Source organism: Cannabis sativa, unplaced genomic scaffold (assembly GCF_029168945.1).
Source record: "Cannabis sativa cultivar Pink pepper isolate KNU-18-1 unplaced genomic scaffold, ASM2916894v1 Contig3, whole genome shotgun sequence".
Taxonomy (NCBI): Eukaryota; Viridiplantae; Streptophyta; class Magnoliopsida; order Rosales; family Cannabaceae; genus Cannabis; species Cannabis sativa.
Genome location: NW_026870039.1, coordinates 13,760 through 85,848, shown reverse-complemented (window position 1 = coordinate 85,848; position 72,089 = coordinate 13,760). Strand labels below are relative to the sequence as shown.

The 72,089-nt window shown below is 33.0% G+C and overlaps 2 protein-coding genes, 1 long non-coding RNA gene and 1 pseudogene across 3 annotated transcripts in view; 3 read left to right on the top strand and 1 right to left on the bottom strand.

Annotated features, from left to right (window-relative positions):
• Nucleotides 1-2,171, bottom strand: part of LOC115717755 (uncharacterized) — a 2,857-nt gene extending 686 nt beyond the window's left edge. Inside the window, exons 1-2 of the long non-coding RNA XR_009685546.1 lie at nucleotides 1,954-2,171; nucleotides 1-543 (exon numbers count right to left, since the gene is read on the bottom strand). The exon at nucleotides 1-543 is cut by the window's left edge and continues 686 nt beyond it. This is a non-coding gene — a long non-coding RNA (uncharacterized LOC115717755). The remainder of the gene's footprint in view (nucleotides 544-1,953) is intronic.
• Nucleotides 1-7,330, top strand: part of LOC133033206 (calmodulin-like protein 11) — a 12,395-nt gene extending 5,065 nt beyond the window's left edge. Inside the window, exon 4 of the mRNA XM_061107863.1 lies at nucleotides 7,094-7,330. Within this exon, the coding sequence (XP_060963846.1) occupies nucleotides 7,094-7,228 (135 nt within the window). The 3' untranslated portion in view covers nucleotides 7,229-7,330. The remainder of the gene's footprint in view (nucleotides 1-7,093) is intronic.
• Nucleotides 7,331-27,850: 20,520 nt separating this feature from the next.
• LOC133028921 (uncharacterized) lies at nucleotides 27,851-31,932 on the top strand. The gene is made up of 4 exons (XM_061107696.1): nucleotides 27,851-28,807; nucleotides 29,402-29,472; nucleotides 31,295-31,622; nucleotides 31,740-31,932. Exon 1 carries the CDS (start codon nucleotides 28,049-28,051, stop codon nucleotides 28,691-28,693), a length of 645 nt encoding a protein of 214 aa, XP_060963679.1. The 5' UTR covers nucleotides 27,851-28,048; the 3' UTR covers nucleotides 28,694-28,807; nucleotides 29,402-29,472; nucleotides 31,295-31,622; nucleotides 31,740-31,932.
• Nucleotides 31,933-44,302: 12,370 nt separating this feature from the next.
• On the top strand, nucleotides 44,303-48,130 carry LOC133033178 (calcium-transporting ATPase 12, plasma membrane-type-like; annotated as a pseudogene).
• The last annotated feature ends 23,959 nt before the right edge of the window (nucleotides 48,131-72,089 follow it).

Below are 72,089 nucleotides of genomic sequence, written 5' to 3'. Positions count from 1 at the left end.
ATGTATTAAGGATAGCGACGAGGAGGATCCACAATCTTAAGATGATCTGGAATAATTACAGGAGGAGGGGGGAGCGTTTTCAAGTTGTGAAGTACCAGTATCTAATGGAGAAGCAATTTCAAGTTGCAAAGTGCTAGTATCTAATTTTTTTTTTATGAATCAAAAATTGTATTAGCACAAAAAACAGTTTGCATACACCCAAATAGCACCCAATAAGGGCCTAAAATAATCAACTTTACATTTTTACAGCTATATCTTTTAGTTACATTTTATTTACAGTGTTTGAAACCACCTACTGTCTTCATCCGAAACTTTTTTAGGCCAAAACATCTCAATTATGAGCTTCAAATCCGATTTTAGCTATTTGATCATGGTGACATGGTTATGCTCTTCTTTTTTCCAGAATAGCTTGTTTCTCAGCAACCAAATGTTGTAGACAAGGCTGCAACTGTGTAAACCAGCTTCCTGAATTTGCTAACTTTGGCTTTCCCAAGCCATTTGATAATATGTGATTGTCCTCCAACCTAACTAGATTTTTGAAACCTATCAAAAGGACGCATGCGAGAGTAATGAAGAGGAAAAGGAACTGTAGAATTAGTGGATGATTCAGACTCAAACTCAAAGAATGGGTCAATGTGAATAAGATCTGATTTTGTCAAATTATGAGAATTACTAAGAATAGAAAAGGATAATTGCCAACCTATATTCCACATGTGAGTTAAATGAAACGTGGGGATTGTCCACGTTTCATGAGCAGTCATATTTGAATCAATCCTAAAAAGAATCGCTAACCTATATTCTTATAAATAGGGGCAAATTCGTGGAGAAAAAGAAAGAGCATTTTGGAGATTGAATGATTATTCAAAATCAGATATTGTATTATGTACTCTAAAAATATCGCTAATAATAAGTACTTATAGAGTATGTAGATTTTAACTACAAAACCACGTAAAAATATTTGAAGTTATTTTATCATTTATTATTTATTAATTTCTGTAAATGATGTATTACTAAAAGGCTATTTATTTTTTATTAACCAAAATCTTTATAGGATTATGACTACGATGACCGCTACTTTAACGAGGTCGTCTATCACTAAGAATTTTTCCACTTAGTTTGGAATCCCAGTAAGAAAAGTGAATCTTATACTTATAGTTACCATTGGGTGCCTATATGCGATATAATTAGGGATGAGCATTTGTTAGAGTTATTACTCTTAGTTGTTTATATGTGAGCATAATTTATTTGATAATCTCAATCACATAACATATTCTTAAATAATTAGAACTTATAATTTGGATATAATGATAGAGCTTTTCACAAATTTTCTAATGGTGTAAAAAACATTCAAATTTGACATTATAATTATAAAAATTTATGGCCAAAATACAAAACTACGAAAACTAATAATTAGGAGTCAACATCGACTCACCAATTTCTAGGGATAGCGAAGCTCAAAAATTTTATTTTTAAGGCCACAAAACTCAACAATTTGACACCACCCTACCCAAATTAGATTCTAACATCCTAACACGATGAAATATCAAGTTTTCAACATAAAATTATCATTTAAATAAAGAGATTAATTCAATTAATCAATTTCTACTATTGTTAGAGTTTTACCTAAACTTAAGCTTTTAAAGACTAGTAATTATGACACTAACAATTTAGTTCAAAGAATCTAACCCAAGTCAAATTACACAAGCAAAAATTCATCTTATGAACTCAATTTAGTTTAAAGAGTTATACCACTCAGCTTGTTTCATAAATTTAGGGTTCAAACCAAGACAAAAATTTTAGCAAACAATATTGCAAGAGATGAGTTCTAGAATCTTATACACTTAAAAAAGTAAATTTAGTTAATCATAAAGCATATTAATCAAATAATCAAATTTTACAAATGAACTCATAAATCAAAGACATACAAAATGAAAAGCTTAACAAAATACTCACCTCCACTCAAGGAAATTATAGATAAAATTAGAAGCTCCTCCTTAAAAATTATGTCCCAAAACTTGAAGGTTTGTTATTTGAAAGAAAAGAATAAATGGAGGAGATGAGGATGAGGACCAAAAGGTGGAGAAAATATATGATATATTCAAGGAATATTATTTAGGCTGTGTTGATAAGTAACAATGTAATTATTACGAGGGTAGTAAATAAATAATATAGTAGTACATTCTATTTAAAATAAATAAACAATATAGTAGTACATCTTATTTAAAATTTAATGTGTTTGGATATAAGATAGTAATTAATTATGAATTTTTAATATCTTATTTAGTAAAATAGTTAGTTACACGTAAAATAATATTTTTTTTTTTTTTAGTAATTACACAGTGTAATTATACTTAATTCATTTAGGGGTATGAGAATTAGAAAGTGTAATTGAAACCTCTAAATTTTTACTAATTATACAATTATAGTATAATTACGTGGTTAGAAAAAACACAAAACTATATGGGATGAATTGAGGAATATCTCTTTTTTGTATCTATTAATCAAAAACACATTTATATTATATTTCATTAAAATATACTCACTTTTGTGGGTAAGTTACCCAATATATTATTATTCTCCACTTAAATCTAGCACATAATTTATATTAATCTAAGGGATATAATATGGACATCATCTATAAAAGTAGATATATTTTTTTAAAAATAAAAATAAATAAAATAAAATGAATATCTAATATAATTTTCACAAACTATGGTGCCGTTTGGTAACACTTTTGTTTTTTAATTTTTTAATCACAAAATGAAAGTAAAATTTTTGTTTTTAAAAATTTTATTTTTGAAAAACAAAACTGCGTTTTGTAACCACTTTTGTTTTTCAATTATAAAAACAGAAAACAAAAGTGTGTTTTGTAAAGTTCATTTTCATTTTTATTTTTTGCTTTTTTTTAAGTCGGGTCTAAGTCCGGGGTCGGGGTCGGGTTCGGGTTCGGGTTCGGGTTCAGGTCAGAATGCGGGTTCAGCACCATGGCCGTGGGGAGAGGATTTGGGTCCGGGTCTAATCGAAATCTAAAATATTGATTAAGAAAAAAAAATTGATTAAAAAAATATTGAAAGTAATTTTTTTTGCTTTTAAAATTTTGATTTCTAATTAAAAAATTTAAAAGTGAAAACAGTTTTATAGAATATGTTTTTAAAAAATATTTTCACTTTTTTAATTTTAAAAACAAAAAATTGACTAAAAAAGTGTTACCAAATGCCACCAATAAAATTATTTTCAATTACACTAAATTACTTTCACTTTCCAAATGCACCATTAATGAATATAATAAAAAGGATTTATATCATGTTTAATAAATCATCTACTCTAAAAGACTGAAAAGCCGCAACAATACAAAATACCTTAATTATATTTGAAGGATAAGAAAGTAATTACATATTTAGTAGCAATTATTCATACATAACACTTATCACATATATTTCATCAAAAAAAAAATACACTTATCACATATATCATTTGTAACCCAATAATGGGACCCCAAACACTTTACCCTACTAACTTAATAATAATTACCAACAATACAATAGAAAGAATACACTATATAATAACATAATGCATTAACATAAAATGTAATAAAATTATTATTTTACCCTTAACAAAGCCAAATTATAAAAACACCATAAATAGAGATTTAAATTCAAATATTCACATCTTTATATATTAAAAGTGCCTATCTAACGGCATTTTTTAGTTTAACAGAATATACTTTAAAAATAAAAGAATATTCTATTAAATTTAACGATAGGTTTGATCCTTCCGTTAACTTTCAAAAATATATAAATAATTAAACCCAAAAAATTAAACAATCTTTTTTTAAACGTTTAAACCCAATAGTTAAACCTTAATATTAATATTGTTACACGATTAGCTTAACAGGCTTACACGATTTTTTTTTTAAACCCAAAAAATTAAACAATCTTTAAACATTTAAAGCCAATAATTAAACCCAAAAAATATTGATATTAATATTGTTACACGATTAGCTTAACAGATTAGGCGTACACGATTTTTTTTTTAACCCAAAAAATTAAACAATCTTTTTTTAAACGTTTAAACTCAATAATTAAACCCAAAAAATTAAACAATCTACCCACCCTAAATAACAATCATCAATATAAAATTTAAACTCTATACAAAAAAAATCATTTATAACCGTTAACATTCAAAAATATATAAATAATTAAACCTAAAAAATTAAACAATCTTACGTTTAAACCCAATAATTAAACCCAAAAAATATTAATATTAATATTGTTACACTTAAGCTTACACGATTTTTTTTTTTTTTAAACCCAAAAAATTAAACAATCTTTATTTAAACATTTAAACCCAATAATTAAACCCAAAAAAATTAAACAATCTCTTTTTAAAATTAAAAAAAATAACTACACCGATACCCACCCTAAATAACAATCATCAATATAAAATTTAAACTCTATACAAAAAAATCGTTTATAACATAAAACATTTGAATAACAATGTGTATATTATAGGTTTATATACACAATTATGACATTCTTAACAATTAGTTTTATAAAACATATCGTTTTTAACATAATTTACAATTAGTCACTAAATTCTTAAACAAAAACTACAAGAACTTAAAATAAAACTAATATTTACGTGGCTTGCCACGTAACTCTATCTAGTATAATAACACATGTCATATTATATAATAATATGGTCTCATATTGATACTTAAACAAATTAATTAGGGGTTAGTAATTCTCATATAGACTTTAAGATATTACAATATAAAGCTTGAATATAATTTTTTAAGAATAATCTAGGTCAGTTTAAGTAAACTAATTTTTTTTTTTTACTTTAATTAATTTTTTTTATTAATTTTAAGATTTTTATCAAATTTTTAAGATTTTTTTATTAGTTTTTACAAATTAAAAGAAAATTTTAATTTTTCTAATAAAAAAGGAAAAAATTTTGTGTTGGTCAAAATTCAGGGGGTAAAATACTATTAACGGTAAAAAAAGAATAATTATATATTTGTTATATTTCGAGATAAATTTTAACAAGAACTATATGTAAAGCGGCACAATCTAGTAGTGCCAAAAATTAAAGAGGTAAAAATACTTGTTATTCTTGAGAAAATGTGAGAAGCCGATTAAAAAATAAAAGGATCTATTATATCATTTTATTGTGGTATCGAATCAGGGTCGTTTCTAGGCATAGGTAGGTTAGGCCCGTGCTTAGGACCCACTCATTTTAAAGGCCCAAATAAAAAATATATTTTAAAAAATATACATATATTTTTTTTAATAATTTTTAAAAATACAATAAGGACTCAAAAATTTGTTTTTACCTATAATCCATTTCAACTCAAGATCGATCCTATATCAATTTAATGTATGATTGTTATTGGCGCAAATCTAATTATTCTATTTTTCATTTAAGATGGGAAAAAATTCCTTTTGGAATCCACTTCCCAAGTTTTCTCAAGAGATTTAGGCTTTGTTTTGTCATAATAATTATTATTATTTGTTGAACAATAATTATTATTTTTTAAATATATATAAGTACCAACTTTTTTAAAAATAAATGTGTAAATGGCGGCAAAATCCTCAATACTTTCGTTTTAGTTTCATTAAACCCCCACAACCTAAATTTCTGCGGGTAAACCCCCAATACTCGGGTTCTGTTAGCAATTTAACATTTCCGTCCAAATTTAGCTGTTAACTGCCAGGTTTGATTGTCCACGTGGACACAATATACACGTGGCACAATTTTATTGGTCCACCTAAAAAATTATTTAAAAAAAAAAATAAAAACAAAAACTAATTTAAAATTAAAAAAAAATTATAAATAAAAAATTAAATATATTTTTTTTTTCCTTTCTTTCTTTTTCTTTTTCTTTTTCTTTCTTTTTTTTCTTTTCTTTCTTGCAAACAGTCTTTCTCGATCCCCCTCTCTCTCAGCACTCGATCCCCACCTCTCTCAATCTCAGCCATCAGTCTCGCTCTATCACTCTGCCCAGACCACCGCCCACACCACAACCACCCTTACTCCGCCCAGACCACCCTTCCTCCACCCAGACCACCACATCTGCCCACCACAACCGAACTGCCCACACCACCAAAACCACATCTACTCACCAAAACCATCACCGAAACCTCCTTTTCAGATCCAAATAAAAATCGACATCCAGATCTAAACACATCAAAGAGACTTCAGATTAAAGAGAAATAAAATCGCAACTAACGGAGAAAGAAAATCGCAAGGGCGAGAGAGAGGGCTTACTGAACACGAGGCTCGTGAGGTGTGGGGCTCGTGAGATCGGAGATCTGTCGATCTCCTCCTTAGTGTCAGGCGAGGCTCGTGAGGGTGGAGAACTGTGGTGGCCGCCCAAGGGGGTTTTGAAAACCCTAGATTGAAAACGAGAAAGAGAGAGGAGATCGAGAGAGAGTGATGTAGAGAGAGAGGGTTTGTTTCAGACTAAAGAAAAAGAAAAAAACAGAAAAAAAAAACAGAGAGGAGATCGAGAGAGAGGAAATCGAGAGAGAGTGATGTAGAGAGAGAGAGGATTTGTTTCAGATGAAAGAAAAAGAAAAAAAAAGAAAAAAAAAGAAAGAAAAAGAAAAAGAAAGAAAGGAAAAAAAAGAAAGAAAAAAAAATTATTTAATTTTTTATTTATAATTTTTTTTTAATTTTAAATTAGTTTTTTTAATTTTTTTATTTTTTTTAAATAATTTTTTAGGTGGACCAATAAAATTGTGCCACGTGGACAATCTAACCTGGCAGTTAACGGAAGTGTTAAATTGCTAACAGAACCCGAGTATTGAGGGTTTACCCGCAGAAATTTAGGTTGTGGGGGTTTAATGAAACTAAAACGAAAGTATTGAGGGTTTTACCGCCATTTACCTAAAATAAATTGCTACTCTCTTTTATTATTATTATTTTAATATATATAAGTACAACTCTTTTAAATAACTGGTCATCTCTTTTTTTATTATTATTAAAAATTAATTAAGTAACTCTAACAATTATAAATTAAGTTAATAATTAAATTTACTTCAATTTCAATCTCAAACAATTTTAACACTATTATTGATAAATTGTGCAGTTAAGACAAGTAATGATAAACTTGGGAGAAAGATTAACAGACGAAGAAGCTGAACAAATGATAAGAGAGGCTGATATTGATGGCGATGGTCAAGTGAATTATGATGAATTTGCAAGAATTATGATGCTTAACTGATAAATTACTGCAAATAATAACTAATTTAAACAATTTCCCACCTTTGCACATGCTTTATTATATAAACATTTTGAATGGAATAAAATTTAGAGCTAACTTTCTATTTTTAATTTTTCAAACTGGATGTTGGTATTCTATTTTTTTTTTTTTTTGAAGTGTTGGCTATCGATAATAAAAAAAATAGTTAATTAAGATTTTTATTCTCAAAATTTTGACATGTATTAATTCATGCTCTTAAACTTTTTAGACTAAAAAAGACTTAATTTTAATTTTAATCTTATTATAATCAATAAAGTTCATAAATCATATTTTGACTATCAATCACTTGGTTCACATAATGTTTATTTACATGATTATGTGCTTAATATATAAATCTTATATTAAATCCAGAACATATAGGTATTCACATTTATAGTGATATCATCACAGTGAAAACCATTTGTGATTATATGATTCAAAGTATTAGTCATGAAGAATTAATAAGTTAGAAAATTTACATGTCAAAATTTGGATCTATCTTATTGGGGGGGATTTACAAAAATATTAGAATTTTGGGAAAGTTTTACAAAAATATTGCCACAGGGCATTTTTTACATATATATTGCCCTAGAACTTTTTTATTTCTTTTATACTGTGTATACTCCAAAACTACGAAGCCTCTCTTCAATACCTACGGACCGAACCACCAGAGCAACAGCTGAATAGATGGAAAATAATTATTTTTTCAGTCAGAACGTAAGTATTTCAAATTCCAATCCTAAAACAATAACATAAAAAATTACTAAAACAATTGTAAAACAACAGTAAAACTACAAAATAAAATAACCAAATAAAATCACAAAAAAAATATTATACCTCAATAACTCTTTTACCAATGGAGACTACTATAACATCACGAGAGGGAACCTTTGCCTTGGAAAATTTTCCCTTACCCTAAATACATTAAAAAAAATCAGAATAACCAAAGACAAGCGTTAAAAAATATAAAAATCAAGTGTATAATACTAAACACCGAATAACACATTCAGAAGAACAAAACATATATTTAACAAAATCAGGGAGTGATGAACAAAATCTTAAATTGATATCTGAGACTGAAAAATGCACAAACAAAAAAAATAAAATTAAAAAAGAAGCTTACGAAGCTGAAGAAAATTTTGAAGATGGTGGAGATGAGAAGAGCAATAATTAATGGTAACCACAATTGAAAAAAAAAATCAATCTTTCAAACAAATGAAGAAAAAAAAATTGAAAAAAAAAAAGCTTAAGACGAAGAAGAAAATTTTGAAGATGATGGAGATGAAAAGATCAGTAAGTAATGGATTTTGAGTGTTACATGTATTCAGTTGTTTTTTTTTTAAGAAAAAAATTACCTCAAAAGAACAAGCCAGAACAACAACAAATCAACCGTTAAAATAACATTAAAAAGATGAATACAATAAAAAAAAAAAAAAAAGCAAAATACACAACAATAAAAAAAAGAAAATAAAATGAGTAGAAGACATATATCACAGAAAAAACCTAAAACATCTACGTCGAAAAAAGAAAAAAAAAATCTAAAACAACATAAATAATTTCAGCACTTTGGATATCTCAAAATCTTTATCATCAAGTTCGAAATAAGAGTTTGAATCTTCAATAATCGGTTACAAACGTTTTGATTTTCTTTTTTCCAGAGAATGAACAACTTATTTTCTTTTGGAAGCTATAAAAGATGTAGGGCAAGGCTATAGGGAATTTTTTAAAATTTTTCTTACTCATTGCTAATTTACTAACAAAAATAAGAGAGAAAAAAAGAAAAAACTAAAATAAAAATAGAAAATACAAAGACAAAAAAATAAAAAACAAAAACTAGAAACATGTGTGATTTCTTAAACACAAAATATAAAAAAAGAAAAAAGAAAAAATGAAGAAGAAGTTGAATAGGGAGAGACAATCAAAATAGAATTAAAAACAAAGAAAAAAATTTAATATAAGTACAAATATTTAAAGCATACGTGTAAAAGAATGTTTTCTCATTTTTCATAATTAAAAAAATATTGTCAAAAGTTACATGAACAATCAAATCATAATTTTTACAATCTTTAAATATAATAAAAAAGGTTACAATAGAAACTGGGGTGACAAGTATCAATAAAAAAGAACAAAATTTTATTTTAACAAAAACTCAGTATACAGTATAAAAAAATTAAGCAGTAAAAAAAATCATTATATACGTGTAACAATAAAAATGTAATAAAAATAGAAAATGCAGTACATAGTGTAAATTCCGCATCTTATTGGGAGCCTGAATTACATGGGCCCATGGTCTCCGCAGTATTTAAGATAATGTTTAACAAGAAGTTACAACCAGGGGTGAAGCCAGGATTTTATAATTGGGGGGGCCAATATCAAACAACATACAACAAATACAAATTTTTGTAACCAAACATTTTTAAGATGTGTGTCAATTGAGAAAAATATGTTATAATTCTTTTTTTTTTTTATTATTATTATTATAATACTTTAAAAAATGAATAATTTTTTAAACTAAAATTAAAATGTAACCGGTACTTAAAGTGTTTGGAGTTCAATTTAATTTTATCAATAATTAATATTTATTGCAAATTCAAGTAAAAATATATATATATATATAAATTAAAAAATGGTGTAATTTATTAATTCCATTAATATTAATTAAAGAATTCAATTAATATATATATTTTGAAAAAAAAATATATATTTTTTTTGAAATTAAAAAAAATATATTTTTAAATTAACACTAGTCTAAATAAAAATAAGTATACTACAATTATACTATTATTAAATTATTATATTTGTGGGACCTACTTAATATATATAAGTAAAATTATATATAATCATAAATCAATATCAATTCTTTACCTTTTTTTTTTCTTTTTTTCTATGTATAGCATAATCTTATATATAATTATCTATATATAACACATAATAAGTTTTAAAATTTCAGGGGGGCCACGGCCACTGTTAGGCCATATGTGGCTCCGCCCCTGGTTATAACAATTAATTATTTAATTCATAAATATTTACATTATTATTTTGTCAATTTTAAGTATTTATTTAATTCATAAATATTCACATTGTTTTAGTAAGGATCCAATTTTGAGAATAATGTGAATACTTACAGATTAAATAAGAAATAGAGAATAAAGATTTTATTATTAATTCCACATTTTGTTGTCATAAATTTATAATAAGTATTTATATATAATTTTTATGAAAATGATTATCTTGATATAGTTATTTTATGGAAAGTAATATTTAAATACAAGGAATAAATTAATTATGACATAAATAAAAAGAAATACATTATTTAAGTTTATTGGGCTTTGAAATAATTAAGAGCACAATAAAAGAGAACAAGCCTTATAGGTAGGGGTGTTCATTGGGGTGTCTATCTAATTATATATTGGATGTTAAATTTTGCTATCCGATCCGATCCAATCAATTTCAGTCATCCATTCGATCCAACATCTATTGAATATTGGATTTGATTGGTTCTATCCATTGGATGTATTTCATCTATATTTATCTGTTCAATTTAGGTTTATCTAAAATTTTAGACCTAATATTTTTTGGATCGGATCGGATCCATCCAATATTTTATGTCCAGTATGTATTGGATTGGACTGGATTTATCCAATCTAAGAAAAAAGAGTAAAATTTTAATGTTATTTTTCATACATACATATAGATTTGACGTATAACAATATAAAATCTAATTACTTATCCAAACTAAATAAAAATACAAATTAGTTTGATTGGATGTTGGATGTATTGAATTTTTAGACACCCCATCCACCATCCGATCCGATCCGATCCAGTTGGATATTTAAAATAACATCCAATACGATCCGATCACAATTGGATATCCAATGTTTGGCGGTCGATTCTCATTGAATTGGATCGATTTATGCACACCCCTACTTACAGGGTTTGGTCAAGCATGGTTGGTGACCAAGCATGACTCTTTTATTTACTTTACTTTATTTATCTAATTAATTGGAAGGAAAAAGTCTTAGGATTTCCTTTTCCTTGTAAGACCTTTGTTAAGGAGAGACTTTCTTACACTTGATTTTCTGTAAGAAAAAAACTCATAAAAAATTTTCTTCTCATTCTTTCTAAATTTTGAAACACACACACACTCTCTCTCTCTTATTGTAATTTTTGAACCACACCTTTGTGGTTGTAAGAATTTTCCACTCAATTTTATCACAACACCTAGATTTTTGTGGAAGACTGTAAAGAAACTGAAGATTGATAGCAGTGTTCTTGTTCTAGTAAGGATCCAAGTTTAGTGATTTGTGACATTCTTCGACAGAAAGAAGTAAGAATTAGATCACAAAATAGAAGGACACATATTCCTATATGACCTTTGTAAGTATTCTATACTCAATATATGAAATTAATATTTATACAAATTGATCTCTATAAGCATGTTTTCCCAACAGTTTCAATCTAATAGTTCCAATTCCAATCATTTTACAAGACTTGTTATCACCAAGATCAACAGTTCCATATTCCCCAAGTTTGAACTCCTCGAACCAAGACCTGATTGTTGTCATATGAAATGAACACCCAGAATTCAAGATCCATTCAAAATCTAAATTTTCAGAGGTAACAACTAAGAATTATTGTATTAGTGTCATAAATAACGGTGGCTGCCCTACAATTAACGGAAGTTCCATGATGCCTTGGCTGACGACACTATTACCAGTGAATCCACATAAGCTCATCATGCAGGGTTTTAACTTTGCATCTTCTAATCCTATTTTTATTAGTGTATCCTTATAAAGGATATTTACCGAGCTTCCATTATCAACTAACACTCTATTTATCCTCTTGTTAGCGAGCTGAACTGTCATGACGAGTGGATCGACATGCGGATACCTCACATGTAATACCCGGAATTAAGAAACGGATTAACAAAACCCTAACTAGATAATTATGTATAATTGAGAAAATTATATTATTATATAATTTAATATATGAGAATGTATATGAGTTATGCTATGTTAAGACCCCATTGGTGAGCCAGGGGCATTTTAGTAATTTTGACCCGAGAAGGGTAAAATAGTGAACTTATTTTATTAACGTGCTTGTGGAACTATATTATTATATAGTATGCATGTGTTGTCTTTTTCAGGTGTGTTCTGACAGGTTGGCGCGGTATAGTCACAACCGGGTATTTCGGGCCGAACGGGGTTCGGGCCCGAAATGCAATTTGGATTGAAATATTTGGCATTTTTATTTATTAAGTGATAATCTGAAAATTATGTTGGGTTTATATGTGAATGAAATGACATTGTTACCCTTGTTTCATGCATATGCTTCATTTAAGCCCTAGGGGCAATTTGGTAATTTTGACCATTTGACTCACTTTTGCAACAAAATGAATTTTTGGTAAAATAGAAAATTCATTTTCTGGATTCCTAGCCCTAACCGAACACCCCTCTCTCTCTCTTTCAAATTCTCATTTTGTTAATCTTTTTCAATTGGATTTTTGGGAATTTGGCTTGGATTTTGGAGTTCATTTTTGGTGTTAGAAGCTTGGGATTGTGGTAAGCTTCTATGTTGTTCTTCCTCTGAATTTCTTTTCTGTTATTTGAGATTGAGAAAGTATGTTTTTTTGATTGAATATGCTCTTGAATGCATGCTTGTGAAAGTTTGATGAATTATGTGTTTTATGCATGGTTGTGTTGGTAAAAGAATGGATGCTCTTGGTATATTGTGGCTGAGATTTTAGGGGATTTTTCTAGGTTGAAAATTCATGTTCTTTTGGTATTGAGCTGCTGGAAAAGAAAATTACTTGAATCAAGTTGGTTTGAAGCTCAAGTTATGAGCTTGAAGAGTTGTTAGTTTAAAGCATGATTTTGGGTTGAATTGTAGGTTTTGTTTTTGGTAAATTCAGAGGCGTTTTTAAGGTTTTATTGAGTTTAAATATGATTGTAAGCTCTGATTTTGGTTGTGTAAAGAAAGCTTGAGTTCATGGAACTCAAGCTTGGTGCTTTAATGACACTTTTTGATTTTTAGTGCAATTGTTGGGTTTAAGTTGTGTAATATGTTTATTATGACATATATTGATGCTCTGGAAAGTTTGGGAATGTTTGGGGATGATTTGAGTGAGTTTTGGGGGTTTAAAGATTGAAAAATTTCGTGTTCTCTGCCCAGACAACTGGAATTCCAGTTGGTTCATCCGGAATTCCGGTTGGAGTTCATCGGGAAATGCTGAATTTTGTTTCGGCCATAACTTTTGACTCGGGACTCCGTTTGGGATGTTCTTTATACCGTTGGAAAGCTCTTTTCGAGCTCTATGTGATTATCTGTATTTGAAATGCCATGAATTTAATTTATGAATATGAAATCAGGGGTTAACCCTATTTGTGAAAATCCCGAATTGTGTGACTAGGATTACCGGCACCTGGTCAGGAGCACTCGGGGATTCGGAATCTCTGCCTTTGCGGGACAACAGGTAAGACAGTAGTTGCACGTAGAGATATGCACGGTGGTGCTTATATTGAATATTATATTGGTGATAATTAGAAACCGAGATTAGGGTTATTACCCTAAAGTGAGCGGTTTAATGGCCTAGGGTTATTACCCTAGTAATTATTAATGTGTAAATGCTATGCCATGCTAAATATATTGTAATAAAGAATTATGCGCACAAGGCATAATTAAGTTAGACTCGGTAAATTAGTACCTTGAGTTTGATAGTAATGCGGTCCAGGGTTATTACCCTAGAAGTTATGTGAAGGTAAGAAAGTCATGATGTACAATAATATTGCTAATCAAGTGAAAGCATGAATTAGAGTTATTAATCTCTATAAGTGTTATTTTGAGCATGCAATGATATGTTATATGAGAGACTATTTGGTATGTAATTTAGGGTTATTACCCTAAGATTCTATATGTTTTGTTATCTATTGAATGCATACATATATTTCAAGAGTTATGTGCATAAGACATAACTTGGTTAGACCTAGTATATTACTAGGATAACCCACTGAAAGAACGTAATGTATGGATTACGTAAATATATATGAATAGGGTTATTTGAGCAAGGCATAACCATGTTAGACTCGGTAATTATAATCGAGATAAACCTTACTAAGGCCTTATTGTAAATAGACGTGTGAGCGTAACACGTAGGTCTATGCTACATAGACATATATAGACGTGTGGGAGCAACACGTAGGTCTTTGCTACATAGACATATATAGGCGTGTGAGCGTAACACGCAGGTCTATAGCAAATAGACAAATAGTGCAGTGGCACCAATAATTATATGATAAATATATATGTTGAGACTAAGGGTTATGCGCTCAAGGCATAACCAGGTTGGACTCGGTAACAAGAACCGAGATGAACTGATCTAAGGCTTTATTGTAAATAGACGTGTGAGAGCAACACATGGGTCTACGCCACGTAGACATAAATAGACGTGTGAGCGCAACACGTAGGTCTACGCCACGTAGACATAAATAGGCATGTGAGCGTAACATGCAGGTCTGTGTCACACATACAAATTTGAATAGCATTGTTGTTTATATTGTATGATGAGCATATTATTGATATGTTTTATACTGTCTTGCTGGGCTTGGCTCACGGGTGCTCTACTGTGCAGGAAAGGGTAAGTCAGTGGCTGATCAACCATGAGTTTGAGGAGCAAGATGAAGAATGTACATGTTCAAGCCATATCACACCAAGCGGGTTAAGGGTCTATCAGTGATGAACTTTTGAATTCTATTTTGCCATTTAGGTCGGCTAGAAATAAATGACTTGTAATAGCGTTCGTAAATATTTTTGGGATCCCAACTATTTTAAAAGTTTTAAATATATTACAAGTTTATTTTCTTTCTGTTTAATATAAAAGTTTAAATTCTGCGCTATTTTGATTAGTAATCCCGTTTAGGGGATTAGGGTTTCATAAGTATTTTGGGTAGTGTGCCTAATTATTTAGAGCGTTACAATTTGGTATCAGAGCGCTAAGGTTTTTAAACTTCCTGTAGACCGGCCGAACATGTACATTCATCGTCAGAGATAAGCTCGACTCATGGTGCAGTAAGTATTGAGAGTAAATACTTGACTGTATGTGTGATCATCTGTTATCGCTTTCCATTTTAGGCAGTATGCAAGCATCTAGAGTATGTATGTGTTATGTGATGCCATGCTATAAATGCTAATTGTTTATGTAAATATGTATGAGGTAAATAGATGAGTTAGGGTTTAAGGCATTAAGTGCGTAAGTGTGGTATTAGTGCTTAATTCGCTGGGGTTGTTGTTTACATGGGTACTAGTAGTGGACCCTCTTTAATCATCTAGACCACAGGGCGAGTTAGTAGAGCTTGGTGTAGACCAAACCAATTCACCGCACTGCCCCCACCTCCACGGAATCCGGGGAAATAATGCGGAGGTTGGCAATGCTAATCCTCCTGCTGAATGGCAGCAGATGTTTCAAGAAATGCGAAGTGTCATACTTCGTCAAGAAGAAGAGTTGCGACGATTAAGATAACCGACTACCCCTGTTGATCAAGTGTTACCTCCAGCACCTGTGCCAGTGGTGGGTAACCAGGGGTTTGTTATGCCGCATTGAGACTCGGTGTTTGAGCGGTTCGTGAAGCTGCAACCTCCGAATTTTCTAGGAGGTATTGACATAATTAAGGCCAAGCAGTGGATGAAGAGAGGACTGAATGCCACAATCAGTCGGGACTTGAAGGTCACCACTTCATATGACACTTTGTACAAGAAAGTGATAGAGCTAGCCTTAATTGTTGAGGAGGTTGAATAATCTGTAATAAATGAGTAGACCGCAATGGATGTCATCATGACATCGAATCCGCCTGCTAGTGGTAACGTCAGTAAGGGGACCGACAGTGGCAACCCTGATTACAAACGGAAGGCTGAGGCTTTCGAAGTATCAGGGAGTAATAGAAAGTATCGGGGAAATTGAGGTGACCGTCAAGGTCACGAATCCTCTTTCAAGTCATATCTTGAATGTCCGAAATGTAAGAATCACCATCAGGGTGAAAGATGGGCCAAAGCTACGTAGTATACTTGATATAGATTATATGAATCGGACGTTCCACGATTACCTGATTAGATGTGTGATCGTGTTTATCGATGACATCTTGGTGTAATCTGAAACAGATAAAGAACATGAGTTGCATCTCAGATCAGTTTCACAATGATTACGGGACAATAAGCTGTATGCTAAATTCAAGAAGTGTGAGTTTTGGTTATCCCGTGTCTCATTTCTGGGGCACATAGTGGATAAAGATGGGATCATAGTGGATCCGTGTAATATCCAGATTAAAATAGTATTTAATTTTTTTTTTTTTGGATATTAATTGAGCGAGGATAATTATCTTGTTTCTTTGTGTTGTTAGTGAGTTGATATTATTGCTTAGAGTAGTTGTACCAATTTTCTAGAGAGTTAAAGTTGTATTAACTACGAAAGTAAAATATTATGGTATTTTTACAGAGTAAGTAATCGTTTAATTAAAGCCCAATATGAAGGTCCATTAGGGTTTTATAATATATTTAGTGAGTTTAATTAATTAATGTTAAAAATTCGTAGGTTTGGATAAATTCGCAGGATTAAAAACTGTTTTACTAAAATGATCATATCTGGAGTTCTAGAGCTCGGATTGAGGTGATTTCAGTGGCGTTGGAAAGATAATTCAAAGATCTATCAATTATGTAGAAATAGATTTATCGTAATTTTAACTTTATTGGGGTCAAAATTAGGTTACAAAGTGACGACTTGTTAAGTTTAGTATAGAAACCCTAAGTTTTAAAATTTAAATTTAAAACTTATATCTAACAAATAAGATTTTTATTTAATTATTCTATTTAGAGTTAAATTAGCATCAGATTATAGGGGTTATTTTATTATTTTCTTTTATAGATTTAATTAGATTATAAAACCTAAATCTATCACATTCTTGATACGTAATATGCAGAGTCTCTAACCCTAAGAAAAATAAAACTCAATCTCAATCTCTTTCTTTCAGCCTGAATACAACTCTTAGAGAGGACACTCATAAAATCCTATATCCTACAAGTTATCCATCTCGCTACCTATCAAAGATTTAAAATTTTCCTTCTTGTTTCATTCTCTTCGCCAAAGAACACTCATGATTTTCATCAACATAACATTGAGATCATCATCACCATTCTAATAATTTGAGATTTCAAGATCTAGCACTGATTATGAAGAGTCATCAAGAGGTAAGAGAGTTCTTCCACTTATTGTTGTGAACTTTTAGGTTAAACTATGAAATCTCGTTTTTATTTTTTTTTTCTGAAAATTATTGTCTTAGTAAAATAGTCATATCTCTCTCAATATTGATCCGTTTCCAGCGATTTTTGTATCGTTAGAAAGCTTATTTGATGATCTAAAATTTTTATGAAGAAACTATTCACCATTTCGGTGATATTCTATGTCGAAAATTATCATCTTTCTGATATTGTTATAAATCGTTTTTTCATATTCCCAGAAAAAGTACTTTCACTTAAAATACCATAACTCTCTCAATTCTTGTCCATTTTTAATAATCTATATATGGTTTCAAAGCTTATTCAATTTGCCATAAGTTTCATGAAGAAACATTTCGTGAATTCGGAGTTATACTATGTCGAAAAGTTAGTTTCCTTCTGTATCATGTAATTCGTTTCTTGAATCTTGTTCTTCCAAAACTGTTTTGGTAAAATTGTAATATCTCTTTGAATATAATTCCAATTTCAGAGATTTTGGTATCATTGGAAAGGGAATTTAATTTCCTAAAACTTTGATGAAGATGTTATCTTCTAGTTCTGAACCATTCAATGTCAAAAGTTTGTATTTTTGCTAAGTTGTGTAATTCGTTACTCCATATTCTTTCTCAGAAATAGTTTCAGTAAAACAATCATAACTCTCTCAGTTTTAATCCATTTTTAATGATCTTTATATCATTGGAAAGATAATGGAATTTCCTATAATTTTTATAAAGACAACTTTTACTGAATTAGTGTAGTTGTTGGTCAAAAATAGTAATCTTTCTGCTGTACTGTAAGAGTACGAATTTTAATATTAGGGCCTTGACCCATGTCTTATTATAGGTAGTAGTGACGAGATAACAACTCTTAAGCAGCGGGATTTGAGGTAAGGAAATTAGATAGTTTTGTATGTGTTTATCTGCATAAATTTAAATTCTTTATGTATTGAAATATGACTTATGATTTGTTTTTATGAATATGTATATGGCATCGAGAATGTGTGGTATGGACACAATATGAGTTTGTGAATTGATACATAGATTATGGTTGTATGACTTGTATATGTTGTATGTTGTATTTGTATGTTTCAAGTTGTGTGTTGTATGATGTATTTGTATGTTGCATGTTATATGTTGTATGTTGTATGCTAACGTCTCAGGTAAAGTGGGGGACCATGGTGGGGTATGATACGGGATAAGGCCGTTGAATGTAGATACCCTACCCCGCATTTTACCGAGTCGTGTATGAGATTGTTATGGTGGGTATGATACGGTGATGTTCTTGTTGAATATAGAGATACCCTCTCCTATAACAATGGTAGGGCTGCATAGGCCCATGTTATTATATGGGCGATTAGGCCCGAGTGATATTGTAGGTCGACTAGGCCCGGGTTATGTAAGTAATGGCTATGATATGCCAATGTTGTGATAATGACATTATTATTTATAGTATTGATATGATTATGTTATGAGTATGATATTGGAGTTATGATCTCTGTATATGTGTACGGTGTGAACAAATAGTATAGACTTGTATGATAAAGGTTTCCATATGTACAGTTATTTGGTTATAGTTATAAAAGAGCATGTATGATATTGCTAAAACTTAATAAATACATTAATGGTATGTGTGATATTATATGGTATTGTTTGATAAGCATTTCCTTACTGAGCTTTTAGCTCACCCCCTTACTTTCCCCCTACAGGTATTAGACAGGGAAGTATGTATAGTGAGCGGGTGGTCGATTCCGGTACGTATACCGTGAGCGGCTACGGGCGGACAAACGATCTAGAACGCGGTGGTGCCTTAGTTTTATTTTAAGCGATTGATAAATCTAACACAGTGGAAATGTATTATTTAAAATTATTTACTTACTGTATCTTGTTTTACAAATGAAGGATCCTTCTCTGTTGCATTTTGATTTTTTTTTTAAAATCCACTGTTGTATTTAAATTATTTTTTTTATCTTTTCAAATTATGCATGAAAATAGTATTTTTGTAAAATAAGGCAAAATATCGGGGCGTTACAATCCGACAATAATTGAAGCTGTTCGGGATTGGCCAGTACCGAAGTCAGCTACAGAGGTCAGAAGTTTTTTGGGTTTGGCTGGTTATTATCGTCGGTTCGTTGAGGGATTTTCAAAGATTGCTGTACCCTTAACGGAGTTGACCCAAAAGAACCAAAAGTTTGTTTGGATTGATCGGTGTGAGAAAAGTTTTCTGGAGTTAAAGCAACGCTTGATTACCGCTCCTGTACTAACTCTTCCTTCAGATAAGGAAAAGTTTGTGGTATATTGTGATGCCTCGAGACAGGGTCTCGCCGTGTGCTTATGCGACTCGGGAGGGTAATAGCTTATGCTTCTCGAAGCTTAAAGGAGTACGAGCGAGAGGTACCCTACTCACGATCTAGAACTCGCAGAAAGGGTATTTGCGCTAAAGATTTGGCGGCATTACCTTTATGGCGAGAAATGTGAGATATACACTGATCATAAAAGTCTGAAATACTTCTTTACCCAGAAAGACCTGAATATGAGACAGAGGCGTTGGCTAGAGTTGGTGAAGGATTATAATTGTGAGATCCTTTATCACCCTGGTAAGGCCAACGTGGTTGCTGATGCCTTAAGTAGAAAGGGTCAGAGTCAGTTAAATACGGTGAAGCAAATCTCCCAGCAGCTAGCAAATGAGATGACTCGAGCTAAGATTGAGTTGGTTGTAGGGTAATTAGCTAATATTACCCTGCAATCTACTCTTTTGGAGCGAATCAAAGAAGCACAAGTGCAAGATTCAGAATTAGTAAAAACTCGAGCTAGGGTTTCGGCTGGCAAGGCTAGTGACTTCTCAATAGATGAAACGGGAATGTTGAGATTTGGGAATTGAGTTTGTGTGCCCATGGATGAGAACATCAAGATAGAGATCATGGATGAGTCTCACACGACTCCTTATTCAATTCATCCAGGGTCGACAAAAACGTATCAAGACCTGAAAGCCATGTTCTGGTGGCCAAGCATGAAAAACGACATCGCTGAGTATGTTGCAAAGTGCCTTACGTGTCAGCAAGTGAAAGCTGAGCACCAGCGACCTGTAGGGTTGCTGCAACCACTGAAAATACCAGAGTGGAGATGGGAAGACATTGCTATGGACTTCGTGGTAGGTATGCCCAGAACAACGGGACAATTTGACTCTGTGTGGGTCATAGTGGACAGGTTTACAAAGTCTGCTCACTTTTTACCTGTTCGGATGAATTTCTCCATTGACCAGTATGCTGAGTGGTATGTTAGAGAAATTGTTCGTCTGCATGGTGTCCCAAAGTCCATTGTGTCGGATAGAGATCCGAAGTTTACATCAAGATTCTGGAAAAGTCTACATCGAGCTATGGGAACTCAGTTAAAGTTTAGCACAACTTCTCATCCTCAGACGGATGGGCAATCCGAGAGGACCATTCAGATTTTAGAGGACATGCTACGGGCATGTGTGCTTGACTTTGAGGGATCATGGGTAAAGTACCTTCCCCTGATCGAGTTTTCTTATAATAACAGCTATAAAGCAACAATCGGGATGGCTCCTTATGAACTTTTATATGGAAGAAAGTGTAGATCGCCCATTCACTGGGATGAAGTGGGTGAAAGAAAGTTCTTGGGTCCCGAAGCTGTTAAAAAAAAAACAAGTGAGGCAGTTGATAAGATTAGAGCACGAATGTTCGCGGCTCAGAGTAGGCAGAAGAGTTATGCCGATCCAAAGCGCAGAGATATTGATTTTCAGGTCGGGGACATGGTATTTTTCTGAATATCTCCGATGAAAGGCATAAAACGCTTTGGGAAGAAAGGAAAGCTTAGCCCGAGGTTCATTGGACCTTTTGAAATCCTTGATAGGATAGGGCAAGTAGCGTACAGGTTGGCTATGCCCCCACACATGTACCTTGTACATAATGTGTTTCATGTTTCAATGCTTCGGAAATATGTCTCAGACTCGTCCCATGTTCTGAGTTATGAAGCATTGGAACTTCAGCCAGACTTGTCATACGAGGAACAACCAGTGCAGATACCTGATAGAAGAGAAAAAGTCTTGAGAAGCAAGACAGTGGCACTGGTGAAAGTACTGTGGAAGAACAGTAAAGTAGAAGAAGCAACCTGGGAACTCGAGACGGATATGCAGCAGAAATATCCGGAGTTCTTCAGGTAAATTTCAGGACGAAATTTCTATAAGGAGGGGGTAATTGTAATACCCGGAATTAAGAAATGGATTAGCAAAACCCTAACTAGATAATTATGTATAATTGAGAAAATTATATTATTATATAATTTAATATATGAGAATTTATATGAGTTATGCTATGTTAAGACCCCGTTGGTGAGCCAGGGGCATTTTAGTAATTTTGACCCGAGAAGGGTAAAATAGTGAACTTATTTTATTAACGTGCTTGTGGAACTATATTATTATATAGTATGCATGTGTTGTCTTTTTCAGGTGTGTTCTGACAGGTTGGCGCGGTATAGTCACAACTGGGTATTTTGCCGAACGGGGTTCGGGCCCGAAATGCAATTTGGATTGAAATATTTGGCATTTTTATTTATTAAGTGATAATCTGAAAATTATGTTGGGTTTATATGTGAATGAAATGACATTGTTACCCTTGTTTCATGCATATGCTTCATTTAAGCCCTAGGGGCAATTTGGTAATTTTGACCATTTGACTCACTTTTGCAACAAAATGAATTTTTGGTAAAATAGAAAATTCATTTTCTGGATTCCTAGCCCTAACCGAACACCCCTCTCTCTCTCTTTCAAATTCTCATTTTGTTAATCTTTTTCAATTGGATTTTTGGGAATTTGGCTTGGATTTTGGAGTTCATTTTTGGTGTTAGAAGCTTGGGATTGTGGTAAGCTTCTATGTTGTTCTTCCTCTGAATTTCTTTTCTGTTATTTGAGATTGAGAAAGTATGTTTTTTTTTTTATTGAATATGCTCTTGAATGCATGCTTGTGAAAGTTTGATGAATTATGTGTTTTATGCATGGTTGTGTTGGTAAAAGAATGGATGCTCTTGGTATATTGTGGCTGAGATTTTAGGGGATTTTTCTAGGTTGAAAATTCATGTTCTTTTGGTATTGAGCTGCTGGAAAAGAAACTTACTTGAATCAAGTTGGTTTGAAGCTCAAGTTATGAGCTTGAAGAGTTGTTAGTTTAAAGCATGATTTTGGGTTGAATTGTAGGTTTTGTTTTTGGTAAATTCAGAGGCGTTTTTAAGGTTTTATTGAGTTTAAATCTGATTGTAAGCTCTGATTTTGGTTGTGTAAAGTAAGCTTGAGTTCATGGAACTCAAGCTTGGTGCTTTAATGGCACTTTTTGATTTTTAGTGCAATTGTTGGGTTTAAGTTGTGGAATATGTTTATTATGACATATATTGATGCTCTGGAAAGTTTGGGAATGTTTGGGGATGATTTGAGTGAGTTTTGGGGGTTTAAAGATTGAGAAATTTCGTGTTCTCTGCCTAGACAACCGGAATTCCGGTTGGTTCATCCGGAATTCCGGTTGGAGTTCATCGGGAAATGCTGAATTTTGTTTCGGCCATAACTTTTAACTCGGGACTCCGTTTGGGATGTTCTTTATACCGTTGGAAAGCTCTTTTGGAGCTCTATGTGATTATCTGTATTTGAAATGCCATGAATTTAATTTATGAATATGAAATCAGGGGTTAACCCTATTTGTTAAAATCCCGAATTGTGTGACTAGGATTACGGCACACAGTCGGGGAGCACTAGAGGGATTCGGAATCTCTGCCTTTGCGGGACAACAGGTAAGACAGTAGTTACACGTAGAGATATGCACGGTGGTGCTTATATTGAATATTATATTGGTGATAATTAGAAACCGAGATTAGGGTTATTACCCTAAAGTGAGCGGTTTAATGGCCTAGGGTTATTACCCTAGTAATTATTAATGTGTAAATGCTATGCCATGCTAAATATATTGTAATAAAGAATTATGCGCACAAGGCATAATTAAGTTAGACTCGGTAAATTAGTACCTTGAGTTTGATAGTAATGTGGTCTAGGGTTATTACCCTAGAAGTTATGTGAAGGTAAGAAAGTCATGATGTACAATAATATTGCTAATCAAGTGAAAGCATGAATTAGAGTTATTAATCTCTATAAGTGTTATTTTGAGCATGCAATGATATGTTATATGAGAGACTATTTGGTATGTAATTTAGGGTTATTACCCTAAGATTCTATATGTTTTGTTATCTATTGAATACATACATATATTTCAAGAGTTATGTGCATAAGACATAACTTGGTTAGACCTAGTATATTACTTGGATAACCCACTGAAAGAACGTAATGTATGGATTACGTAAATATATATGAATAGGGTTATGTGAGCAAGGCATAACCAGGTTAGACTCGGTAATTATAATCGAGATAAACCTTACTAAGGCCTTATTGTAAATAGACGTGTGAGCGTAACACGTAGGTCTATGCTACATAGACATATATAGACGTGTAGGAGCAACACGTAGGTCTATGCTACATAGACATATATAGGCGTGTGAGCGTAACACGTGTGTCTATAGCAAATAGACAAATAGTGCAGTGGCACCAATAATTATATGATAAATATATATGTTGAGATTAAGGGTTATGCGCTCAAGGCATAACCAGGTTGGACTCGGTAACAAGAACCGAGATGAACTGATCTAAGGCTTTATTGTAAATAGACGTGTGAGAGCAATACATGGGTCTACGCCACGTAGACATAAATAGACGTGTGAGCGCAACACGTAGGTCTACGCCACGTAGACATAAATAGGCATGTGAGCGTAACATGCGGTGTCCGTGTCACACAGACAAATTTGAATAGCATTGTTGTTTATATTGTATGATGAGCATATTATTGATATGTTTTATACTGTCTTGCTGGGCTTGGCTCACGGGTGCTCTACTGTGCAGGAAAGGGTAAGTCAGTGGCTGATCAACCATGAGTTTGAGGAGCAAGATGAAGAATGTACATGTTCAAGCCATATCAGACCAAGCGGGTTAAGGGTCTATCAGTGATGAACTTTTGAATTCTATTTTGCCGTTTAGGTCGGCTAGAAATAAATGACTTGTAATAGCGTTCGTAAATATTTTTGGGATCCCAACTATTTTAAAAGTTTTAAATATATTACAAGTTTATTTTCTTTCTGTTTAATATAAAAGTTTAAATTCTGCGCTATTTTGATTAGTAATCCCGTTTAGGGGATTAGGGTTTCATAAGTATTTTGGGTAGCGTGCCTAATTATTTAGAGCGTTATATCACATGTTTTGTATCCTCATTTGAGAATATAATTGGAGGTTCATACGTCCATACTTTTTTCAGTGGTTTTGGAGCAAACATCGATTGCTCGTTCTTTATTTCATTGACATATCTTTTCTGGGCATTATTACTTTCTCCAGCGAGATGCGGTCCTGCCGAGATAACCTATATATCATCGCCCCAATAGGGGTGGTTGCAATCTTTGATTATCTAGGTTGTTGGGTTGATTAGGCTAGTTTGGCTCGTTCCCTTGACGCTTCACATACTGTCTAAAATATCCACGTGAGATTAGGCTCTCTATCTTGTCTTTCAGTTGCTGACACTCTTCGGTAGTATGCCCTATGTCTTTATGAAATCGACAAAATTTTGTTGAATCTCTTTTATGTCTCGCATGTCTCATTGGTTCCGGCTTGTGGAATACCACCCTGTGTTCACTTGCGAGAAAGATGTTTTCACGAGTTTCATTCAACTCGGTGTATATTGTGTAAATCGGAACGTATTTGTCGTGTTTTTTCTGTTTCTTCTTATTTTTAGATAATTCTCTTGAGTCATCCTTTCTTTTGGAGTTCGAACTACTTGGATTATCTACTTTTGTCGAGACGGTACTTGTTGTGGTAGTACTTGTGCTGGGTTTGTTTCCTGAGCCGGTCTTTACCAACTTCATCTCATTTTTTGCTTCCTCTTTACGCACATATACTTGCGCTTTTTCTTTGAATTCATTGATGTTTCTTACTAGACGACCCTGTAAGTCATTCCACAACTCGCCCCAGCTGTTGAAAGGTCGGTTGTGATCCCTGCTTGAAGAGTAATAAGCTGAATACTGTCATTCAAATTTCTAACCTTCGCAGTGGCTGTGCTGAAGTGACTTAGGTAAGCCTTTACCGACTCGCCTGGTTGCTGTTTTATGTTAGTTAGGGATGATGCTTCAAGTCGTTTATCTTTGGCAGCTTGAAATTATTTCTTAAAGTCTCTGGACAGCTGTTCCCAAGACGTTATCGAATGGTGAGTAAACTTATCGAACCAGCTACTCACTGCCCCAATTAAAGATGTCGGTAATAAAATGCACCACAGATTATTCGAGATGTTGCTGGCTCGCATTATGGTATTAAAGTTATTCAGATGAGTGATTGGGTTCGTAGTCCCATCATACTGCGAGACATGTGGATTTTTGAATCCATGAGGGAATTCAGAATTCAGAATATCAGGATGGAATGGCTCGGTTTCCTCATCTGAGTCATAGCCAGGTAATTTCTCATGTTCCCCATCCTGATATTTTCTAAACTTATCATCCAACTCAATGATTTGCCACTGGATGGGGTCCACTTGCTCATGTTTGGCATTAAGTTGATGGCATAAGCCAGGTGCATTCTGATTTAGTCGCTCACAAAGATCAGGTTGTCTTTGATTCAAATGTTCACGAAGATCGGGTTGTCTTTGCTCATAATTACTCACAGATGTTGTCTCTGAGTAACTCTCAGATTGATAGCTTTGTGTATTGCTCATGCTTTCTTGATCAACATAATGTTGAGGTCTGCTTCCTTCTCGCGTTTGCCTTCCTGATCGACTGTGTCCTCGAGACCTCGAGTGTCCGAACCAGAACTTGCTTTGTCTTATACTGGTCTTCTCCTTCAAAAGAGGTTAGATACACGTCCTCTACTTATGTACGTGTATGCACCTTCCCTCTCTGATCGAGAAGGACGTTGAGGGTGTCTCGGTGGTAGCCCACTTGTCCAAGGTTGAGTCCCAAGATTTCTCTCGTTATCACGAGGGATTTCCTGTTCCCTAGGTTGGGGCTGTCTCGTGTCCTCATTCCTGCGAGAAGCCTCTGGTACATCAGTATGTTCATTCCCTTGGTTCATAAATCCTTGGGATCTTTGAGGCGCATTTCGATGTCGCTCTTGATTATTTTGTTGTTCATTCATTAGAACATCCCTAGTACCCCCGCAAGTTGTTCCTCTTAGGTGTTTTGGGGGTTTTTCGATTTGCTTCCTGTCTCCTGGTTCTTGAACCTCGAGGTCTTCCTCGTGGTCTCCTCACCCCAAGATCAGGTTGATTCTGAGTATCAGTTCCTTGAGTCGCCCTAACTACTTCAGCCTCTCTTTCCAACTCAGCATTTCGTCAAGAATATCTTGAGGGCCAAAGTCCAATCAACTTTATGGATTTATAAACACAAAAAAAAAAAAAATAAATAAATAAAGAAGGTTTATCAAAAAAATAAATAAAAATAAAGAAGAACATGAAGAAAAAGATGAACACGGGAGAGAGATGTATAGCTTAAGAATAAAGGTGATGATGAAAAAAATATGAAATGAGGAAATGCCAAATGAGGGGGTAACATGTGATTACAAAACAAATAATAATATATTAAGTTTTTTTTTTTTTAAATTTTATTTGTTATTTTTTTTAAAAAAAGGTGAACGGCCATGAATTGACCATGAACATAACACCACAAACTTTTTAAAAAATTAATTAGTAAAAAATAAAATAAAAAAGGGTATGCAAAAAAGACAGTATAGAACTTCTCAATATTTTTGTAAATTCTGCCGTGTGGACCTATAAAAGTAATAAAATGTAAAAATATAATATAGCAGGTAAAAACCCCAATTATTAATGATAAGGCCGAGGCCGACTGATCCAATTGCAAGAGGAAAATTTACATGGTATACTAACTTTTGGCATTTTTTTACAAAAATACTGTCAGACGGTATTTTTTACTTTTTTACTGTATTTTTTTATAAGTTTCATATCAAAGATATCTTGTGTTCAGTTTTCACTAGTGTTCTAATGGTACTTTTTAAGTGTTTTACTGTTGTTTTGAGTTGTTCTGCTTTGTGTTTTACTGGTGTTTTATAAAAACACAGTATTTTTGAAAAGATATCTGTGTGACAGTATTTTTGTAAAAATTAACCCAAATTCCAATATTTTTTGTAAATTTCCCTATTTGATTTCAATTCCAAACTCTGCCCAGCCCATTACACCAGTGACATGTCGTTTCCCACTATTATATCGAGCTAATATATAGTCGTTTCAACATATAAACGTGTCGTATCTGATTCGAAATATCCAACCAGTCAATCGGTACACGACAAAATAAAAAAGAAAAACCCCATTTCCTAGCCATAAGCTCGGAAGAAGCTTGAGTAGCTATCTCAGGTGGCAAGCCCTGATGCCCTTTCAGCTTAAATTTCCTTTTTATATTATCAAATCACATTTTTGCTTCCCTCTGACGCAAACTCCAAAACCCTAACATGGAACCCTCACCACCCGAGGATTTCGAAGATTACGGACCGTCATCAACACTTATCGGGTTTGATCGCCCGCTTCCCTTGCTCCGTGGCCCCGTCCCGGTTGGTCCGCTTGATGATTCATCGACCGGTTTGTTCGTTCTTGCATTCCGTAACCCCAGAGCTTGGGCGAAAGCGTACAGAGCCTGTGAGTCCAAGATTATCGACCAGTGCGTCTCTGGAGCCAGGATCGGGTGCTCGATCAGCGCCTCGAGCAAGTGCAAGCCCTCGTGGTGGCTGAATCTGACTGGTTTTACGGCTTCGGATTTGAAGGAGAGGGAGCAATGTGAAGAGCGTGAAATGAACGGCTGTTTGGCGGTGGCAAAGGAGAAGTGTTTTGGATTCGCCAAAGAACGGTGCTTGAAGTCGTTTAGGGATGCGAGGGTTGTGGAGAGGGGTAGGGGTTTGAATACAAAGCAGGTTCAGAAGTTGGTTGGCTTGGTAACTATGGGGGATAAGAGTACGTTGGTTCGTTTGATTGGATTCAATCAATTGGTTTCTCATCGAGAATTTGGGACAAGGTATTATAGGGCCAGTGAGTTACTTGGTTCTTGTAGTGATATTGATTGCATTCTTGATGGGTTTAGTGGCAAGGAATCATCACAGTAGTGGGATTTCACTTCGAAAAAATTAGCTCATGTTTCACAAAATTGAAAGCACCTGGATGGAGTCTATCTCGGGGCAGTACACACTTGAACCTGGAGCTGCTGTGTCATTGCTGAGGTATGTGCATTTCACCACCTTTACTTAATATTTAGCTTGCGAAGATAAAACTTACTGCTTTAGAGTTTGTTAATTTTGATGCATACCTTAATGAGATATTGGTATGCAACTTTCGTAGCATTTCCTTGTTTATATTTATAAAATCATTTCACTAAAATTGTTAATTCTGTGAATGCAATTGGAAACTAAAGGAGAATCTTTGTGATATTGAATATAATACTCTGTGTTTTCGATTAGGCAGCTTCTGAATTAATGTCAGGTGTAATTGCATCGCCCTTTTGTATTTTGACTTTTGATAATGCCAGGAGTTGTATATGTTTGTTCGCTGTCATGGCTGTATCAGTATCACATGTTAGCGTTTTCCATTCACTTGCTTTATTGTTAGCCATGACATCCAATCATTTTCATAGCATAACCTTGATGCACATAGATGATGAGATGATTATAGAAATGTGTCTTTAATGTCCTTTTCTCTATGTTTATGGTGGATTACCTTTGTCCAAATACAACCATGAATCACTCTCACAATTGTTGTTTTCTATTTTTTAAATAACTGTCTGTGGCTACTAAGCTTATATTGATTGCATTTTGTAGTGCTTTTTCATTGCCGGTGACTGGTTTAGTCTCATTTCCAATCTATCGGTACTGTCTGCCACAGTTTGGAGGTAACTATAAGTATAACAACAATTGGGTGCTGTAGGTGCTGGATTTACATTGATATTGTTGCCACCTCAAACTTCGCCATATTATTTTTACTTATTTCATTGCAATTGTGGCACCCTCTCATCCATATTATAGTTGACCACAATGTTTGGTTACCCCTTATCACACATTATAGTCAACCACGAGATGCTTTTTTTACACGAGATGCTTTAGTTGTTGCCGTGGTCTTAGACTCTAAAGGAATAAAACGATTGTGGCTTACACCTTGAGGTGAGGTGGTCCTATAAAGCTTCAAAGGCTTATCCTTAGATGTGATTTGTAAGGCTTTCCCCTCACTGTGTGAGGTATAAGCATTTGAGGTTTAAGGCTCACATAAGTGATCCATGTGTATGTCATTTTATTTGTCTAACTCTACATATTTCTTTGTGGTTCAAAGACAAGATTACGTTCCATGCTTCTATTTAGAAACTCGTTTCCTGTTCATGGTTAAAATAGTCTTTCGTAAAATTCAAATTATGCTCAAACCTTGAAGCATGTATCCGAAATGTAGTAGTTTTTTATGCATTGTTATTTGGATTTCATCTAAACGTTTTGAAAGGCGGAAACGGATTCCGAGGCGTTTTGCCATAGTACCGTAAGCCTCGACAATAAGAATAAAAAAATTCATAAAAATGATATATATCATTAAATTCATAACAAAAAGTCATAAAATTCATGAAATTATTAACTATAAGTCTTAAAATATAACTAAAGGATGAAAGGTGTAAAACTAAAGTATCCTAATTAATAGAGAAATAATAAATTTGAAGTCTAAAGTTTCAAACTAAAGATTAAAAGACATATTCCAAGTTCTAACTTTCAAGTTCCATGTTGAAATTCATATCTCGAAGAAGTTATCATGATCACGATCATTGGCGTTATTATCATCTGAAGAATAAAATTGCATAGCTCGACCATCATCACTCTCATTTTCTTCTTCTTTTTCAAAATCATCCTCCTCAAAACTCACATCCACTTGACTATTTTTCCCTTTCCTTATACCGCAAGTAATATGTAAATAATAAATTTATAAAATGCCAAGTCTATTTATAATGTAAATATGAAATGTAGTTGCAATATGCAATGAGTTCTAAAAGTAACCTTTCTTTGGTGGTGGTGGTGCTTGGTTTCTTTTCCTCTTCCTTGGTGCTATAGAACTTCCCCCCTCATACTCATCCCCAATCTCAGTTTCTATGTTATCATTTTCTTCTTCATCATTTGGGTTGGGGTTGGCTATCCACTCACTATCTGAAGGCACATTTTCAATGATCAAAGGATCATCTTTCTCTCATCGGGATTGTTTCTTAAAAAATTTGTGTCTCCATTTTTTTGTTGTACATAATGTACACCAAACTATTCATCTTAGATGTGCTTAGGCGATTTCTTTTCTTGGTGTGCACTTGATTGAATGTGCTCCAATTACGTTCACAAGCTGATGCTGAACAAATAAGACCAAGAACTTTCATTGCAAATAATCTTAGTTCTGGAACTTCATCTCCAAAACTCTCCCACCAATCAACTATCATTAGAAATAACATAATAATAAAAATAATTAGTTAAACTTAAAAATTTATTTTATATAAAATATTAATGTAAGAAAAATAGGTAAAGATAGTACACTAGGTGGTCGTGTTGTGTATGATGCCAAAGATGATCTAAGGCCAAATAATCCTCGCTTGTATTTATACTTATTAAGTTGGGCATCAACCTTCATATAAATTTTCTCATCCTTAATGAGTCTATCCATGCACTTATACAAACAAATTTTAATCTCTGGATGCTCAGAAACATTAGGACTCCATCTAAATCGAGGATTCAAATAGTATGCAGCTGCATGCAAGTTACGGTGCAATTGAAACTCCCACTTTTGATCGATGATATCCCAAATCTCCTAATAGGAAGACAAGTCTCCATCTAGGTTCTTGGTTATGTTTTCCTTTGCCTCATCCATAGCACCATAAATGAACCCCATTGTCGGGTTTTCACCATCAACTAATCTTAATACATGGACAAGGGGCTTAGTGGTTTTCCAAATGTTGTTGAGAAGCTTCAAGAGTTAGACACTGAGACTCTTGACTACTTGATATCCAACACCCTCAGAGACCTTTAATCTGTAAGTCGTTTATCTGATTTTGCTTGAGGTGTTCGTTTGTTAGCGCTAGCTGGCCTATAGATTTCCTTGGCTGGCCATGGTAGCTCGATTTCTAACATGCATTTTCTTTGATTTCAGGTTATGCTGAAGCTTAACCACACCCATGCAAGGGCTAAGGGCTCTGCTATTGCTCACGGTGAAGAACCGAAGGCCAACGAGGTTGAATTCAAGGCGGAGAAGGATGCCCGTGTTGAGTTTTATGCCTTAAATAAAACTCATTTTATATAATAAGATTTACTTATTAATAAAGATCAGAAATAACATTTTATGTTGCATGGTTCACATGATTTATTTCATGATTATATATATATATATATATATATATAATGTATGAATTCTATTTAAGTCCTGAACATATGAATTTGTTAAGATTATAGTGTTGTCAGTACAGTGGAATATAATCTTAATTATATGTTCAAAAGCTTATTCCCTAATTTGTCAAAACACTGGATTTAAACTGACGTGGTATAATCAGCGATAGGTATTCTTACACCTTGAAAAATTGTTATGTCATTTCCAGGACATTGGCAAAGTTTACCAGTATCGGATGTATGGAGTATACATCGGAAGAGACCGATATTGAACTTTGATTAGATATATTAAAATTTACCGTAATATCTATTCAATTCAATATCACCTGTTGATCCTAGATCAAATGATCTTAATCCTGATATGGTTAGGTTCAATCTTAAGAGTGTTATCCGTGTTCTTTGATTTGTTAGTTAAGCCTACTTTTGGATCAGGGTGATACATACATTTTGGGAACACGGTAGTGCAATTAAGTGGGAGCGCTAACATAAATATGGAATCTATAGCTTCTATCTGGCAAATAGATAGTAAATGATGATTTCCTTCGAGCTTAACCAAACGAAAATAAATGGTGGAGATCTCATTTCACTTAGCTGAAATATCATTTATATAGGGTTAAGTGTTTTAAGGATAAATACATTGCAGGGTGTTACGGTAATTTAATCCCTTTACAGTGTAAATCATCTATATAGAGGATCATTGATCACATTAGGGTTACATTAGGGTTATAACAATGGATAACTTATGACGTGTCTATATCGTGGAACATATAGAGCGTTCTATATGACTGAGAGTGCAATTCCAAGTTCTAAGTGTAGATTCAATAAGGAATTAATAAGTTAGGGAATTTACTTGGTAAATTTGGTTCGACTTATTGGAAGCTCGGTTATATAGACCCATGATCCCCATACTAGTTGAGACCATACTGCTTGTAAGACTCAGTTAATTGATTTTAATTAATCAATTATAATTCTAAAAATTTGACTATGTCTAATTTAAGAATTCTCACTAAGTAAGGATGAAATCGTAAATAAAAGGATTTCTAGGTTTAATTATTAATTAAGAGACTTTGTATGTCTAATTAATAATTATATTAAATGACAATATTATTTGATAATTCATTTTAGTTATTAAATAATTAGTTTTGGCATTTAAATGTTAGAATTGGAAAAATGACATTTTTGGAGAAATAGAAATAAAATTGAGGAAACTGCAAAACCCTAGTGAGGCCTAAGTCAAACCTATGGCCGACCACTATAGTGTGTTTCCCAATTATTATTTTCAATTTTAATTGTCAAGTAATTGCTAACCTAAACCTAGCAATAATAGGAAAGTGGTGGATCACACTAAGTAAGACAGTTAATCAATTACATAGTAAAAGAGGAAACTGTTTATTTGAAAAGTTGAGCTCTCCCTTTTCCCTATATATTGCCGCCCCTCTCTTCTCTTTGAAAGGCATCAGTATCACACGAAATCAAGAGAGAAAAGAGAGAGAATTTCGAAATTCCTTGAGTGAATGAGTAGTGCCCACACACATCAAGTGGTACCTCAATCATGTAAGACTATGGAAAATCAACCATCAAAGAAGGAGAGAAAGAGATCCAGGTTCAGATCTTGGTGATGCTCTGCTACAGAAAGGAATCAAGGGCTAGAGATCTGAACGGAAGGAGTCATAATATTCCGCTGCACCCACTGTAAGGTTTTCTTAAACTCTTATGTGTTTATTTTTATTGTTTTAGAATTCATATTAGGATGTTAATTAAACATACTTAGTAGTAAATCTAAATCCTGGTAAAATATTTCCAACAGCCCGTGCCAAGGTGCAAACTGACATAGATGAAGCATTGGCTTGCTTGGGTGAGGTGTAGGACCAATGTGAGGGCCTGAACCAATTGCTTAGCCTCCGCAACCAGGAGGTGGCCAGGTTGACCGCAACCAGGAGCTGTGCTGGGCTGGGGTTGGAATCATTAGGTAGTTGTGGTTGGGACGAGAGAAAAACATGAGAGAGAGGCGTTGGGCTGGCCGGGGATCGTTGGCAGACGCATGAGAAAGAGAGGAGACGAATGTTTCACCGTGGCTGAGATGGCAAATGGAACCAACAAGGAGAAACATCAGGGAGAGTGTAGGGAGAAGAGAGAGAAGGTGATGAAGCTTTAGGATTTTTTTAATTACTTATTATTTTTTTTTTTGAAAATAGATTAAAATATATTTTAATTATCTTTTTATTATTTTAAATTTTAATTAAAAATAGATGTGAACGAATTATATAGTAACATAGTATTTTAGTAGACATAATAAGTATTTAACAGAATGATAGTAACAAAAATGATAAACTAACATATGATATGTAATTCATCGGAAAAAAAAATAATATATTAGTGTATATGAAATAAAAAAATATAAAGTATTTTTCCTTGAAATGTAGAGAAGCATTAGGGGGAATGGAGATGAGAATTTTCGAATTAACTCTATAACACTGGACAAAGCTGAATTGTCCTTCTAAGTGCTCTTAACCTTTGAGATTAACTATAAACAATCAGATTCAATGGATGCAAGAGGAAGCTTGATGCGGTACACTAAAGTAGGTCTTCTAAATGAGCTTGGACTTCAGTAAAAAGAGGTGAAAATGCACTCCATTTTGAGATATCGAAGCTTGCAATCAAAATGCTAGAGAAATTTTAAGGCAAGATAAAGATCAGGTTTGGAGGTTTTAACTTCTCCTTCCTACTTTTGTAAGTGTCTCAGTTTAAAAAAAACATAAAATATTTATTTCTTAAATTTTTTAATATTTAGATTGTTGAAGTGGTAAGTATGAATAAATAATTACAATTGCTTATCAACCAATAGTTAGTCAACCATTTGTACAACTTCCTCGTACCTTCATATTCAAAAAATAATCAAAGAAGATATGATCTGAACGTTGATATTTGTTTATTAAAGTTTTTGAGCTTAATGACGTGTCTGATTAATAGAATAAAAAGTTGAGCAATTTGTGGCGAAACCCCCTTATGTTTTGATTTTTATACACTTAACCCCCTTATCTTTATTTTTGGTGGCAAAACCCCCTTATGTTTTAATTTTTATACACTTAACCCCCTTATCTTTTTTTTTGGTGGCAAAACCCCCTTATGTTTTAATTTTTATACACTTAACCCCTCTATCTTTTGTTTTTGCAAAACCCTTTACACTTTTCTTTGCAAATTTAAAGTTTTAGTTAAATATTACCGTTAAATACTAACCGGATTACTACTGTATCGACTTCGAGGTTTTACCGTTACTTATACAAATGTGTATACAGTGGTCATCCAGTTGATATTTAACGGTAATATTTAACTGGCGTGTCAAATTTGCAAAGAAAAATAAACATAAGGGGGTTTTGCCACAAAAAAAAAGATAAGGGGGTTAAGTGTATAAAAATCAAAACATAAGGGGGTTTTGCCACAAAAAAAAAAGATAAGGGGGTTAAATGTATAAAAATTAAAACATAAGGGGGTTTTGCCACCAAAAATAAAGATAAGGGGGTTAAGTGTATAAAAATCAAAACATAAAGGGGTTTCGCCGCAAATTGCTCTAAAAAGTTCAGTTTTCTTAAGACATAAGATCATCTACAATAAAATGTTTTAAAAAATGCTTTATTGACATTTTTTTTTATAATTAATGCTTTATTGATATAGAGATATATTTTTAGTATCTTATGTTTATTATTTGAATGAAAAGGAATGCAATAATAATAATAATAATACATACATACATACAATTACATTCTTTATATTTTCTATTTCTTATTTTTTTTATTATTTTATCATAAAGTAAAAAAAATTAATTATTTTAATATATTTAAAAAATAATATAATATTATTTTAATAATTGGGTAAATACTATTTTGAACCTTATATTTTACAAAAGTTACTAATTAGACCTTCTGTTCTGTTAAATGACAAAATAGATCTAATATTTTTCAAAATGGTAAAAATAAGATTCTGAGCTCAATTTTCAACAATTTTTTTTTTAATATAACTAATTTTAAGACAATTTCTAACACGAAAAATATAAAAATATAACCAGTTTTGTTATAATATCTTTAGATTAGATTATTATTAAGTTTTATTTTGACAAAAAATCAGTTCATGGTCCTATTTGTATAATTTTGGAAAATATAGGGTCTATTTTGTCATTTAACAAAACAGATAGTCCAATTGATAACTTTTGTAAAATATAGGGTCCAAAATAGTAGTAGAAGTGTTTACTATTTAGAATAAAAAGTAATAAAAATATTAATAAAATAAAATATTATATTTTGGAATTATTACATGAAAAATACAAATTAATATTTTATTTACAAATATACTTTTATAAGGTGTGGACAACATTTATACTTCTTATGTGCTTTTAATTATCAAAATACCTCTTACACTATCACTTACACAATCAGACGATGGTTGCTGTGTGGTTGACAGAAGGTTGCATCAAACAAATATTTCAATCAGACGAAAGTTGCTGGGTGGTTAGCCGAAGATTGCATCAGACGAATGTTTCAATCAGATGAATGTTGCTAGGTGGTTGGCCGAAGGTTGCGTCAGACAAAGGCTTCAATTAGACGAAACATCTGTTAGCAAAATATTTATGCAACTGTTATGAAACATTAAAAATCAGAATAGTGTTTCTACGTACATAACTCTATCTACATGTCTCTTCATGATTTAATATGAACAAATTTACCATTAGAAATTTGAAAAATAACGAAAATACACCATGATACATATTTTACTGTAGTATTGATGTAATTTTTTTGGATTATACTTGAGTTGAAATATTTGGGAACTCCAATTTAATTTTATGAGATCTGCATTTTATGGATTTGAAAATTGAAGAGGACATTAGTTTTATGCAAATTAAACTGGATTTCCGATTAAATTTTAGTTTCGTAGTAGTTAATCTACACTTTTTTTTTTTTTTATGATTTCGAAACAACCCCTGTTTTGATTGATTGGTCGTCTTCTTTGGTGAAGTCACTGAAATTAATGGTGGTTCTCTTTCAAGTTGAATTTTTGTGTCGGTTGTATTGGGTTGCTGCGTGGTTGCGTCGATACTTGCCCAGAAAGCATAAATCCTGGGTTGAAGGTGTGTGTAAGTAGTATTTGTATATATTTTTTTTTATTTGTGCTGTATATTCATTTATTTAGCGAGCTATATTTTTGTAATATTGTTACTTTTTTTTTTTGGTAAAAACTTAAAAAAACCCTTATATTTTTAAGTGATGATCTAATTTTTTTTTTTTAATATTCTTGCATAATACTACAATTGGAGACGCTTTAACATAACTTTATTTTTTTAATCTAGGACCTTAGTTGTGAAAATGGCACATGTCTGGTCGGTGTTTAAAGTTTTCAAATAACCTCTTATGAAATTACTTATGCTATAAAAAATAATTGATCTGTGTTGTTTGGATTGGTGCTTATTTAGGGCTGTTGAGCGTATTTGTAGTGTGACACATCAACCGAGCTATTAGAAAATGACTCGAGTAATTTTACCCAAATCTTGAACCAACCTTTGAATGTATGCATGTATTGTGTACGTATTTTTTAGACTTTAAAATGACTTTTATGTATATTCAACAGGGAACTGTGAAACAATTTCCCAGTAGACCTTAATTGGTAGCTAAGATACCGCCATGTGAAAGAAAGACTCAAGAATTGGAGTGATTTTAAGTCTTCTTAATTAATCTAATATGTCCAAGTTTTTACAACTATACGTGGAGATGGGGTCCTGACTGAGCGTTTTCATCAAGTTTTGGTGTGACCCTCCCTCTTGCCTCCTATCCTAAGCGTCCTTTTACTGACATCTATAGTTTTGGTGCACTTAGCTTTTAGAAAAGCTAGAAATTTCTGCTCATTTTCTCAAATGGAACTGTTTTTTTTTTTCTGCATTCCTTTATCATTAAATTATTGTGGGAATAAAATGATTCTCACTTGTTTTTGTTTTGTTGTGGATTCCCCTCTCCCCACCATTACTGGTTAAATACAATATATGAGTTCATATAAGCTGCTGGTGTCATTTCTCTCTTGGTCAATAATACACGCCTATTACGCGTTTCTGGATTTTAAAAAATTCAGATTGAGTGAACTCAATTGCTCTAAAGAAGTTTCAATGAAGTTTCCTTAATATAGAGCTTTAGATGATAGACTTTAATTTTGCCACTTGTTATTTTTATAGTCAATGTTGTGTGATGGGGATTGTGTGGCTCTAGCTTGGTCAAGGTAAGTGTAACCCATGCTGTATTATTAAAGAGCATTATTAAAAGATCATTTTATAATCCTCCAATAGCTGCCCTGCCGTAACCATCATTTCCTAAGTAACTGAAATTTTTATATGTTTCCAAGATTATGGGACTCTTGTATAATTAATGTAAAGAGCAATTGCTATAAAGCATTATTTTTGCATGTACGGTTTTTAAATATTTAGTGATATTTCGTAATAATTATTAAATTAAATTATATAAAATTTAATATTTAATTACTCTAATAACATTATATCATAAATAAATAGTAGTAGGTACTATTTGGATATTTGGATCCTTTAGCATTTGTCTTAATATAACAAATGATGTTTTAATAAATTAAATCTATACTCTTATTAGTTCATTCTTAATGTGTTAACTTTATTTGTAATGTAAAATATATAGTCTTGAATATTAATGTGTAAACCTAATAAAATATTTATTGAGCTCATTTAAATTAGATAATTTATTTAGCCTAATTTAGAATATTAGTTCAAATAAATTATCTTAATTTGTAAGTCCACATATTGAATTATTGAAAATAATAACCTAACAATCTCTTACTTGAGCTACAAAATAATTCCAATGAAAATTACATTTAATAACTTTATGTGCGCACATACTTGTTAATTATTCTTAAAACATCCCCTTTAGACAATCCGGTGCATCTCCTATACAAATATGAGACCAAAGCGACCTTCATTACATTTATCGTAATTGGACCCATCGATTATCACCATATCAAATATATTCATTGACATAGATCAAGTATGGATGTGCAATTGGAAATTATATGCAATGTGATCTTAATTATGTCTATTTACAATTAGTCCTTTATTCTTTAGTGAGATCAATTATTAGTTTTTCAAACTTTATGTCAAACCACAATTGAAAGATAACACATTCAAATAAAGATAATAAAACTATCAATTTTATTATGCAAAAAATTGAACCTACTTAAAGTAGTGTAATAGTGTCAATCAACAAAGTAACTAGTATAGAAAACAAACTCCCACTAAAATTGCACTTCATCAAATAAAAGTTAAAACAACATCCATATGAGCAGTATGCTCATGAAAGACCTTGGGTGTCAAAGCTTCAGTTAATAGGTTTGCTAGCATTAAGTTTGTTCCTATATGCTCAATAGTAACTATCTAACCTAAACCCTCTCTTTACCAATCAACTAGAAACTTAATGTCTATGTGTTTAGGCTTTGATAAGCTAATATAAAACTGCTGATAGATCATCATAATATACCTTTAGTGGTCTTTCAATCATAACTTGCATCTAAGTGACCAAATTACACAACTATATTGCATTATTGGTTGTCTCATAACAAGATATGAATTATGTTACCATAATAGAATTAGCTATGAGTGTCTGTTTAGCACTTTTGCATGATATAGCTCCTCAGACAACAAGTGGACATAGCCATAAGTGGATCTCTTAGTTTCTCAAGTGTACCCACAACATCAAAGTTAGAATACCTGATGATTTCGAAATTTTCAAACTTCTTACAAGTGAGCATATAATCATTTATTCTTTATAAGTACTTCATGACCTTTTTGGCTGCCTTCCAATGATCCATACTGAGGTCACTTAAGTATCCGTCTAACATAGTCACCATGTACGTCAAAACTGGGTGCGTACATACCTGAGTATACACAAGATTTCCAATAGTCGAAGCATAAGGAATCTTCTTGCATCTTTACTCTTTAAATTTCTTTCTTGGAGCAATAGTTGAGACTAAACTTATCTCTTTTCTCAACATGAGTTAGATTAATTTACTCCCATTGAACTTGTGAATACACAACTATCAACAACATTAACTTTAAATCTATATGAGACAATAATTTGATAAAATTGTGATACCATTAAAGGGAAGATTTCTTGAGACCATAGATTGATTTTGAGTTTACAACTATAGACTTTGGATAACCTGATACAAAATTTTCTAGTTGTATCATATATATGGTTTTCTCAATGTCACCATTGAAAAAAATTGTCTTAACATCCATCTGGTGTAGCTCTAAATCAAGATGAGCTAAAAGTGACATAATTATTCTAAAAGAATCTTTCGATGATACTGGAGAGAAAGTTTCTTTATATTCAACGCCTTCCTTCCGTATAAAATCCTTGGTGACTTGACAAGATCCTAAATGTCACTATCTTTCATGGATTTCATCTTATCATTCATGGCATCAATCAACTTTTGATAATTAACACTTTATTTGACTTGTTGGAAATTCATTGGATCATCTTCCATTGTCCTTATGTCGAACACGCTCTTTAATAAACATAATAAAATAATTTGAAATTGCACTTCTTTTCTCCCTAGTGGATCTTTTAAGTGGAACTTCCTCTTGAGGTTGTTGAGTTTGCTCTTCTTGAACAACATCTTGAAATTGAGTATCCTCATTTTTATCTTCGAATATGTCTTAACAATGTCAAAAATAGGTTGATTATTGTTAAAAAAATATTTGGTAGAAGAATTTATTTTTCTTTAAAAAACTACATTCCTTACTTTATCGTTCTCCTCAAACACAACATCCTCAAAAAGTCTCACATTTCTCGTCTAAACAAAAGGACTTGGCAGATGGATCATAAAACTTAAAACTCATCTTCCTTTCAGGATACCCAACAAAATAGCAAGTAAATGTTCTTAAGTCCAGTTTATTTTCATGTGGCCTAAAAGACCTTACCTTAGCTGGACAATCCCAAATATGTAAGTGTTTACTACTAGAATTTTTCCATGTCCATAGTTCATATAGGAGTTTATTAGCTACCAATTTGCTAGGTATTCTATTTAGAATGCAGACTGTAGACTGCTAGACAATCCCAAATAAGATTTATTATTTATTTTATTAATAAATAATAATTAATTAACTCTCATTAATCTCTTATTTCACAAGGATTAAAATACTATTTTCACTAATATAATACATTTTCTCTCTTTAATACTATTTAAGAATAATATTACATTTAACTAGTTAATATAATTTTATCAAATAAAAATTAATTGTTAAATAATATTTAATTATACAATTTATAATTGTCATAATTATTCAAAATATAATTTTTATAAATGACTATTTTACCCTTAAAAATTATTTCTAATAGAAATTAATTCTCACTCAAATTTACTCATAAAATAAAATATTTCCTTGTACAATGTTGTATAGAAGTGACTTGGGACCATGGACTTATATTTCAAAGCTCCAATAAACACTTGATTATTATCGATCTCATCAATAGAATAATCTAATTCATAATTAATTCTATTATTACTCAACTATAAATATGAAATTGCACTCTTTGACAATATAAAATTATATTTACATAATATGAAGTTTTTATTAGAGAAAAATAAAAATTTGTATTAACAAATATAAAGTGTTTTAGATATTTTTCTTTTACAAACTTGAAGCTTCATTAGATAGAACAAGAGATACAAAACTAACAGGTTCAAAAGGAAGGTAAGGAACCATTTTAAACCAACACACTATCTAACCCTAGACCTAATTTAGTTAAGTTGTGAGCAATGACATTATGCTCTCGACCAACATAATCAATTGTAAGCCCATGGCTGAAGGATAATGAGTTCTTAACACAAATCAACAAATAATCAAGAGTGCTGTTATTCCAATTATAATTTATAAGTTTGTCTACTATAACCTTACAAATAGACTCGATGTCTGTTCTGTTATGATAAGATCGGACGTGTTGTGCATCTAGATATTTGAGGAGAAAACTATTACACCAATCAAAAATTTCATTAGGAGAAATAACATTATGCTGATAAAAGACATTGTTCTGTTGATTTCATAAAGCCCACAAGAAACATAACAATAGATCAACTGATTCTTTTTACAGTGTAGCAAACATGTTATATATAAAATCCATAATATCTAAATGTTTATAAATATTATAATAAATATCAAAACCCGAGGACTTCCAAGCTTTCTTGGATCTAGCGCAATCTAGCAAAGCATATGTAACGTTTTAGGAGCAAGATTGCATAAAGGGCACAAAGGAGAGGAAATAATATGCCTTTGAGAAAGCAAAGTAGCCATAGGAATAGAACTAGAGATAATCCTCCAAACAAAATGTTTCACCTAAGGAGGGACTCTAGAGTTCTAGATCTTACTCCAGAATTTTTTAGAAGCTTGAAACGATGAGGACGAAGGGATATCCTGTCCGAAGAGAGCTAGATAATAGGCAGATTTAACACTAAAAAAAACCAAAATTCTCCCTTTCCCAAACTAGCTCATCCTTACCTAATAACTGGAACATCTAAAATGTCATCAATCATAACAATCATCAAAAGTAATCCTTAAGCTTATTCAAATTCCAGGATCCAAAAGCATTAAAATGAAATATAAAAGTTTATTCGAAGTTGGTGTGCAACCATCACAAAAGCATTTAAACTTGTTGTTTGGAATCCAATGATCTTCAGTAGTTTTAACATTCTCCCCATCTCCAATTTTCCAGATCATACCCGAGGCCAAAAAATCCCTACCCCAAAGGGTACTTCTCCAAAAAAAAAAGAGGGATTGTGACTAGAACAACCTCTAGAGTAGACGAGTTAGGAAAATATCTAGCTTTAAGAGTAAGGCTAAGCAAAGAGTTAGGGTATTTGAAAATTCTCCAAGCTTGTTTAGCAAGCATAGCTTGGTTGAAATGGACAAGTGACCCAAAACCTAAACCCCCCACAAATTTAGATTGGCAAACAACTTTTCAACTTTTCCAATGAATTTTTTTAGAGTCTCCAGAGGACCCCCACCAAAACTTAGCCATCGCAACCTCAATTTCCTTACAGAGTTTGTTTGGCAATCTAAAGCAAGCCATAACACATGCTAGAATGGTCTGAACCACAATTTTAAGGAGGATTTCTTTTCTCGCCTTAAAGAACCATTTGGAATGCCAAGATTGAAGCACAAAGGTAACTTTATCCTTAAAAAAAGTAAATGAGTGATGCTTAGATCTAAGCAAACACTAAGGAAACCCTATGTATTTACTATAAAAGGCCTATCTTCAATACGAAAAGTGCTAAAAAAATGTTCCTAATGTCTTGAGAAGTATTAGGGAAAAACAAAATTTAGTATTTTACAAAATTTATTACCTCACGAGAGGCTCTAAAAAAAGTTGATAAAATATCATTAAGAGCAGTACAAGAGTTAAATGTTTTAAATATTTGGCATATCACATATACGGCTTTTCCTAAGTATTTTTTTTATTGAAATTAAACTCTTATAAACAACAACCAAGAGTTAATGCATATCAAAAGAAAAGATGTATAAACTTCAATCTAAACTAATTTACCATTCACCTTAAGTGCATGTAGAACTAATAAATATTTTTTTTAAGTACGTGTTTTAGACGTGTTTTAGACAATGTTTTTAAAGTATGTACGATGAATGTTAAAAAAAGACTTAGAAAAAGCCGTACAATGATGTGATGTGCCAAATAAATAAAACACTTAAATTAAATGGACTTTTGGCCTATAAAAAATATTATTAATAATATAGCGGGATGTGATATGTGACTGTGAGAGTCAATATGATCCAAATTAGAATTGTAAAACAAAAATTGATTGGATTAGCATTCAATAATTATTAAAATTATTATTATAGTGGGTGATACTTCAACTATTCTTTTTATTAAGATGAACTATAATTTCAACTACCAAAAGCTTATCTTTTTATGTAATGCGATGACTATTAGACACTAGAATAAACTTTATAACAATGGTGTGTTGGTTATCGTTATAGTACCTGATTGATTAGCTAAACTTCAATAATATTGTAATCGTTATTATTAGCTAAACTTCCTTTTTGAAGCTCATGGATAAAATAAAAAGTTTGAATAGAAATAACCAATGGAAAATTTAACAACTCAAGGCCATAGAATTAGAAAGTAAAAGTGATCATCTAGTTTATAACTTCCGTAGCACGATATTTCATTTTCAACTAATAAATTCGTCAACCATTAAAGAAATCAGAAAATATGTCATCTTATACAAGAAAACCCTCTCTGGCTCTCACCCAGATTTGAGCTAGAATGAACTTTTACCATTTACATTGATTTTAGCAAGGAGAACCACAATATTTTTATTTATTTATTTATTTTTCAAAAAATACGATTAATTGTATTATGCACATAAACCGCCATATTGAGGCACGAAACTCCTTTGTTGTTTCCCAAAGGATGACTTTTCGACGAAATTCTGTGTGTGTAAGCATCACAAAATGGCTGCTGACCAATCACAGTTAGATTTTCCTTTTTCTTTTTCGTATCTATTTAAGGACTGGGCTTTGCATACTATGAATGAACTTCTTTCTTGGTATTAGCTCTTACCTTTGTATAATTAATAAACCATGTCGAGTATAAACAGATCACCTATTAATTGTGGGAAATTGCTGTATGAATTCACTAAAGCCCAAAAACGGTGGCGCATGGCTTACAAAGCTATTTATTTTGTCCGGATCATGCTATCGCTTCCCAAACATGTTGTTGTGTCAGAAATAAGAAGCTATTCCGAGACCTTGCTCTCACCTTCCAAAACTCCAAACAACACCTCTACTACTACTAAAGCTTCTACTTCAAAAAATCATGAAGTCAATAAAGCCTTTGATCATAAACTCATCATGGAGATTGTCAAGGAAAAAGACTTGACATCTCTACGCATACATGGAGGGGCTGAAGCTATTGCCACCACTCTTGGGACTCACCCTGAGAATGGAATCCAAGAAAACGAGGAAGACATTAACAAACGACGTCGAGTCTTTGGTTCTAATACTTATCACAAGCCTCCTCCCAAAGGGTTGTTTTACTTTGTGGTGGACGCTTTGAAGGACACCACTATTTTGATTCTTATGGTCTGTGCTGCTCTGGCTTTAGGCTTTGGAATTAAAGAACATGGTGGAAAGGAAGGTTGGTATGAAGGTGGAAGTATCTTTATAGCTGTGCTGCTTGTTATTGTTGGCTCAGCTCTTAGCAACTATAGACAAGAGACTCAATTTGATAAGCTTTCTAAAATAAGCGACAACATCAAGATTGATGTGGTAAGAGGTGGCAGGCGACAAGAAATTTCTATCTTCCATATTGTGGTTGGAGATGTTGTTTTGCTTAACATAGGAGATCAAATTCCAGCTGATGGATTGTTCTTAAATGGACACTCATTGCTAGTTGATGAGTCAAGCATGACAGGCGAAAGCGATCACATTGAGATTGATTCAGTGAAGCATCCTTTCTTGTTCTCTGGTTCCAAAGTGGCTGATGGCTATGGGACCATGCTGGTGACCTCTGTTGGGATGAACACGGCTTGGGGGGAGATGATGAGCTCCATAACCCGAGATACAAACGAGAGGACACCACTACAAGCTAGACTCGACAAACTGACCTCTTCAATTGGAAAGGTAGGACTTACAGTTGCCTTTTTAGTTCTTGTAGTCATGTTAGTTCGTTATTTTACGGGTAATACTAAAGATGAATTTGGGAAAAAAGAGTACATCAGTGGTAGGACAGATGTGGATGATGTTTTAAACGCGGTTGTTCGTATAGTGGCAGCTGCGGTCACAATTGTGGTGGTGGCAATTCCAGAAGGATTGCCACTAGCCGTGACTTTAACTCTGGCTTACTCTATGAAGAGAATGATGGCTGATCAAGCTATGGTTAGAAAGCTATCAGCTTGTGAAACTATGGGATCAGCAACTATTATTTGTACTGATAAAACCGGTACTTTAACGTTAAACCAAATGAAAGTTACTAAATTTTGGCTTGGTCAAGAACAAATCAATGAAAAAGATTATTCAAATTCAATTTCAACAAGTGTTTGTGAACTATTCTATCAAGGTGTTGGTTTGAACACCACGGGTACTGTTTACAAACCTGATCATTATGATCAATCTAGCAATGTTCAACTTGAGTTTTCAGGTAGCCCAACTGAGAAAGCTATATTATCTTGGGCTGTTTTGAATTTGGGTATGAATATTGAAACGTTAAAGCATGATTATGAGATATTACATGTTGAAACGTTTAACTCAGATAAAAAACGAAGTGGGGTTATGTTAAAAAAAATCACAAACGACAATCTAAAGATATATGTCCACTGGAAAGGAGCTGCGGAGATGGTTTTAGCAATGTGCTCGAGTTACTATGAAAGTAATGGTAATAAGAAGCCATTAGATGAAGAAGTGAAACAAAAATTTGAGAAAATAATTGAAGGAATGGCGGCTAGCAGCCTCAGATGCATTGCCTTTGCTCAATGTGAAGTTTCAGAAGATGAGATTGAGTATGTTGATGATCAAGAGAAGACACATAGAAGGCTCAAAGAAGATGATTTGACCTTGCTTGGAATAGTTGGACTTAAAGACCCGTGTAGACCGGGTGTTAAGAAAGCTGTGGAAGCTTGCAAAAATGCAGGGGTGGCTATTAAGATGATCACAGGGGATAACGTTTTCACGGCCAAAGCTATAGCTGCAGAGTGTGGAATTCTAGAGGTAGCCAGTGGTGATGAAGCTAGCGAGGGACAAGTGGTAGAAGGCATTGAATTTCGAAACTACACGCCAGAAGACAGAATGAAGAAAATCAACAACATCCGAGTAATGGCAAGGTCATCCCCATTTGACAAGCTCTTGATGGTTCAATGCCTGAAAGAGCTAGGCCATGTGGTTGCGGTAACTGGAGATGGAACAAATGATGCACCGGCTTTGAAAGAAGCCGATATAGGACTTTCTATGGGGATCCAAGGTACTGAAGTGGCTAAGGAGAGCTCAGACATTGTCATCTTAGATGACAACTTCTGCTTCAGTGGTCACAGTCTTAAGGTGGGGAAGATGTGTTTATAACAACATACAAAAATTTATTCAGTTTCAGCTAACTGTCAATGTTGCAGCACTTGTTATAAACTTTATAGCAGCAGTTTCTGCTGGAGAAGTTCCTCTCACGGCAGTTCAACTTTTGTGGGTGAATTTGATTATGGACACACTTGGAGCTCTGGCTCTAGCCACTGAAAGGCCGAGCAACGAGCTCATGAAGAAAAGGCCGGTGGGTAGAACAGCGCCTTTAATAACAAACATCATGTGGAGAAACCTGTTGGCTCAATCTCTCTACCAAATTGCCATTCTTTTGTTGTTGCAATTCAATGGCGAGTCCATCTTAAATGTCTCTAAGGAAGTAAATGACACCTTGATATTCAATACTTTTGTGCTTTGTCAAGTCTTTAACGAGTTCAATTCAAGGAGTATGGAGAAGAAGAATGTGTTCAAAGGTGTTCATAGGAACAAACTTTTCTTGGGAATTATTGGGTTTACTATTGTACTTCAAGTGGTGATGGTGGAATTTTTAAAGAAGTTTGCTGACACCACAAATCTCAATTGGTGGCAATGGTTGGGTTGCATTGCAATAGCGGCTGTCAGTTGGCCAATTGGTTGGTTTGTGAAGTCCATTCCAGTTTCAAATGAACCAATCTTTGATTATCTAAGAAGGATATTCATGTTTAAAAGAATCACAATGATTTTCCATAGAACAGAAAATTCTACCTCCACACTTGGGATTGGGTGCGCTAAATGTTAATTTATTTAGGTGTTCAAAAGGGTTGTCAACTATTTATGGAATCTCGTCTATTATTATTATTATTGTTACATTAGGATTTAGAAGGGAAAATAAGAACCAACTGATTGATTGTGTTTTTATTTTCTTTGAGACAGCAGATACTAATTTCAATTGACTCCAGTTGAGAATTTTGTGTGTTTTTGTGTAAAAGATCGTAATTTGTGTACTGTACGGTGATTACTAATTTTGATTATTTTCAAATATATTACTTATGTTTACCATATGATCTGGCAATTGAATGGGAATGAAAGATGCTCTTTTGTTTTTCTTTCTTGATTTTGCATAATCTTAGCTTTTTATTTTTTAAGAACATTTCTATTGGTATGTTAAATTGATGTATTATTAAAATAATGCTCACTTTCTAAAAAAAACTTGTTTTAATGGTGTACTAAAAGGAAGTTTGGTGCAACATCCTAATGTATGTGATTTATCTTTTGTTTTTAGAAAAGCCAATTAAATGGATCACAATTTAGCCAATCAAGTTTTGTTATCTAAAGCTAGTGCTATGTGAATCAAGATCTCCTGTTAAAAAGTTGTGTGTCATAGTGTATTAAATCAATCTAAATTTGACACGTCAACTAATTTTTCATTTAATAAAAAATTAACCACCTATATATACAGCTTTTCTCCCTTAAAATGCTCAAATTAATTGATATGTCACAATGAGATTAGTTTAATACACTATAAAATACAATCTTTTAACAGAAAATCTTGACTCTAGGGGTGTCACCCCTTGTATTCATCAAACTCTTTGGTTTGATAAACCTTTTCCTATGTAATTGTTAGTTTGGAATGAACACATTCCGTTTCAAAAAAAAAAAAGAAATGGTGTAATAAAATTTGTGTTTATTTTAAACATGCTAAAAATTGTATTAAATTGGACACACAAAATACCATATACCAACATTATCAACTTACTTTTTTCTGTCACTTGTTATTATTTTAGAATTATCTTTAGCTTTTATTAATTAAAAGATTTTTTTATTTTTATATTTACAATTTTTTTTTTTATTTTTACGGAAATTCACATAACAATCCACGTAGTAACTAACATTGCAATTTAAATCGCAACTCAAATTTATATAATAACTTATATAGAAATTACTAAAACAACTCAAACGATAAAGATAAAAAAAAAAAAATTCTAAAAATAGTATATAAGTGATTCCCCTAAATTAAATATATAAGAAGAAAAACATTATTATTTCTTTTATATATTTTTAATAAATATTAAATGAACATTACATTGGACTAGTATAATGATAAATATTATGTTAATATCACATATTATTTTTTTTTATTTAAATATATAGCACATATTTGTATGGTCTAAGTGATGGAGCAAATATTTTTGTTATATATACTCGCATCCTATTTTAATATACATTATAGACAATACTTAATAAAGAAAATACTAAAAACATAATGAAAATAAGGAAAGATTATAGAAAAATTTATATAATTGACCAATAATTTAAAAAAATTTACAAAAATACATTACGGAAAAATTTTCACTTTTACTTTTAGATTTATTTACAAAAATACCCCTTTAGTAAAAAAATATTTTTTTTAGTTGTTTTATAGTTTATTTATAGTTGTCATAAGATTATTTTTCTAGTTGTTTTATAGTTTATTTATAGTTATCGTGAGGTTGATTTCTTATTATTTTTTAGTTGTTATTTTTACTTTTTGCCAAACAAAGTGTACTTTTGTAATTTTAAAACTTTACAAGAATATTTTCGTAATTAAAAACTTTAGACCGTAAAATTATAAATAAAATAATAAAAAAAAAGTATTATTAACAATTCCCTATTATATAATATAAAAAGAGAATGATTAAAAAAAATCATATCGAATTTTTCATCTTATATCCAATCTTGTGCAGATATTAAAGCTTATAATGTATAAGGATGAAGCATGTTACGATGAGGAGTCACATGTCTTCCACCCGTACTAAAAGCTGACTGTAAGCTAAATCGTAGAAACTGGAATAGCTAAAACATCTCTAACAACTTATTGCAATATTAGATATTTGAAACCATTTATCTTTCACCAAATCAAAATACAGGGCCGGTCCTAAGGTATATGGGACCTAAGACGAAGTCAAATTTTGGGGCCCTTATATATATAGTTTAACTATTACGAAAATGATAGTTACAATGCTTAGTGTAATGGTAAAGTTTTTAAAAACTCTTAAAAGCTCCAAGGTTCAATATCTCATAACTATACATTAAATATTTTTTTTTAAAAAAAATTAAAAAGTAGAGGTTGGGAATTAATCCCATGATCTCTTAGTTTACAGTAAGACCTTTTACCACTGCACCAAATAATTTTTCTTATATTTTCTTCTTATTTAATATTTTATCTATATATTAATATTTTTTTTCACAATTTCGGGGCCCTGAGAGTTCGGGGGCCCAAGTCGCATGCCTAGCTCGCCTACTCTCGTGGCCTGGCCCCGTCAAAATATCAAATTTTCTATTTCTTGACAAATACATTCCTCTAAGTAATAGTCTAGCGAGAGATTTTTTAATATCTACATTTGAAGTGCTACTAACAAACAAATCAAAACCAGCCAAAAAATCTACAAATTTATTAATATCCATACCAGCTTCAGAATTATGCAATAAGGAATCAAAATAAATTTCTTTACCATCACTTAGTTTGTATGCTTTCACCAAATCCTAACACAACTTTGTAATTCTCTCAATTTGATTCGAAGAGTCATCACCATAAATTTGGAGAAAATAATATTCAATTAACTTCATCTTAAACCTTGGATTCAAAATAATTGCTATGGATAATATTCCATGTATGACAGACCATCAACCTTCTCAATCATATTTATAGCCATCATCTTAATCTCTACATAAGAGGATTTAAGGCATTCCCTAAGCAACAAATGAATTACACAAATTTAGGGGAAAAAAAGATTAGGAGTGGGATATTTGGTCCCTAAAAATATCTCAGTCACATTATAAAATAACTTCAATTTGTCACACATTAATTTTGCTAAAATCCAATCTCGATCACTAGGTGTTTGTTTATAGTTTTTCTCATTGTGTACTAAGCGATTAAAGACATCCTTATACACAGTGGGACTCATAAGCATCAAATAAATAGAATTCTCCCTAATTTTACAATTGAGAACTAATTTTCTATTACTTGAAAATGTTAATCCATCCTTAACCTCCTTAAATTTTTCCACTCTCTTAGGTATAGTCCAAAATATTACACTCTCACCAATAGTTTCTATCCCATCTTGAATTGCACCTAAATCTTGTTGAGCAATCAAATTCAATATATGTGCACAACATTTCATATGAAGCAATTTCCCTTGCAACAGTAAATTATTATTTCTCAATTTTTCTTTCATCCTATCTATCATGGAAATATTAACACTACGATTATCTTAAGTCAAAGTAGATAACTTACAATCAATAGACCATGCAACCAAACACTCTATCAACTCTTTTGTTAGTATTTTTGCATTATGTGGGGCAGACACATATAAACCTATAATTATGATAAAAATAGCTAATTAGTAATAGTATACAAGTAATCAATTATAAGTAGTCAAAATACAAGGTGTACCAATAAACTAACCTTATAATTTGATTGCGCAAAATCCATAAGTGATCGATGTAGTGTGCAGTTACCACAATGTAGCCTCTTTTTTGATTAGTGGTTGTCCACATATCAGTTGTGACTGCAATTCTACCTTGATTGTTGCTCAATGCTTATTTTATTTTGGTCTTCTCACTCTTAGATATCTTTATGATACCACTCCTAATGGTAGGTCGAGATACATGCTTGAATAATGGTTGAATTGTGTTCACAAAACTTATATATCCAACATGCTCCGCCATATTAAGTGGATACTCATGCAAAATGATCATTTTGGCAAGCTCTTCTCTTGAAAATTCTTGGACAAATGTGTGAGCACCGAGTGTAGTAGGTCCATCTTTCTCTTATTAGGATTCAAGATGGTTTGCTTTATGTCTCGATGCTTTCTTAAAGGACATCTCTTAAAATGTTCATACAAATGTTTAGTTATATTTTTTCTTGTTCCTCCTATTTTTTTTCACAGTAGTTTCAAATAGTCTTTTCAATTCCATTGACCTTTTGTTTTTCAAAGTGATTTCAAACTATAAGAGTTAGCCTTTTATTTTTTTTCTCCCCAACCTCACCATTTATAATTGGTGGGGATGCAGCCATTGGAAGAGAAGAATTGAGTTCTGTAAATTTATTATTTTCTCCAATTTTAAGTAGAATATTTTGTGTAGCATCTTGTGGAGAACATTCAGTTTCAGCCATTATTAGACTTGGACTACAAAGTACAAGGATACTGGCCAAGTTCTACTTCGAGGGAAGGTTAGAGATGGATTGAACATACTTGGAGATGATTCCACTTCAAAACCTAAAAAAGCCTTACTTTGTGAATTTTTTTCTGTTTTTAGTTCTCAAACATCCAACAATGATGTAATAACACATTGTACTTCATTTGACAGTAATAAAACATCTCCAAATTCTGCTTATGTCTCTAGCACTACTTCTCTTTTTCATTCTGCAGTTAGTAAAAATGTTAATACTTGGCATTGTAAACTTGGTCATCCCAATGAACAAGTCATGAGCAAATTATTACCACACCTTCTCACACAAGTCACTTTAAAATATCTCCATTTTTGTAAAGCTTGTCAACAGGGAAAGAATCCTTCCCTTCCCTTTCCCTTGTCCAATACTCGTGCATCCCAACCACTTACTTTGATCCATACTTACTTGTGGGGTATAAGTATTATGTCTATTTTTTTGGATGACTATAGCAAGTATACATGTATTATCCCACTTACTCTCAAGGGTCAAGCCTTTGAAGTAATCATTAAATGAAAAGCTTTAGTTGAAAAACAGTTTAATCTTCCCATTAAGGCAACATAGGTAGATTGGGGGTGGTGAGTAAAGGCCATTTAAAAGATTCTTACTTGATCAAGGTATTCATTTTCAAAGTCCCTGTCCTCATACTCATGAGCAAAATGGTCATGCTGAACGAAAATATCGCCATATCAATGAAACTGGCCTCACTCTATTGGCTAATGCTGATCTTGATTTATCCTATTGGTGGCATGCATTTAGTTGCGTTGTCTTCACTATTAACAAGCTTCCTACAAGGGCTTTGAATTTTTCCACTCCATATGAAGCATTGTTTCACAGCAGGCCTGAATACAACATCCTCAAACCATTTGGATGTGCTTGCTTTTCACACCTCAGACCATACAACAAGCACAAATTAGACTTCAAAACATATCAATACATTTTTCTAGGCTATTCTTCTCATCATAAAGGATACATATTTGAAAATTTTGAAGGTAGAATATATATTGCACGAAATGTGGTGTTCAATGAAGACTTTTATCCTCATAAAGTTGCCACAGCCTCTTCCTCAGCAGCACAAAAACAGGTATCATTTTCTGCCAATCCTTTATTTTCCTGTTCTTCATTGTTTTCTACTCAGCACAACACATTTCCTAACCATAATTTTACCTCTGGTACTTCATGTAATGCTAAGTCAATACCTACTGTGTCAAGACCTGCATCTATTAGAATGCAGACTGTGATTGTAGATGCTCCTGTTTTTGGTGCAAATGTTGATAACCATGCTATGATACAACCAAATACTGGTACTTTATATGAACAACAACCAAGTGTTGTCCCTTTATCTGACTTAGAACATGTTGCTCCATTACCTGAACAAAACACAACTGGTAACAAGTTATCTGAAATGCAACAGGCTGCTACTTTACCTGAACCATTAATACCTACTGCACATTTGCCTGAACCATAAAATAATCCTTATCTCTTACTTGATACTCCACAAATTAAACCATCCATCCATATCACATACTACATCCATAGCAATTGCAACATTACCTATGCTTCAGTCTGATCCTCAAATTGGCCCACCTACTAATACTGCAGCACCCTCAACCTCCACTCAAACTAATACCACAAGACTCCATCCCATGAAAACCAAATCACAAAGTGGTTTACATAAACCAAAAGCTTATATGGCCACCAAACATCCCCTTCCTGAGTCTCTATTACCCACTAAGCCCAAGTCATTAAAAGCTACTCTCAACAGTCATCAATGGTTTGCCTCTATGAACACAGAGTTCATTGCTCTAAAGAAATAAGGAACTTGGACGCTTGTTCCTTATGAACCCCACATGAATATCATTGGCAATAAATGGGTACATAGAGACAAGTTAAACATGGATGACTCTCTTGATAGGTTTAAGTCTCGACTGGTTGCCAAAGGGTATCTTCAAACACCAGTGATTGATTATGAGGACACATTCAGCCCTGCTGTTAAACTAGTAACTGTTCATGTAATACCCGGAATTAAGAAATGGATTAGCGAAACCCTAACTAGATGATTATGTATAATGGAGGAATTATATTATTATATAGTTCAATATATGTGATTTTATATGAATTTTAATATATTAAAGACCCCATTGGTTAGCCAGGGGCATTTTGGTAATTATGACCCGAGAAGGATAAAATGATGAAATTAATTTAATTACGTGCTTAATAGAACTATATTATTATATAGTATGCCTGTGTTGTCTTTTCGGGTGTGTTCTGACAGGTTAGCGCGGTATAGTCACAATCGGAATTTGCCGAAGCCGGTTCGGGCCCGAAATGTAAATTGAATTGATTATTGGGCATTTTATTTGATAAATGATAATCTGAAATTTATTTGAAATTAATTGAGTATTGAATGACTATTTTACCCTTGTGAGGGTGTATGTGGGTATTTAAGCCCTAAGGGCATTTTGGTCATTTGACCCCTAATTACTATGTTTGGAAAATGTGATTTTTGAGGAAATGAAATGTTAATTTCTGGTGGTTTTCCCCTCTCATCCTCTCTAACCCTCTTCTTCTTCAAACTTGATTTTTGAGAAGAAAGCTTGATTTTTAGCTTGGTTTGGAAGCTTGATTTGTGTTGGAAGCTTGAAGCTTGTTTGAGCAAGAGATTGAGGTAGTTTCTAGCTGAAATTATATGAGTTATTTGTTGAATTCATGGCTGAAATATGGTGATAAAAGCATGCTTGAGATTGTTTATTCTTGGTGTTGCATGCTTAGTGAATTGGATGTTTAAGCTTGTTAATCTCTTGATTTGTGTAGGATTGAGCTTAGAGTATGATTCTAGGTTGTTTTTCATGCTTGAATCTAACATTTATTTATTGTTTTACTGCTGGAAAATATTTGGTTGTTGTAGATGAAGCTCTTATTCAAGAGCTTGATGTTGCCATGAACATGCTTGAACTCTATGATTTTTATGCAATCTAAATTGAGGGATTAATTGCTGGATTTTAATGCTTGATAATGTGTTTTAAATCCTTAGTATTTGCTAGGTGTTGTAAGTGGATTAATTGAGAGTTTGGTTGTGAAAAGCAAGCTTGAGTTCATGGAACTCAAGCTTGGTGCTTTAATGGCACTTTTTGATTTTTAGTGCAATTGTTGTGTTTAAGTTGTGGAATATGTTTATTATGACATATATTGATGCTTCCGGAAAGTTTGGGAATGTTTGGGGATGATTTGAGTGAGTTTTGGGGGTTTAAAGATTGAGGAATTTCGTGTTCTGCGTTTGGACAACCGGAATTCCGGTTGGTTCATCCGAATTCCGGTTGGAGTTCATCGGGAAATGCCGAATTTTGTTTCGCCATAACTTTTGACTCGGGACTCAGTTTGGGACGTTCTTTATACCGTTGGAAAGCTCTTTTCGAGCTCTATGTGATTATCTGTATTTGAAATGCCATGAATTTACTTTATGAATGTGAAATCAGGGGTTAACCCTATTTGTGAAAAAATCCTGATTGTGTGACTAGGATTACCGGCACTCGGTCGGAGCACCGGGGATTCGGAATCTCTGCCTTTGCGAGACAACGGGTAAGACGGTAGTTGCACGTAGAGATATGCACGGTGGTGCTTATATTGAATATTATATTGGTGATAATTAGAAACCGAGATTAGGGTTATTACCCTAAAGTGAGCGGTTTAATGGCCTGTGGTTATTACCCTAGTAATTATTAATGTGTAAATGCTATGCCATGCTAAATATATTGTAATAAAGACTTATGCGCACAAGGCATAATTAAGTTAGACTCGGTAAATTAGTACCTTGAGTTTGATAGTCATGCGGTCTAGGGTTATTACCCAAGAAGTTATGTGAAGGTAAGAAAGTCATGATTTGCAATAATATTGCTAATCAAGTTGAAAGCATGAATTAGTGGTTATTAATCTCTATAAGTGTTATTTTGAGCATGCAATGATATGTTATATGAGAGACTATTTGGTATGTAATTTAGGGTTATTATCCTAAGATTCTGTATGTTTTGTTATCTATTGAATACATACATATATTTCAAGAGTTATGTGCATAAGACATAACTTGGTTAGACCTAGTATATTACTAGGATAAACCATCCGAAAGAACGTAATGTATGGATTACGTAAATATATATGAATAGTGGTTATGTGAGCAAGGCATAACCGGGTTAGACTCGGTAATTATAATCGAGATAAACCTTACTAAGGCCTTATTGTAAATAGACGTGTGAGCGTAACACGTAGTGTCATGCTGCACATAGACATATATAGTACGTGTGGGAGCGACACGTAGTCTATGCTACATAGACATACATAGGCGTGTGAGCGTAACACGCAGTGTCTATAGCAAATAGACAAATAGTGCGTTGGCACTCAATAATTATATGATAAATATATATGTTGAGACTAAGTGGTTATGCGCTCGAGGCATAACCAGGTTGGACTCGTAATGTAAAGAATCGAGATGAACTGATCTAAGGCCTTATTGTAAATAGACGTGTGAGAGCAACACGTGGGTCTACGCCACGTAGACATAAATAGATGTGTGAGCACAACACGTAGGTCTACGCTACGTAGACATAAATAGGCATGTGAGCGTAACATGTAGGTCTGTGTCACACAGACAAATTTGAATAGCATTGTTGTTTATATTGTATGATGAGCATATTATTGATATGTTTTATACCGTCTTTGTGGGCTTGGCTCACGGGTGCTCTATCGTGCAGAAAGGGTAAGTCGGTTGGCCGATCAACCATGAGTTTGAGGAGCAAGATGAAGAATGTACATGTTCAAGCCATAGCAGACCAAGCGGGTTAAGGGTCTATCAGTGATGAACTTTTGAATTCTATTTTGCCGTTTAGGTCGGCTAGAAATAAATGACTTGTAATAGCGTTTGTAAATATTTTTGGGATCCCAACTATTTTAAAAGTTTTAAATATATTACAAGTTTATTTTCTTTCTATTTAATATAAAAGTTTAAATTCTGCGCTATTTTGATTAGTAATCTCGTTTAGGGGATTAGGGTTTCATAAGTATTTTGGGTAGCGTGCCTAATTATTTAGGGCGTTACAATTTGGTATCAGAGCGCCAAGGTTTTTAAACTTCCTGTAGACCGGCCGAACATGTACATTCATCGTCAGAGATAAGCTCGACTCATGGTGCAGTAAGTATTGAGAGTAAATACTTGACTGTATGTGTGATCATCTGTTTATTGCTTTCCATTTTAGGCAGTATGCAAGCATCAGAGTATGTATGTGTTATGTGATGCCATGCTATAAATGCTAATTGTTTATGTAAATATGTATGAGGTAAATAGATGAGTTATGGTTTAAGGCATTAAGTGCGTAAGTGTGGTATTGGTGCTTAATTCGCTGGGGTTGTTGATTACACGGGTACTAGTAGTGGACCCTCTTTAATCATCTGATCATTGTGGCGAGTTAGCAGAGCCTGTGTGCAGACCAAACCAATTCACCGCACTGCCCCCACCTCCGCGGAATTCGGGGAAATAATGCGGAGGTTGGCAATGCTAATCCTCCTGCTGAAAGGCAGCAGATGTTTCAAGAAATGCGAAGTGTCATACTTCGTCAAGAAGAAGAGTTGCGACGATTAAGGCAACCGGCCGTCCCTGCTGATCAAGTGTTACCACCCCGGCACCGTGCTGGTGGGTAACCAGGGGTTTGTTATGCCGCATTGAGATTCGGTGTTTGAGCGGTTCGTGAAGCTGAAACCTCCGACTTTTCTAGGAGGTATTGACATAATTAAGGCCAAGCAGTGGACGAATAGAGGACTTAATGCCACAATCAGTCGGGATTTGAAGGTTACCACTTCATATGACACTTTGTACAAGAAAGTGATAGAGCTAGCCTTAATTGTTGAGGAGGCTGAATAATCTGTAATAAATGAGCAGACCGCAAAGGATGCCGTCACGACATCGAATCCGCTCTGCAAGTGGTAACGTCGCAAGGGGACCGACAAGGCAACCCCGATTACAAACGGAAGGCTAAGGCTTTCGAAGTATCAGGGAGTAATAGAAAGTATCGGGGAAATTGAGGTGACCGTCAAGGTCACGAATCCTCTTTCAAGTCATATCTTGAATGTCCGAAATGTAAGAATCACCATCAGGGTGAAAGATGGGCCAAAGCTACGTAGTTATTTGATATAGATTATTTGAATCGGACGTTCCAAGATTACCTGATTAGATGTGTGATCGTGTTTATCGATGACATCTTGGTGTAATCTGAATCAGATAAAGAGTATGAGTTGCATCTCAAATCAGTTTCACAATGATTACGGGACCATAAGCTGTATGCTAAATTCAAAAAGTGGGAGTTTTGGTTATCCCGTGTCTCATTTTTGGGGCACATAGTGGATAAATATGGGATCATAGTGGATCCGACCATAATTGAAGCTGTTCGGGATTGGCCGCACCGAAGTCGCCTACGAGGTCGAAGTTTTCTCGGGTTTGGCCGGTTATTATCGTCGGTTCGTTGAGGGTTTTTCAAAGATTGTTGTACCCTTAACGGAGCCGACCCGAAAGAATCGAAGTTTGTTTTGGACCGTGATCGAAGTGTGAGAAAAGTTTCCTGGAGTTAAAGCAACGCTTGATTACCGCTCCTGTACTAACTCTTCCTTCAGATAAGGAAAAGTTTGTGGTATATTGTGATGCCTCGAGACGAGTCTTGTCGTGTGCTTATGCGTGTGGGAGGGTAATAGCATATGCTTCTCGGCGATTAAAGGAGTACGAGCAGAGGTACCCTACTCACAATTTAGAACTCGCAAAGAATGGTATTTGCGCTAAAGATTTGGCGGCATTACCTTTATGGCGAGAAATGTGAGATATACACTGATCATAAAAGTCTGAAATACTTCTTTACCCAGAAAGACCTGAATATGAAACAGAGGCGTTGGCTAGAGTTGGTGAAGGATTATGATTGTGAGATCACCCTGGTGAGGCGAACGCGGTTGCTGATGCCTTAAGTAGAAAGGGTCAGAGTCAGTTAAATACGGTGAAGCGAATCTCTCAGCAGCTAGCAAATGAGATGACTCGAGCTAAGATTGAGTTGGTTGTAGGGTAATTAGCTAATATTACCCTGCAATCTACTCTTTTGGAGCGAATCAAAGAAGCACAAGTGCAAGATTCAGAATTAGTAAAAACTCGAGCTAGGGTTTCGGTTGGGAAGGCTAGTGACTTCTCAATAGATGAAACGGGAATGTTAAGATTTGGGAATTGAGTTTGTGTGCCCATGGATGAGAACATCAAGATAGAGATCATGGATGAGTCTCACACGACTCCTTATTCAATTCATCCAGGGTCGACAAAGATTTATCAAGACCTGGAAGCCATGTTCTGGTGGCCAGGCATGAAAAACGACATCGCTTAGTATGTTGCAAATTTCCTTACGTGTCAGCAAGTGAAAGCTGAGCACTAACGACCTGCAGTGGTTCTTTGTAACCACCGAAAATACCAGAGTGGAAATGGGAAGACATTGTTATGGACTTCGTGGTAGGTATGCCTGTAACCACGGGACAATCTGACTCCGTGTGGGTCATAAAGTGGACAGGTTTACAAAGTCTCGCTCACTTTTTACTCGTTCGACGAATTTCTCCATCGACCCGCATGGCCGAGTGGTATGTTAGAGAAATTATTCGTCCGCATGGTGTCCCAAAGTCCATTTTGTCGGATAAAGAATCCGAAGTTTACATCAAGATTCGGAAAAGTTTGCATCGAGCTATGGGAACTCGGTTAAAGTTTAGCACAACTTTTCATCCTCGTATTCCTGGATGGGCAATCCGAGAGGACCATTCGTATTTTAAAGGACATGCTACGGCATGTGTGCTTGACTTTGAGGGATCATGGGTAAAGTACCTTCCCATGATCGAGTTTTCTTATAATAACAGCTATCAGGCAACAATCGGGATGGCCCCTTATGAACTTTTATATGGAAGAAAGTGTAGATCGCCCATTCACTGGGATGAAGTGGGTGAAAGAAAGTTCTTGGGTCCCGAAGCTGTTAAAAAAAAAACAACAAGTGAGACAGTTGATAAGATTAGAGCGCGAATGCTCGCAGCTCAGAGTAGGCAGAAGAGTTATGTCGATTCAAAGCGCAGAGATATTTATTTTCGTGCCTGGGACATGGTATTTCTCCGAATATCTCCGATGAAAGGCATAAAACGCTTTGGGAAGAAAGGAAAGCTTGGCCCGAGGTTCATTGGACCTTTTGAAATCCGTGAGAGGATAGGGCAAGTAGCGTACAGGTTGGCTATGCCCCCAGCGCTGGCAGCTGTACATAATGTGTTTCATGTTTCAATGCTTCGGAAGTATGTCTCAGACTCGTCCCATGTTCTGAGTTATGAAGCATTGGAACTTCAGCCGGACTTGTCATACGAGGAATAACCGGTGCGAGATACTTGATAAGAGAGAAAGTCTTGAGAAGCAAGACGGTGGCAGACCGGTGAAAGTACTGTGGAAGAACAGTAAGGTAGAAGAGGCAACCTGGGAACTCGAGACGGATATGCAGCAGAAATATCCAGAGTTGTTCAGGTAAATTTCGGGACGAAATTTCTATAAGGAGGGGGTAATTGTAATACCCGGAATTAAGAAATGGATTAGCAAAACCCTAACTAGATGATTATGTATAATGGAGGAATTATATTATTATATAGTTCAATATATGTGATTTTATATGAATTTTAATATATTAAAGACCCCATTGGTTAGCCAGGGGCATTTTGGTAATTATGACCCGAGAAGGGTAAAATGATGAAATTAATTTAATTACGTGCTTAATAGAACTATATTATTATATAGTATGCCTGTGTTGTCTTTTCGGGTGTGTTCTGACAGGTTAGCGCGGTATAGTCACAATCAGGAATTTCGGTCCGAACCGCGTTCGGGCCCGAAATGTAAATTGAATTGATTATCGGGGCATTTTATTTGATAAATGATAATCTGAAATTTATTTGAAATTAATTGAGTATTGAATGACTATTTTACCCTTGTGAGGGTGTATGTGGGTATTTAAGCCCTAAGGGCATTTTGGTCATTTGACCCCTAATTACTATGTTTGGAAAATGTGATTTTTGAGGAAATGAAATGTTAATTTCTGGTGGTTTTCCCCTCTCATCCTCTCTAACCCTCTTCTTCTTCAAACTTGATTTTTGAGAAGAAAGCTTCGATTTTTAAATTGGTTTGGAAGCTTGATTTGTGTTGGAAGCTTGAAGCTTGTTTCGAGCAAGAGATCGAGGTAGTTTCTAGCTGAAATTATATGAGTTATTTGTTGAATTCATGGCTGAAATATGGTGATAAAAGCATGCTTGAGATTGTTTATTCTTGGTGTTGCATGCTTAGTGAATTGGATGTTTAAGCTTGTTAATCTCTTGATTTGTGTAGGATTGAGCTTAGAGTATGATTCTAGGTTGTTTTTCATGCTTGAATCTAACATTTATTTATTGTTTTACTGCTGGAAAATATTTGGTTGTTGTAGATGAAGCTCTTATTCAAGAGCTTGATGTTGCCATGAACATGCTTGAACTCTATGATTTTTATGCAATCTAAATTGAGGGATTAATTGCTGGATTTTAATGCTTGATAATGTGTTTTAAATCCTTAGTATTTGCTAGGTGTTGTAAGTGGATTGATTGAGAGTTTGGTTGTGAAAAGCAAGCTTGAGTTCATGGAACTCAAGCTTGGTGCTTTAATGGCACTTTTTGATTTTTAGTGCAATTGTTGTGTTTAAGTTGTGGAATATGTTTATTATGACATATATTGATGCTTCTGGAAAGTTTGGGAATGTTTGGGGATGATTTGAGTGAGTTTTGGGGGTTTAAAGATTGAGGAATTTCGTGTTCTTCGCCCAGACAACCGGAATTCCGGTTGGTTCATCCGGAATTCGGTTGGAGTTCATCGGGAAATGCCGAATTTTGTTTCGGCCATAACTTTTGACTCGGGACTCCGTTTGGGGACGTTCTTTATACCGTTGGAAAGCTCTTTTCGAGCTCTATGTGATTATTTGTATTTGAAATGCCATGAATTTACTTTATGAATGTGAAATCAGGGGTTAACCCTATTTGTGAAAAAATCCGGATTGTGTGACTAGGATTACCGCACTCGGTCGAGCACCCGGGGATTCGGAATCTCTCGCCTTTGCGGGACAACGGTGTAAGACGGTAGTTGCACGTAGAGATATGCACGGTGGTGCTTATATTGAATATTATATTGGTGATAATTAGAAACCGAGATTAGTGGTTATTACCCTAAAGTGAGCGGTTTAATGGCCTAGGGTTATTACCCTAGTAATTATTAATGTGTAAATGCTATGCCATGCTAAATATATTGTAATAAAGAATTATGCGCACAAGGCATAATTAAGTTAGACTCGGTTAATTAGTACCTTGAGTTTGATAGTAATGCGGTCTATGGTTATTACCCAAGAAGTTATGTGAAGGTAAGAAAGTCATGATTTGCAATAATATTGCTAATCAAGTGAAAGCATGAATTAGGGTTATTAATCTCTATAAGTGTTATTTTGAGCATGCAATGATATGTTATATGAGAGGACTATTTGGTATGTAATTTAGGGTTATTATCCTAAGATTACCGTATGTTTTGTTATCTATTGAATACATACATATATTTCAAGAGTTATGTGCATAAGACATAACTTGGTTAGACCTAGTATATTACTAGGATAAACCCTCGAAAGAACGTAATGTATAGATTACGTACATATATATGAATAGGATTATGTGAGCAAGGCATAACCGGAAAGTTAGACTCGGTAATTATAATCGAGATAAACCTTACTAAGGCCTTATTGTAAATAGACGTGTGAGCGTAACACGTAGGTCTATGCTACATAGACATATATAGACGTGTGGGAGCAACACGTAGGTCTATGCTACATAGACATACATAGGCGTGTGAGCGTAACACGCGTGTCTATAGCAAATAGACAAATAGTGCGGTGGCACCAATAATTATATGATAAATATATATGTTGAGACTAAGGGTTATGCGCTCAAGGCATAACCAGGTTGGACTCGGTAACAAGAATCGAGATGAACTGATCTAAGGCCTTATTGTAAATAGACGTGTGAGAGCAACACGTGGGTCTACGCCACGTAGACATAAATAGATGTGTGAGCACAACACGTAGGTCTACGCTACGTAGACATAAATAGGCATGTGAGCGTAACATGTAGGTCTGTGTCACACAGACAAATTTGAATAAAGCATTGTTGTTTATATTGTATGATGAGCATATTATTGATATGTTTTATACCGTCTTCTTGGGCTTGGCTCACGGGTGCTCTACCGTGCGGGAAAGGGTAAGTCAGTGGCTGATCAACCATGAGTTTGAGGAGCAAGATGAAGAATGTACATGTTCAAGCCATAGCAGACCAAGCGGGTTAAGGGTCTATCAGTGATGAACTTTTGAATTCTATTTTGCCGTTTAGGTCGGCTAGAAATAAATGACTTGTAATAGCGTTTGTAAATATTTTTGGGATCCCAACTATTTTAAAAGTTTTAAATATATTACAAGTTTATTTTCTTTCTATTTAATATAAAAGTTTAAATTCTGCGCTATTTTGATTAGTAATCTCGTTTAGTGGATTAGGGTTTCATAAGTATTTTGGGTAGCGTGCCTAATTATTTAGGGCGTTATAGTTCAAATTGTATTAAGCCTTGCGTATCTCACAATTGGTTAGTCAAACAATTATATGTGAATAATGCATTTCTTAATGGCACCCTCCAAGAGATTGTATACATGCAACAACCCCCAGGGTTTATTGATTAGAATAAACACAATCATGTGTGACTCCTGCATAAAGTACTTTATTGTCTTAAGCAAGCCCCAAGGACTTGTAATGATAAGCTAAAACAAACACTATATCACTGGGGTTTTCATGCATCCAAGTCAGATACATTCTTGTTTATTCATGGTTCTCATGACAATCTGGTTTATCTCTTTGTCTATGTGGACGATATTCTCATCACAAGGCCAAATTCAAAGCTAATCAACTCCATTATCACTAATCTAAATGATGTCTTCTCTCTCAAATACTTAGGTGATATTCACTACTTTCTTGTTGTGAAATATACAGAGATGATACAACAATGTATTTAAGCCAAAGTAAATATATTGTTGATTTGTTAACGAAGCTACACATGGAGGGAGCTAAATCATGTCTAAATCTAGCTAGTTCAACTCCCAAACTCAGTCTTCATGATCCGTTTGAAGATATTAGACTCTATAGAAGTACACTTGGAGCACTTCAATACCTAAGTCTAACCACACTCCTGTTGCCTTTATAGTAAATAAACTAAGCCAATTTATTCATGCTCTTACCAATACTCATTGGGAAGCATTGTTTGCTTCGTTATCTCAAAGGCACTATCTCGAATGGATTAAAGCTTCAAGCTTCTGACAGCTTAACTGCTGATTGAACAAGTTGTGTGGATGACAGGAGATCAACAGGGGGTATGCCATGTTTTTAGGCAAAAACTTGGTGTCATGATTTGCCAAGAAACAGCAGGTAGTTGCTCGATCTAATACTGAGAGCAAATTTCGAGCCTTAACAAATGCAGCAACCAAAGTAAAATGGATTACTTTTCTCCTATCAGAACTTCAAGTTTCATTGTCACAAGCACCGATTTTATGGGTGGATAATCAAGGAGCAACAGCCTTAGCAAATAACCCCGTGTTTCATGCTCGATTCACATACATTGAGATTGACTTGTATTTCGTACGAGACCTTATCATTGCTAAGCAACTTGTTGTTCGTTATGTACCCTCTCGTGGATCAAACGGCAAATATTCTTACAAAATCTCTTACTACTGAATGCTACAACTATCTTAAAGACAAACTTCACATGTCGAAATTGTCATTTCGTTTGAGGGGAGATGTAAACCAGTAAATTTGTGTTTGTTACAAGTTAGTTGGTTATTATAGTTAGTTAGTTAGTTGTAATATTTCTTTTTCAGTTAAAGATTTTATCATTTCCCTTGGCTTTGTATTGTGTACTCTATAAAGATAATTAAGCTAACCATTGATGGTTAAGCTCTTTTGGCTATTGTTTTGTTTCTTGCTCTACTTTCGTTTCTTCTTTTTTTCTCTGCTTTTGAGCTTCTTCACAGCGTATACAGTAAACGAGGTTCAATTTTGTACCTAATTTGTAATTGAAGTTTGTTGCAATGAAATAATTCTTACTTCCAAAAAAAAAATAAATAAATAAAATAATAAATAATAAAAAAAATAGTTGGAGCAAAGCAATTAAGTACCCAAATTTATACACAAAACCTCTCATCCATGAGTTGGAATAGAGGATGACAAAAGCATCAAATTTTTTTAATTTGCTGATCACATACACCAAAATAAATAAATAAGAACTACTCTATTTGTTTAATAACCAATTTTAATGAGTGCATGTTATGATGATTTTTGTTTAATGAGCGCGTGTTTAATTACTATTATTTTAAATTAATAATGTTGATCCCCCAAACAAAAATAAAAAATTAACATTCTCATATATAGCTCTAGCATGGCCCCTAACTTTTTCTTTTTCTTTTTCTATAGCTTTGTAACACGCATTTTTGAAAGAAAAAACAAAAAGATAAATATATCTAATAATTTATACTGGCCGGCCCTTCTAAATTTTTAAAAGAAATTTATACATTAATTATATATTTTGTATATATAGATTATTATAATTTTTTTTTTGATCCTGTGTATATTTTAGTCCCGGCATCGTACGTTACCGTTACTGCTTGGACTGATTACTTCATTTTCTCATCTTACAATGTTAATAAATATAATATCACTTATTATTATAGGGTTATATGTTTGAAAATTAATTCTTCAATGGTAAAACTATTACAGGGTTATATGTTTTAATAAAGTTGGTGCTTCATGAACTTGATTGCATATTAATTATAGAAAAAGAACACGAAGGAAGAATATTTATAAAAGCATTTTTTTTCACTTTAAAGAATATATAATCAAACATATTCCAAAAGTACTCGTGATGAGCTAATAATAGATTAAGAGGCTTTTTATGAAAAAAAAAAATATGTAGTTGATAATAGGTGTGTAAATAATAATGGTTTGATGAGAGTATCCAAAGGGGGAATTTCAGTTAGAACTTTCTCCATAGAATATTATGTTTTCCACATTTTGATACTTTGATTATTGATATTGGATTAGGGGATCAATATTTACTACTCTGCATTCATCCATTGGTTCCCAACCCAAACGCAAATATTAATTAATTAGCAGATTATGTATATATATTGAATAAGGGGATCATTATTTACTTAACAGTGTGTGTATATATATATATGTATATATTGTTCTCTTCTATCATGGCTTTATTAGAGATTAGATTCCCCACAAATGTTAATTAATCCATGGCCAAGTCTTCTTAAAAAATTGCCTTTAATGTAATAAGTGACACCAATGGGATTCACAAGGATCATGTCTCTGACAAATGGCAATGTATGTATAGAAAAGCAAACGAAAACATATATTAACCAAAACAAAAAGGAAAAGATATATGAACAGATGAAAAGATCCTTATAATTACAAACATTTATATATAAAATAAAATAAATAAGTGAGTGAGTGAGTGAGTGAGATCTAGAGAGAGAAAAGAGTCACATGACTTTGTTTGGTTTGAGATGCTTCCCTTTCCTTTTCTCCTAAATCTGTTAAGAAGCATGCAAAATAACTGGTCCCCCTTTTGTAATAACTACTTGCATTTTCCTATCTCTTTTTCTTTTGGGTTCATATTATTCAACCTCTCTTTCTCTCTCCTTCATCATGTTCATGTGTATATTATTATTATTATTATTATTATATATTTCATGAATGTGAATATATATGATGTGTGAGAGAGAGAGAGTAATACTAAAGGAGATAAAAGGTGTAGGTGACTTTTTAAAACAGGTATATATCACTACCATGTCTGCATGGTGTTGGCGTGGGCATGATATGTATTCAATATTGTCTTATTTACTTTGATTTTGGGTTTGGACCACTGCCATCTGTTTCTTTCCAAAAACTTTATTTTCTTTTTTTTTTAAATAAAAAAAATATATATTTTATTTTTGAGTCCTCTCAATAATAACATAATCACCATTCACCAATAAAAAAAAAAGCTTGAATACCCGAGAGTTAGAGACATTCTTCTCTTACCTCCTCCTCCTCCTCTATTTATATCCCTCTCCTTATCCCCTTCTTCTTCACCTTAACAAAAATCTCATCATATCTCCTTTACATAAACCCTAGACTACCTCTCTTCTCTCTCTCTATATATACATAAATAATCGTGTTGTAGTGAGTCCAGGCGATGCTTATCGTGCACCAGCAGCAGTTGAAGCTGCCAGCATGATCTAAACTTCCCTGTGCTCGAGGAAAGATCGGATCATGTGGTAGCTTCACCTGTTGATGGGTCACGTTTCAATTCCAGAAGACCCTTTATATAATAATATTTACTAATTGTTTTTTCTTAATTAACTCTTCTTCATTGGGTTTTTCTTGGGTAGTACCCTTGAGAAATTTTAGATTGATCTCTCTGTTACTATATATACTATAATATAATATCATTTTTGGGTATCAATTTTCCGTACGTACTCAATTTGTTTTTTCTCTTAATTTGATTCGTTTGGTAGCACTATATGTGGTAAATTCTACTTTCCTTTTATATAAATGTGAGTTTTTCTAATAATTATTAATCATTTCAATTAGAATAAGTAGAAAAAATGATGATTAATTTTGCTATTCCAATGAGAACCTGGAGAATTGGACCATCATTGTTTTTGCTTTTTGTTTTTTTTTTAAGTGTATATGATAATTATTATATTAACATATCCTATTTATAATCATCTCTGTAAATTATTATTAATAACTTTATTTTTAGGCGTGGAGTGGAATCATTGTGGGGAATCTTATTAACAGCGGTAAGATATGAGTGTTAGGGTTTTGAGTGACAGAATTTCTCCTGTTGAAACATGGTTGGTGCTTTTCAGATCTCATCTTATCCCTAATGTATCATTAAACTTTACCTTATTATTAGTTTACCAAATAAGTTATTTATTTATTTAATTTTAGCTGTGTGTGCATCATATATATATATTTATGTAGATGACATAAATATATTATTTTATGTATTGGTTTTGTTAAAGAAACAATTATATATAATCGTAAAAGAATATGTAACTGGTAAAAAGGGAGAAAAGTAAAAGGAAAAGCACTTCAATCTTTTATGGCCTGCAAATTTATTATACGTATACAATGGCCTGCAAACAATTGTTGTTATTATAATATGAATATAGGAACGGCAAGAATAAAAATAGGAATAGAATGAAATTAAATTTAATAAATATATAAAAAAAATAGATAAAAATAAATCATTTTATATTGATGGTTTTTTCATATTAATTCATTCTATTTTTAGTCCACTAAAAGGGTGGAAAATTCATTCTAATCTATTAGAATGAAACTAACAAAACTATGAGATAAAATTTGATTCTATTTATACATCCAATTACTCTCAACCAAGTGCATATTATTTTTAATTAATTAGTCTCTCTCTGGAATCATTTTGATAGTGGTTAGTTAAGAGATTATTTGGCTAAATAAATAATTAATTAATATTATATATATGTATAATATTCAAGTGATACATTATTACATATACTTTAACAACACATAAAAAAAGTAAAAAAACAAAAAAACAAAACCAATACTTATTTTATTCTGTAATTGTTTAATATTTTTAAAATGATATGTTTTTTAATTATTTTTTTAAGTAACTTATGTATAATACTCGTTAGTATTCTATATATAAGTATATAATTAAATTATTCAAAAAAAAAGTATATAATTAAATCACTCCAACTACCTTCAAATTATCAATCAAGTATTATATTAACATTTATTTTGTTATTTTATTTTTATAAATGGATTCTTTGCGTACTTCAATTGAATATTCATTAAAGTATGACAAATACCATGTACATAATATATATAAAAATATTTAAATTATACACTTTTTACATAGTATTGAATTTTTGTTGTTGTTAATAATTTTAAGAGGAGTGCTAATTACAACCTCTTATTATAATTTTTTAGTCAACTTTCATTGTTGAAATCACGTGTCGAAATATTTTTCTTCAAAAAATCTTCACGGTGATATTCGTGCTATAAGTTACAATATCATTCTTATAATTTTTTTAAAATTCTCAAAATAGTTTCTACAAAACCAAAAACAAAGTTCCTTATATTTCGCTTACTACGCATGTTCAACAAAACTTCAAACCTATTTTCGACATTGTAAAAGCTTATTCAAAAATTTACAATAATACATATTGTAGACTACTAACGAACACCTACCATAGTAGAAAAAAAAAATTAAGAAAATATTTTGACATGTAGGTTTTCCCTACGTAAGCTTGACTAAGAGATTAATATGTTAACGATAACAACTCCTCTCAATTTTAAATGATGGATTATATTATTAATTTTTTTATAATCACATACGCAAGACCACGTATCACACTACAAGAAAAGATAGTAGTACGTAGGGGCTACAAAAGTTGCAGCCACTAAAAACCTTTTTTTTTATAATCAACCTTATGGAAATGTTAGAGACTTTTATTTGGGTTTACATTAAATTTTATTGGTTTTATTAAAACTTGGGTTGATTGGATAAGTTCTACTTTGTGTTAGCTCATATTGTTGGTGATCACTTTGTTAAATGGGCTTAGCATGTCTGTGTGGTGTAAAGTCTAGGTGGATAGCGAAGTGTGGGCTTTTCTAGTTAAGCGAAGCTCTTTGATGAGCGTGCCCCGGTCCGTTAACTAGGGTTATGTAGCTAAGTCCCTCTCCCTAACTCTATAAAATACATATTGTCTCATCACAATTGTATACTTTTTGATTAAATCGAGATAAATAAACCGTCTTCGATTTAGAGATCTACGGGAGGGAAGACTTGAGTTGATAGTATTGCACTTATCAAATTGAAGTAATTGCTATGGATCGAATCAGGTACGCATACATAATTATTATATATTATTATTGTGTTCTATGTTATATACAAATTGATCTCTGGGGTTTATATTAATTTATCTTTAACATGTGGTATCAGGATTGCCAATTGCTTATATGATTTAGAACTCTATAATTTGTATAACCATTAATATGTATATGTTAATTTTCTTCAATTACATATTAATTTCGTACATATTATTTCTATGTTGAATTTTTTGTTTTTCAATCTTAAAAGTTTAGGGGTTTTATTCCTCATTAAATTCTCTTCGTTCTATTAATATATTATTTGCATAAAATTATTGAGTAAATTAGGAGAATTCTTAAGATTAAACTTTTAGGGTTTATATATTTTCTTTATGGAAATTAATTTTGTGTTTTTCAATTTTATTGATTATAATTTGAAACTCGATTGTGCATATCTCATCAATAATTGATTTAAACATGTTTGTACACCTTTAATTTCCAGAGATTGGAACACATATTTTGGGTTACTTTCTTCTTTAGTTTTCGGATTTATGTTTAGATTAGATCTACCTAAGTTTATGTGTTTTCACATGAAATTAATATCGTATCTATTAGAAATTGTAAAACCGATCAAAACCCCTATTTTTCCCGTTCGTTTCGTAACTTTTATGGCACAATTTCATCCCGACCCGACCGGGTTTGAACCGGTCGCACTAAGATCCATGTTGCGGCACGATGGAAAGTCGCACGGAGGTTGAAGAGCAACTGTAGGAATGAGAAGGGCTCCACTCGCGAGCCGCCGGGAGAGTGGAGAGAGAGTGAGGTAGTTTCGTGACATCCGTTTTCGACGATTCTTTTTTACGCATTATTAGAATTTGATTTCGATTTTTTGGTGATTTTTAATTAATTTTTTGACGCCGATTTAATAATTATTATTATTTTAATGATAATTATGCGGTTAAAAAATTATTAAAATAATTTTTGATGATTTTTCAAAATCCGTCAATGAAATCATAAAAAAAAAAAAAATTGGGTTTCTTCTCGTTCCATAAGACATAGTCACTCTCTTATTTGATTTATATTGACTATGTAATCTCCCACCAATGATTCTTTATTTCACATCTTTTAATTATTTGTTGTTTAAAAAAGTTATAAAACTTGATTGTTTGATACAAGAATAACGTGTTATGCAGTAGACACTTTATTTTTTGATTATCAATATAATAAAAGCAATTACTATATCTCTTTTGGAAATTTGGTTGAAAATTATTCTTTTTCAATGATTGTTTTATCACCAAATTTCACATGTTGAAGAAAATATTATATCTTTTGGTTGACTATATGTGTAATTATCATTGCACAAAGGTAGTATTTACATATATTAGTTCACATTCCATGAAGTGAGTTAATATTAAATGTATATATTTTAATTATTTGCCCAAAGGTAATAATTTAAATATATAAATTTATTATTATTTTTTGCTTGAATTAATACATATTTTTAAGAAATTTATTTGCCCCGAAAGGTAATAAAATTCTTAAATGATATGTATTTTTTCTTTCGTTCAAGGTTAACTTCATGGAAGGTAGATCATGTTACATGTGTTATATTCTCACCCTCAAAGGGGAGTTTATAATGATGAACATTCTCTCACAATATTTTCTGAAATGCATTGCATTATATTGTTTATTCAAGTTTTAATTTTTAGATTTTTTGGTCTCCTTTCTGAGAACAACAAAAACGTTTTTATCTGAATTCTGAATGCTTCCAACTTTAAGGCATGAAAACGAGATGTGATAATTACTTTAGGCATAATAGATTT

Coding starts and splice junctions, on each gene's coding strand:
- LOC133028921 (XM_061107696.1), top strand. CDS start 28,049: ATGGAACCCTCACCACCCGAGGATTTCGAAGATTACGGACCGTCATCA.